This window comes from Rana temporaria, chromosome 3 (assembly GCF_905171775.1).
Source record: "Rana temporaria chromosome 3, aRanTem1.1, whole genome shotgun sequence".
NCBI classification, from domain to species: domain Eukaryota; kingdom Metazoa; phylum Chordata; class Amphibia; order Anura; family Ranidae; genus Rana; species Rana temporaria.
Window position 1 is genome coordinate 444,307,101 of NC_053491.1, and position 72,089 is coordinate 444,379,189.

The window sequence follows — 72,089 nt, forward strand, 5'->3', positions numbered from 1 at the left end:
TCTTACCCCGAAGGGTCCCGACGCGCTTGACTAGAGCCAATTTAGACAGGAGACAATTAAAGGGGAGTTCCAGCCTTTTACTGTTTATTAAAAGTCAGCAGCTACAAATAGTGTAGCTGCTGACTTTTAATAAACAGACACTTACCTGCTCCACGGTCCAGCGACGCGGCCACCCGGAGTTCCGCTCCTCCTGCCCCCCCCTTTCCGCCGGCGCCTCCATTTGGCACTTGGCCGTGACAGCTTTCGGCTTTACAGCCGGGCACTCACTGCGCATGCGCGAGTCACGCTGCGCTCTGAGTGGACAGGCGATTTCCTGGGACCTGTCGCGTGTCCCAGGAGATTGCCTAATGCAGTGGTTCTCAACCTTTCTAGCGCCATGACCCCTTGATAAAATTTGCCAAGTTGTGGGGACCCCTAACAGTAAAATTATTTTTGTAGCGTGGGTTGTCAGCACCCAAGGCAAGACAGGTAATTTGCACAGATACTTAGCGCTCCCTCAGTCCCTTCCACTCATACGGTATTAAAACCCCTTATGGTACTCACTGTGTCTCCGCAGCAGTGACACCTATGCCAAAATCAGGAAATGGGGTCTCCTCCAGCCCCTCCCACTTCACATTTCTCACCAGCCAGCTGACATCTAGTCTCTGCCCCCCAGTCACGCCGTGACCTGAATGGGTGGCTGCGAAGAGGCTGAGTGGGCCACCGCAAGCTCCAGGGACAGCCCTGCTGGGTAGCCATGAAAAGGCTGGGAGAGCGGTGCGGGATTCAGGAACAGCCCAGGATTCGGTGACCCCTGGCAAATTGTCATTCGACCCCCAAGGGGGTTTCCCGATCCCAGGTTGAGAACTACTGGCCCAGAGGGTGGGGCCGCCTTGGCGGTCCTTGGGTGGAAGTAGGAAGTGGGACAGGAAGCCCCACCCCCCCCCCCCCCAAAAAAAAAATTACATGTAAGGGGGTAAGGAGTGCTTAAAGCGGAAGTTCCACTTTTGGGTGGAACTCCGCTTTAACTTACCAGCATGTCTTTGGAGTGTGGAAGGAAACCGGAGCACCCGGAGGGAACCCACGCAGACACAGGGAGAACATGCAAACTCCAGGCAGATGGTGTCGTGGTCGGGATTCGAATCAACGACCCCTTTGCTGCAAGGTGAAAGTGCTAACCACTACACCACGGTGCTGCCTGTGTGGATGTAAGTGCTGAGGTGTGTTCCTGACACTCTTTAGAACTGAAGAAGTGGTTGGTAGAAGCTAAAAACCAGTAGGCCCCATGCACACGAGACGCTGGTAAACTCGAGTTCAGAGGCATTTGGGCATTTTTTCCAACTGCCCCTGAACACAGTTAATGTTATCCTATGTGTCCATGCACACAATCACGTTTTTTTGCGTTTTAAAGCAGTTGGGTTTAGGCTCGTTTTTTCAGACGCAAAATTTTGGGTTCAGACGCAAACGTTTTTGCGTTTCAAAGCTTTGGGAGGGTCTACAATGTCTTTGTTATGAACACTGATAGCAGCAAACGCGGCAAAACGCCGCAAAATTCGCGGCAAAAACAGGCGTTTTAAACGCCGTTTTTTGCCTTTAAAAACTTGAGTTTACATGTGTTTGCATTTGCTTCTCGTGTGCCTTACAGAACAATTTCAAGTCAAGCTAAATGTAATACCACTAGTTGTTCTTTTAGGTTATTTACCATAAAGGCGGTGCGAGGAAATTTAATTTGTCAATTTGTGAAAAATATTAGAAAGTTTTTTTTTTTTTTTTTTTACTGGTGACTATTTTAACCACTTCCATACCAGGCACTTACGCAGCTTCCTGCCCAAGCCAATTTTCAGCTTTCTGCGCTGTCGCACTTTGAATGACAATTGCGCGGTCGTGCTACACACTGTACCCAAACAATTTTTTTATAATTTTGTTCCCACAAATAGAGCTTTCTTTTGGTGGTATTTGATCACATCTGCGTTTTTTTATTTTTTGCGCAACAACTAAAAAAATACCGTAAATTTTGAAAAAAAATAAAGTTTTTATATATTCTGTTAATTTTTTTTGTAAATAAGTACGTTTTTTTCTTTTTTAATTACGGGCACCGATGAGGTGGCACTGATAGGCGGCAATGTTAAGTGGCACTGATGGGCACTCATAGGCGGCACTGATGGGCACTCATAGGCGGCACTGATGGGTACATATGGGTGGCACTGATGGGTACATATGGGCGGCACTGATGGTTACATATGGGCGGCACTGATGGGTACATATGGGTGGCACAGATAGGTGGGCACTGGGCATGGATGGACACTGAGGGGTGGTACTGATGGACACTGAGGTGTTGCACTTGTTTGTTTAAAAAAAAATTAATCAGTGCCCATGTTGCCAGTCAGTGCCCATTTGTATTTCTAAAGGCTCTCCGGCGCTCCGTCACCTCTGGCAACATGGGGTATTGCATGCCATAGAAGTCAATGCGGACCAAAATTATTTTAATTTTAATGGACTTCGAAGGGGAAACTCGCTTTGATACGCTTTGGATTACAAGCATTCCCCTGGAACGGATTATACTCGTAATCCAAAATTCCACTGTAATCCAAAGCACTTGGAGATGCTTGGAAACCATGTTTTCTAAGCGCCCCCACACCTCTGGCCACATGCGGTACTACACACCCCAGAGGTATGAATCCTGCTCACAAACCGAGTCAGGATTTTTTTTTTTTTTTTGTAACTCGTATTGCGAAGCGCTCATTGCGGACACCTGTTCATCAGATATCTGGCAAATGTGGGGAATTTCCCCCATAATATTTAGGAGATTGCTTCTCTTTTCCAGGGGTGTTTCTGGGACAGGATGTGAGGGAAAGTCTCCCCAATATGCACATAGACAGCAAATTAACCACTTAAGGACCGCCTCCTGCACATATACGTCGTCAGAATGGCACGGCTGGGCACAGGCACGTACCTGTACGTCCTCTTTAAGTGCCCAGCTGTGGGTCGCGGGCGCGCGACCCGGTCCGAAGCTCCGTGACCGCGGACCCGATCGCCGCTGGAGTCCCGCGATCGGTCCCCGGAGCTGATGAACAGGGAGAGGTGTGTGTAAACACGGCTTCCCCGTTCTTCACTGTGGTGCTGTCATTGATCGTGTGTTCTCTGATTTAGGGAAAGACGATCAATGACATCACACGTCCAGCCCCGCCCCCCTACAGTTAGAAACACAGATGAGGTCACACTTAACCCCTTCAGCGCCCCCTTGTGGTTAACTCCTAAATTGCAATTGTCATTTTCACAATAAACTATACATTTTTAATGCATTTTTTTCTGTGAAAATGACAATAGTCCCAAAAATGTGTCAAAATTGTCCGAAGTGTCCGCCATAATGTCGCAGTCACGAAAAAAATCGCTGATCGCCGCCATTAGTAAAAAAATAAATAATAAAAATGCAATAAAACTATCTATTTTGTGAACGCTATAAATTTTGCGCAAACCAATCGATAAACGCTTATTGTGATTTTTTTTTTTACCAAAAATAGGTAGAAGAATACGTATAGGCCTAAACTGAGGAAATTTCTTTTTTTTATATATTTTTGGGGGATATTTATTATAGCAAAAGGAAAAAATATTGATTTTTTTCAAAATTGTCGCTCTATTTTTGTTTATAGCGCAAAAAATAAAAACTGCAGAGGTGATCAAATACCACCAAAAGAAAGCTCTATTTGTGGGAAAAAAAGGACGCCAATTTTGTTTGGGAGCCACGTTGCACGACCGCGCAAATGTCAATTAAAGCGACGCAGTGCCGAATCGCAAAAACTGGCCGGGTCATTTTCCTGCATTTTGGTCCGGCTCTTAAGTGGTTAAGAGTCTCTTCCATCACACGGAAGGGGGGTTGCTATCTGTTACACTTTATATTAAGATCTTTGCCCATGTGATGTCCTATTTATCATCTTTGCTTTGGGAAAACGTGAAAATGGATGGAATGCATGAAGTAGGCCTCAAGAGATTTGTGCAATCTGGTGGTAAAGATTGTGATTGGATCACGGCAGGTATTATGACTGACCGGTATACATACATGGGATCCTTCACATGTGCTTTGATCTCTGAAGAGTGATCTACGTTCGGATTGCTCTTTGGAGAGCATTCGGTAAGCTGCGAGGAGATGCTGCATCATTTCTGACCCCTTGCTTGCAGGGATGCCCTATCCACTTGAATGGGTTGTGCTTGATGGGCACTATGCCTGCTAAAAGCAACAGGGGGGGTATAAGGCCAGCTGCAACCACAAAGCAAAATGCCGTGGCATGTTTACACCCCCGACTGATACAGGGAATCTGTAAAAACACAGCTCAACAGCTTAATTTTACTGTTCTTCAACTACCAGTGTGAATGAGGTCAAGTTTATAAGCTCTTCTCCTCTGCAGGGGCTGCATAGTCCTGGTCACTGTGACTTCAGGAGGGTTGGCTTTGTGGTGCTTCTGGGGCATGGAAGAAACATCTACAGCAAGCAATGTCTTCCTGGAAGAAAGGTGAGGCTCAGGTCCAGCTTATCACATCTCCTCCTCCTCCCAGGTAGAGAAATCCAGATTACCTGGAGTGTGGAGAACACACGTTATCATGTATCATGCGCCCCCCTCCTGTCTCATCTAGTGACTCCAGTGCGCCCCCCTCCAGCCTCATCTAGTGACTCCAGTGCGCCCCCCTCCTGTCTCATCTAGTGACTCCAGTGCGCCTGTCTCATCTAGTGACTGCAGTGCGCCCCCTCCTGTCTCATCTAGTGACTCCAGTGCGCCCCCCTCCTGTCTCATCTAGTGACTTCAGTGTGCCTCCCTCCTGTCTCATCTAATGACTCCAGTGCGCCCCCCTCCTGTCTCATCTAATGACTCCAGTGCGCCCCCCTCCTGTCTCATCTAGTGACTTCAGTGCGCCCCCTTTTGTCTCATTTAGTGACTCCAGTGCGCCCCCCCTCCTGTCTCATCTAGTGACTCCAGTGCGCCTGTCTCATCTAGTGACTGCAGTGCGCCCCCCTCCTGTCTCATCTAGTGACTCCAGTGCGCCCCCCCTCCTGTCTCATCTAGTGACTCCAGTGCGCCCCCCCTCCTGTCTCATCTAGTGACTCCAGTGCGCCCCCCTCCTGTCTCATCTAGTGCGCCCCCTCCTGTCTCATCTATTAAATCCAGTGCGCCCCCCCCTCCTGTCTTATCTAGTGATTCCAGTGCCCCCCGGGTCATCTAGTGATTCCAGCGCTCCCCTGGGACATCTAGCGACCTTATTGCGCCCTGTGTCATCTAGTCACTCCAGTGCGCCCCCGGGTCATCTAGCGACTCCAGTGCGCCCTGTGTCATCTAGTCACAACAGTGCGCCCCGTGTCATCTAGTCACAACAGTGCGCCCCGTGTCATCTAGTCACAACAGTGCGCCCCGTGTCATCTAGTCACAACAGTGCGCCCCGTGTCATCTAGTGATTTCAGTGCGCACCCAGGTCATCTAGCAGCTTAATTGCGCCCCGGGTCATCTAGTCACTCCAAACTCCAATGCTCCCACCTGTCATCTAGTGAGTCCAGTGCCCAGCCCCCCCCCCCCCCCCGCCAGGTCATCTAGTGATTTCAGTGCACCCCCAGGTCTAATTGCGCCCCATGTCATCTAGTGATTCCAATGCTCCCACCTGTAATCTAGTGAGTCCAGTGCCCAGCCCCCCCCCAGATCATCTAGTGATTCCAGTGTGCCCCCAGGCCTAAGTGCGCCCTGTGTCATCTATTGACTACAGTGCGTCCCCGGGTCATCTAGTCACTACAGTGCGCCCCCGGGTCATCTAGTCACTACAGTGCGCCCCGGGTCATCTAGTGACTCCAGTGCGCCCCCGGGTCACCTAGTCACTACAGTGCGTCCCTGGGTCATCTAGTGATTCCAGTGTGCCCCTGGGTCATCTAGCAGCCTAATTGCACCCTGGGCCATCTAGCGACTCCAGTGCGCCCCGGTTCATCTAGTCACTACAGTGCGTCCCCGGGTCATCTAGTCACTACAGTGCGTCCCCGGGTCATCTAGTCACTACAGTGCGTCCCCGGGTCATCTAGTCACTACAGCGCGTCCCCGGGTCATCTAGTCACTACAGTGCGCCCCCGGGTCATCTAGTCACTACAGCGCGTCCCCGGGTCATCTAGTCACTACAGCGCGTCCCCGGGTCATCTAGTCACTACAGTTGCGCCCCCGGGTCATCTAGTCACTACAGTGCGCCCCCGGGTCATCTAGTCACTACAGTGCGCCCCCGGGTCATCTAGTCACTACAGTGCGTCCCCGGGTCATCTAGTCACTACAGTGCGTCCCCGGATCATCTAGTGATTCCAATGTGCCCCCAGGACTTCACTTCAGACCTGAAATCCAAAGAATGAAAGGGATGGGCTATGGACAGTCAAGCTGGGGAGGAAAGAGCTAGATGTGTGTGTGTAGATTTGGGTTTGAGCTATAGTACTCTGTCAACACAAGGATCGCCTCAAGGATATGTGAAGAGGATCATTTTGGAAAAAAAGGATTTACATGAATAAAAGCTGACCATTGCAAGCGCCCGTGTCAGTGGCAAATGGTTTGTGTCATCCCTGTAACTGATACATTCTGCTGGAGAGTTTGTTCTTTTGAAAAACAATAGACTTGCTGCCAAGATCACCAGATGAAAATAGAAGGAAAGCCTAAAAGAGAAAACATGTGCTGCTTCCCCCACCTGAGTCCCCCTCTCGGTGCCCTGCTGTATAGAAGAATTCAGAAGGATGACACGAGGTGGTCCCCTTCAGGTTCTTGCACTGCTTGTATTTAACATATAAGTGTAATGATTACAGAGATGTATTATTGAGTTCAGCTTCAATACTATCACTATCAGGTGACAACACAGTGGAAATAAAACCAAGGGCTGTCCACTCAATGCTCTGTCCCTAAAGGTGAAATGTTAGTATTGATAAAGTTTGCTGGAGCGGTTGTGATGACGTCAGCGCGGGTGTAGCAAGATGGCGACGCCGGTGACGGCCGAGGCTCTCTCCTCGGAGGACGATGAAGACAGCGGCGGGAGGAAGGTGCGGGGCAGGCCCCGGCTGACGGACAAGGACCGGGTGCGGCGCCGCCTGGAGTCCCGGAAGAAGTACGACTGCCGCCGGGTGTACCTGGGAGAGGCGCACGGAGCCTGGGTGCGGCGGAGGGAGAAGGGGGCGGAGAGCGGGGGCGGGGCCTGGACTGACGCCAAGCTGGCCGCTTACCTGATGGAGCTGGAGGCGCGAGGAGGGTGAGATTACCTGAGAGTGTCCCGGCATGCACTGCGAGGGAGACCCCCCTCACTGTCCATATCCCAGTGTGTGTACTGGGAATAGACACCATCCTTATCACCATTATTATTATTCTGCACCAATTAGTTGGAGATCTGGGTGCCCATTGATTACAGGCTGATTATTCAATATAATCTATATAATACAGAATGGGGATTTAATAAAGTATAATAATCTATATCATAAAGAATGCTAATCGATATATTAACCTCTTAACAACTGGGCACTTAAACCCCCTTCCTGACCAGACCAATTTTCAGCTTTCGGTGATCTCACATTTTGAATGACAATTACTCAGTCATACAACATTGTACCCATAGGAAATTTTTGTCCTTTTTTTTTCCCACACAAATGGAGCTTTCTTTTGGTGGTATTTAATCAGCGTTAGATTTTTTATTTTTTGCGCTATAAAAGTAAAAAGACTGAAAATTCTGTAAAAAAAAAAAAAATGTTTTTTTTTCGTTTCTGTTATAAAATTTAGAAAATTAGTAATTTGTGTTCATAAATTTTGGCCAAAATTTATACTGCTACATATCTTTGGTAAAAATAACCCAAATTTGTGTATATTATTTGGTCTTTGTGAAAGTTATTAGAGGTCAACCGATATATCGGCTGATATTTGTCCGTTTTGGAGAAATCGGCCGATTTTTATCCAAATTAGGCCGATATTTTACATGGCCGCTAGCGGTGCCACGGATCCGGAGCTAGGCCGAAGCCGCGGCCTTTCCTGATGCTGTGACCGCAGGGGCAATCCGCGAATTGCTGCCGCGGTCACAGCATCAGGAAAGGCCGCGGCTTCGGCCTAGCTCCAGAGCCGCGGCCATCTAGGTACACCCAGCGCGGCGGCCCTCCTCTCTGTTTACACCCACAGAGGAGGAGGGGCCCGCGCTTGTTGGTGTCTGTAGCAGGGGGGGGTGGTCTGTACTGAGGGGGTGACACCATTTTTTTTGCACCAGTGTCAATTAGTGCCACTTGCCATCCAGTGCCATCTGCCAGTGGCAATAAATACCAGTGCCACCATCCAGTGCCAATTAGTGCCACCTTCCATCCAGTGCCATCTGCCAATGCCTCCAGTGCCAATTAGTGCCACCTTCCATCCAGTGCCATCTGCCAATGCCACCCCTGCCAGTGCCAATTAGTGCCACCTGCCAATGCCACCCCTGCCAGTGCCACCATCCAGTGCCAATTAGTGCCACCTTCCATCCAGTGCCATCTGCCAATGCCACCCCTGCCAGTGCCACCATCCAGTGCCAATTAGTGCCACCTTCCATCCAGTGCCATCTGCCAATGCCACCATCCAGTGCCAATTAGTGCCACCTTCCATCCAGTGCCATCTGCCAATGCCACCCCTGCCAGTGCCAATTAGTGCCACCTTCCATCCAGTGTCACTTGCCAGTGCGATCCAGTGCCAACTAAAGCCATTGGTGCCACCTGCCAATGCCAACCAGTGCTAACTATTGCCACTCAGTGCCACCTGCCAGTCAGTGCCACTTGCCAATGTCACCTGTTAGTGCCACCTGCCAGTGCCAACCAGTGCCATCTGCCAATCAGTGCCAACTGCCAGTGTCAATTAGTGCCATCTTTCAGTGTCATCCAGTGCAACCTGCCAGTGCCAATAAGTGCCTTCTGCTAGTGCCATCTTCCAGTGCCACGAGCCAGTGCCACCAAAAAATATAAAAAAATCAGCCTAAAATATCGGCCGCAAAAATCGGCATCATATATCGGCCATCGGCCACCCAGATTTCTAAATATCGGCATCGGCCAGAGAAAAACCCATATCGGTCGACCTCTAAAGGTTATAGCGTCCACAAGCTATGGTGTCAATATCTGAAAATTGATCACACCTGAAGTACTGACGGCCTATATTATTTCTTGAGACCCTAACATGCCAGTAAAGTACAAATACCCCCCAAATGACCCCTTTTTGGAAAGAAGACATTCCAAGGTATTTAGAAAGAGGCATGGTGAGTTTTTTTGAAGTTGTCATTTTTTTTTCACAAAATTGTCACATTAGCAGGTTATTTCTCACACACCGCATATGCATACCACAAATTACACCCCAAAACACATTCTGCTATTCCTCCCGAGTATTGCGATACCACATGTGTGAGACTTTTACACAGCGTGGCCACATACAGAGGCCCAACATGCAGGGAGCGCCATCAGGCGTTCTGGAACACCCAGACCAATTCTGACATTCCTCTCCTACATTTAAAAATCATCATTTATTTGCTAGAAAATTACATAGAACCCCAAAACATTATATATGCTTTTTTAGCAAAGACCCTAGAGAATACAATGGCAGTTGTTGCAACTTTTTATCTTGCACGGAATTTGCGCAGGAATTTTTCAAACGCGTTTTTAAAAAAAAAAACAGTTTTGTGCTTTAAAAAAAAAAAAAAAAACAGTTAAGTTGGCCCAATGTTTTTGTGAAAGATGAAGTTACGCCGAGTAAATAGATACCTAACATGTCACCCTTCAAAATTGCACACGCTCGTGGAATGGCGCCAAACTTCGCTATTTAAAAATCCCCATAGGCGACGTTTAAATATTTTTACTGGTTACATGTTTTTAGTTACAGAGGAGGTCTAGGGCCAAAATGATTGCTCTCGCTCTAACGTTCGCAGCGATACCTCACATGTGTAGCCTGAACACCGTTTTCATATGAATTACGTATGCGTTCGCTTCTGCATGTGAGCACACGGGGACATGGGCACTTTAAAAAAAAAATGTATTGTTCATTTTACTTTATTTATTTTAGTTTGACACTTTTTTCCACAAAAATAAATGTTTTGATCACTTTTATTCCTATAATAAGGAATGTAAACATCCCTTGTAATAGGAATATAGCATGACAGGTCCTCTTTATAGTGCGATGTGGGGTCAATAAGACCCCAAATCTTATAAATATATAATAAAGAATGGCAATAAGGAAGTAAAATAATCTATATACTAAAGATTGATAATCTATATAATAAAGAATGATATTCTTTGTAATAATATTCTATATAATAAAGAATGCTACTAAGTGCAGTTTTCATACAGATATAACAGAATTATTGAAATTAGAACTCTTTCAATGCTAGATTAACCTCTTTCCCACCAAGGACGTCCCTGGGACGTCCTCGGCTTTGTGCAGTGATATCTCAATGGTGCCTGCAGCTACAGACATCATTCATATATCCCCGTCTTCAGCCGCCGATTCTCTGCACCATAAGAACGATCAAAGCGGCAGTTCCGCCGCTTGATCGTTCTTATAGGCAGCGGGAGGGGACGCCCCCCCCTTCCGGCGCCATCCGTGCCATCAGGGGCCCGGAGAGCGAATCGGTCGGCGTCCGCTGCAGAACCATAGAGACGACTGGTGACCAGACGGTCACAGTCATCTCTATTACCATCAGAGGACCGGGCGGGACGTTATACCTGGAAGTAAACAAAGCCGCAATCGCGGCTGTCGGCAAGTGATCGGTGATTATTTTTTCACCAATTTCATGCTTGTAAGCCTGGAGGAGAGATGTGGGGTCTTATTGACCCCATATCTCTGCATAAAGAGGACCTGTCACACTGATTCCTATTACAAGGGATGTTTACATTCCTTGTAATAGGAATAAAAAGGATCCCATTTTTTTTTTTTTTTAAAGTGAAAAAATAAAAAGAATTAAGTAAAAAAAAAAAAATTCAAAACGCCCCTGTCCTCGATATCTCGCGCGCAGAAGCGAACACGCATGCAGGTCCCGCACACATATGTAAACACCGTTCAAACCCCATATGTGAGGTATTGTTGCGTGCGTTAGAGCGTGTGCAACAATTCTAGCACTAGACCTACTCGGAAACTCGAAAATAGTAACCTGTAAAAAATGTTAAAACGTCACCTATGGAGACTTTTAAGTACCGAAGTTTGGCGCCATTCCATGAATGTGCGCAATTTTAAAGCGTGACATGTTAGGTATCTATTTACTCGGCGTAACATAATCTTTTACATTATACAAAAAAATTGGGCTAACTTTTGTTGTTTTTTAATTCATTTTTTCCCCAAAAAAGGCGTTTGAAAAATTATTGCGCAAATACCGTGCGAGGAAAAAAAGTTGCAATGACCGCCATTTTATTCCCTAGGGTGTCTGCTTAAAAAAAATATATAATGTTTGGCGGTTCTGATTAATTTTCTAGCAAAAAAATTGTGATGTTTACATGAAGGAGAGAAGTGCCAGAATTAACCCGGTGGGCAAGTGGTTAAATAAGATTAAATAAGAGAAGTTGATTGTTTTATCCACTTTGGAGTATATTTATAAAGCAGTGAAAACATTCACCAAACATCTTCCAGGTCCATGTGTTGTAAATGACAGTAATAAATTCACCGCCAGGCAATGTTTGGTGAAAACCACATTTAGTGCTTTAGAAATGTTCCCATGAACTCTGACAATGAACTTCTCTTATTTGCTTGTTATGTTTTATCTGTTTGAGAACCACAAATAAAAATACCTGTTGATCCTGCCAGCAATCTTGTGAACTCTCTGCCTCTGGACTGTTCTTATCTAGCATGGTTCTCTCAATAAATGACAGAGCAGCTTTATATTCTGGGGATGAGGAGAGAGGGATGTGTTCTATAGTCCTAACATACCTCCTGTTCTAGTGTGACAGCGCTTCTATAGGTACAATACAGTGGAGTGAACGTTGTTCTCCTAGGACACAGAGTTTGTTACGGGTTGGATCAGCAGGAGAGAATGAAAGAATATGGGTTCCAATGTCATAGTTCACACCAGTGCTTTTCCTGCGCAGAACTGAATTGGAACGTGGTAAAAATGCACTGGGCACCAGTAGAGTGGAAAAAAGTCAGTGACAAACCAATTTAAAACCCAATTCCGTCACACTTCTTAATATTTTCAAATCTGGACACATTTTCGGCAGCATTCCGTCTACATAAATCCAACACGTTTTTTTAGGACATAACTACAGTAAAACCTTGGTTTGCGAGCATACATCGTTCCAGAAACACGCTTATAATCCAAAGCACTTGTATATCAAAGCATTTTTTTTTACAGGTTATAAAAGAGAAGAGAGGCGCCTCTAAGTGTAGCAATAAGTTGCTAAATGTTGTACCTTCATTAAATGTAACCATATTGCTACACTTAGAGGCGCCTCTCTTCTTTTTTATACTTAGTTGTGACATGACGCTACTCTTATATCAAGACATCGCTTGTATATCAAGGCAAAATGTATTAAAACATTTTGCTTGTCTTGCAAAACGCTCTCAAACCAAGTTACTCTCAAACCAAGGTTTTACTGTACATGGCAGTATTTGGTTTGGCTAAGGGCCCTTTCACACGGGCGGACAAACGGTCCGTTTTTTTACAAGTCCGTTTACGTTTACGGACTTGTAATGATTCCCTATGGGATTGAGCATCCGCTAACGTCCGCAAACATCCGCCTCCGCAAAGATCCGCTTTTTCAGACGGAAGAAAACCCTATTTTTCTTCCGTCTGGTGGAACGGGTCGGATGAACACTGACACACGGTCCGTATTCATCCGATTCCCCATAGGGGAGAGCGGAGGAAAGACAGGGCGGTCTCTGCACAGTGTGCGGGGACCGCCCTGTCCGCCGACAGCTCAGCGGGGATTTACGGATGATCCCCGCTGAGCCGACGGACACACACGGGGCGGATCAATACGGATCCGCTCCGTGTGAAAGAGCCCTAATTTAGAAATATCCATGTTATCGTTATTCGGTCCAAATGTAATATTTTGGTATGTGTTTGTGTGTACTGTATGTGTACATAATGGGTGGTGATTCAAACTTTTTTTACACCTTGTTTTTATTTTTATTTTTTTTGTGTTACAGGAAGCCATGTGAGGATCGCCAGTCTGGCTCGCAGCACAGGAATAGTAGGTGTTCACTAGCCTGGGAAATTATTGGTGGAAGTAGTTAATGAGGAACTCCAAGTTAGCTCAATTTTTTTTTTATATTGTGAAAGATGTTACGCCGAGTAAATTGATACCCAACATGTCACGCTTCAAAATTCTGCTCACCATATTTGCGCAGCGGTGTTACAAGTGCACCTTTTTTTTTTAATACACTTTTTTTAATTAAAAAAATAAGACAACAGTAAAGTTACTGTTGTCCTTATTTTTTTAATTAAAAAAAGTGTATTTAAAAAAAAAAAAGTGCACTTGTAACACCGCTGCGCAAATATGGTGAGCCAGAAAGTATTGCAACGACTGCATGAGGTCAGTCCAGAGGAGGCAGCGCAGGGGAGGAAGTGGTCAGGGCAGAGGGGGAGGCGGCGTGCATGAGGTCAGGGCAGAGGAGGAAGCGGCGGGCATGAGGTCAGGGCAGAGGAGGGGGTGGCGGGCATGAGGTCAGGGCAGATGAGGGGGTGGCGGGCATGAGGTCAGGGCAGAGGAGGGGGTGGCGGGCATGAGGTCAGGGCAGAGGAGGGGGGTGGCGGGCATGAGGTCAGGACAGAGGGGGCGGCGGGCATGGGGTCATGGCAGAGGAGGCGGCTGGCATGAGGTCAGGGCAGAAGAGGGGGCGGCGGGCATGGGGTCAGGGCAGAGGAGGGGGCGGCGGGCATGAGGTCAGGGCAGAGGAGGGGGCGGCGGGCATGAGGTCAGGGCAGAGGAGGGGGCGGCGGGCATGAGGTCAGTGCAGAGGAGGGGGGCGGCGGGCATGAGGTCAGGGCAGAGGAGGGGGCGGCGGGCATGAGGTCAGGGCAGAGGAGGGGGCGGCGGGCATGAGGTCAGGGCAGAGGAGGGGGCGGCGGGCATGAGGTCAGCGCAGAGGAGGGAGCGGCAGGCACAACTATGGAGTTGGAGACTTATCTGCAGTACGGTGTGTCCACTCCCTGATCCTGTTATCTATGTGGCCCTTGGCAAGACTAATAGCCCCTCCTTACCCCCCCGCGGGTGGGGGGGGGGGGTTTGAGTGGTAGTCTTGCCTAGGGCACAGAATAGGTAAGCACCGACCCTGTATGACATCACATAAAGCAGAAATCCAGGAGTGATCTTTTTTGCATGCTTATATTGGTCCAGCTTGGCTCAATGTTTGAATCCATATCTGATATCCAGAGGGCCGCTGGGGACGCGCATGCACTTTTTCAGGCCAAGTATGCTTTCTGCAAGTACAGAAAAAAAATGGTCCTGCAAGAACTGTGGACCACAGACTCCTCCCTATTGTTATGGAGAGAGATGTTCTGTAGTCCTAACACACTTCCTGTCTTATTGCGACAAACCTCCCCCTCCATAATTACAGTACAGGAAGTGAACGTTGTCACTCTAGGACAGGAAGTGCATCATTTGTGGGATCACCAGGTAAAGGGAAAAAATGGCCTGAAATAAGAAACCTAATGCAGGCACTACATATGAGGACAGGTAAACTGTTTGTTCTTGGATTTAGATGCATGTAATGTCGGTATAGCTGTATAAGCTGCTGCCAGACAGGTGATATGTAACAGAAGCTCCTATCTTTTGTCAGCAGGACAGCGAGGCTGTGTGAACAATCTGCTCAGCTTGGTGACATGGTACTGTGATCACAAGAGCCACTGCCCTCACGAGCCCGGCCTGTCGGAGCTCAACGCTAGTGATGTTCTGTATACCACGGCCGTGTGGCAGTGCCAGGCAGGACACCACTTTTACCAGGAATTGCGATGTCCATTGGGTAAGGTATACTTTACTGCAACTGTCATTTAAATGTGATATGTTAAAGTGATTGTAAACCATCACCTTGTAAAACAATCCATTCAGTTTAAAATAGAAATGAAATGCAAAACATATAAATATAAGATAACATTATAAATACCTTTTTTCACTTTGTTTTATAAGTGATCACATTCTTTCTGTTCTCAGCTGCATTAGAACTGGGGGGAGGAGAAGCAACAGCACACTGAGCTTCCCAGTGAATGACTGCAGGGGGGGGCAGTCAGGACAGGTCTGATCATTGGAGGAGAGCAGACCGAATTCCCAGCACCGCTAGAAAACTGACTACGATGTGTTCTCCTGCTTAGTGTGGTCAGTTTTTTATAGGAACTGAGGCACTGGGAGACTCGCCAGGCATTTTACACAAAGGACGCAATACAAAGAGAACAGAATACCTTTTCATACAAATACATGGTACAGCAGCCACATATAAGGAATATAAAATGTTGGGGTAACAAACACTTTAAGTGCATGACATGGCAGCCTTATGTGTGACAACCCACAGACATAACATAATGTTAAAATACACATATGCCCAAATGTTCACAGTTTTATCTACAGTATGTTAAAGGGGTTGTAAATCCTTAATGCATTAGGTTGGGAGGGATGGGATCAGTGACAGAGGGATAGTGCTGGGATTGATGGAATCAGGCAGAGGGATGGCCGTGGGAGGCATAGGATCAGGAAGAGGGATGGTGGTGGGAGGGATAGGATCTATGACATGGGGATGGTGGTGGGAGGCATAGGATCAGGCAACGGGGGATGGTGGTGGGATGGATAGGATCAGGCAGAGGGATGGGATCAGGCAGAGGGGTGGCTATGGGAGGGATAGGATCAGGCAAAGGGATGGGATCAGGCAGAGAGATGGTGGTGGGATGGATAGGATCAGGCAGAGCGATGGTGGTGCGAGGGATGGGATCAGGCGGAGGGGTGGTGGTGGGAGGAATGGGATCAGGCTGAGGGGTGGTGGTGTGAGGGATAGCATCAGGCAGAGGGATGGTGGTGGAAGGGATGGGATCAGGCAGAGGGATGGTGGTGAGAGGGGAGGGATTGGATCAGTGGCAGAGGGATGGTGGTGGGGGTGATGGGATCAGGCAGGGGGATGGTGGTGGGAGTGATGGGATCAGGCAGAGGGATGGTGGTGGGAGGGATGGGATCAGGCAGAGGGATGGTGGCGAGAGGGGAGGGATTGGATCAGTGGCAGAGGGATGGTGATGTGGTGGGAGGGATGGGATCAAGCAGAGGGATGGTGGTGGGAGGGATGGGATCAGGCAGAGGGATGGTGGTAAGAGGGGAGGGATTGGATCAGTGGCAGAGCAATGGTGGTAGTGGGGGTGCGATCAGGCAGGGGGATGGTGTTGTGTTGGGAGGGATGGGATGGTGGTGGTGGGGGGATGAGATCAGGCATGGGGATGGTGGTGGGAGGGATGGGATGGGATCAGGCAGGGGATGGTAGTGGGAGGGATGGGATCGGGCAGAGAGATGGTGGTGGGAGGGATGGGATCGGGCAGGGGGATGGTGGTGGGAGGGATGGGATCAGGCAGAGAGATGGTGGTGGGAGGGATGGGATCAGTGACACTCCCCTGCTCTCAGTGTGAGTCGATTTCCCCCTCCTCAATGCTCAGTGTCTTTGCCTCTCTTCCTTCCCGTGCCTCCAGCGATGCCTCTCCTAACATTGGGTCTCCTCAAGCTCCTCCCCCTGCACTGCACTGGCTGCCAGCTCATCGGCTGACTTTCTGCTCCATTGTCCATCTCACTGCATACTGCAGTGGGCGGGGAAGTGGAGGAGGCTTTATTCACCAGGCAGGCTCTTCCTCTGTGTGTCTCCAGGGGAGGCAGAACACCGGATGACGTCATTCGTGATCTGAGCATCAATGCAGAATCGCGATGCAGCGATTATATTCAACACCCCAAGGAGCCGTGCAGAGCTGCACCAGATTTTGCACTCTCCAGTTTTAGTAAATCCACCCCTCTATGTAGTCCGCACTGATGGGGACCTAGTGGCAGATTTTCTCCAGATGAGGTGCGGATTACAGCCCTGCCGTCACTTGCTATTTATGTCTTTGCAAGGCTGTTAACCTAGGTTGACGGCAATCCTAGATGCATGGATCGATTTCCAGAAATATGCAATTTACAGCAGATTGTTCATCAATTGTATAAATGTTTAACATACAGAATTCCCGCGGACCCGATCGCCGCCGGAGTCCCGCGATCGGTCACCAAAGCTGAAGAACGAGGAGAGCTGTGTGTAAACACACCTTCCCTGTTCTTCGTTGTGGCAGTGTAATTGATCGTCTGTTCCCTGATATAGGGAAAGCCGATCAATGACGTCACATGTCCAGCCCGCCCCCCTACAGTTAGAAACACATATGAGGTCACATTTAAACCCTTCAGCGCCCCCTAGTGGTTAACTTTCAAACTGCAATTGTCATTTTCACAGTAATCAATGCATTTTTATAGCATTTTTTGCTGTGAAAATGACAGTGGTCCCAAAAATGTGTCAAAATTGTCCGATGTGTCCGCCATAATGTCGCAGTCACGAAAAAAATCGCTGATCGCCGCCATTGGTAATAATAAAAAAAAAAAAATGCAATAAAACTATCTCCTATTTTGTAAACGCTATAAATTTTGCGCAAACCAATTGATAAACGCTTATTGCGATTTTATTTTTTTTTTTATTTTTTTTTTTTACCAAAAATAGGTAGAAGAATATGTATCGGCCTAAACTGAGGAAAAAAAGTGTTTTTTTATATATTTTTGGGGGATATTTATTAGTGGTCGACCGATATATCGGCCGATATTTGGCCGTTTTTATGAAATCGGCATCGGCCGATTATTGTGAAAAAATCGGCCGATTTGCGGCATTCGCGGCTATTACAATAAACGGCCTGCAGTACTGACCAGTGCTCCAGCAGCGTGTGTCCCTGAATCCTCTACCCGCATGGCCACTATTGAAAGCAAGGAAAGATTTTACTGGCATTGCATTGTACCGCCCCGCTCCGCCCCCTCCCTCGGCGTGCTGTATTGGATGAACAATCATTGGCCCTTTACAAGCATCTTCCACCTGACATGGTAACTCCCCCCAGCAGGAGATCGTGGCCAGCACTAGCTCTGTCTTCTTTCCTGCTGAGGCTGAGCCTGCTGGCTGCTTGTATTTTACTTGTTCAATATTTGGCTGGTCATCTCGTCAGCATGAACCTAGCCTATCAGGTGCATGCAGATAGATAACAGCATGTATGGAGGGTAAGTGCTACTGTACTGTGCCCCCCTGCAGACTTGTATGTCTTTTTAAAGTGAAACCTGGCTGAAGCTGGCATTGAGAAAATGGATTAGGATGACTCTGGGTGTATATCAGAGTTACATTGTGGAGATCCTCTTCACAATGTAACTCTCATCCTCATTCATTTTCACAATGCATTGCAAATCAATCATCTTGCTGCAGCACCACCCATCCCTCTCCACAACGCAGCACCACCCATCCCTCGCCACAACGCAGCACCACCCATCCCTCTCCACAACGCAGCACCACCCATCCCTCGCCACAACGCAGCACCACCCATCCCTCGCCACAACGCAGCACCACCCATCCCTCGCCACAACGCAGCACCACCCATCCCTCGCCACAACGCAGCACCACCCATCCCTCTCCACAACGCAGCACCACCCATCCCTCTCCACCACGCAGCACCACCCATCCCTCGCCACAACGCAGCACCACCCATCCCTCTCCACAACGCAGCACCACCCATCCCTCGCCACAACGCAGCACCACCCATCCCTCGCCACAACGCAGCACCACCCATCCCTCGCCACAACGCAGCACCACCCATCCCTCGCCACAACGCAGCACCACCCATCCCTCGCCACAACGCAGCACCACCCATCCCTCTCCACAACGCAGCACCACCCATCCCTCCCCACAACGCAGCACCACCCATCCCTCCCCACAACGCAGCACCACCCATCCCTCTCCACAACGCAGCACCACCCATCCCTCCCCACCACGCAGCACCACCCATCCCTCCCCACCGCGCAGCACCACCCATCCCTCCCCACCGCGCAGCACCACCCATCCCTCTCCAACGCAGCACCACCCATCCCTCGCCACAACGCAGCACCACCCATCCCTCGCCACAACGCAGCACCACCCATCCGTCGCCACAACGCAGCACCACCCATCCGTCGCCACAACGCAGCACCACCCATCCGTCGCCACAACGCAGCACCACCCATCCGTCGCCACAACGCAGCACCACCCATCCGTCGCCACAACGCAGCACCACCCATCCGTCGCCACAACGCAGCACCACCCATCCGTCGCCACAACGCAGCACCACCCATCCGTCGCCACAACGCAGCACCACCCATCCGTCGCCACAACGCAGCACCACCCATCCCTCTCCACAACGCAGCACCACCCATCCCTCTCCACAACGCAGCACCACCCATCCCTCTCCACAACGCAGCACCACCCATCCCTCTCCACAACGCAGCACCACCCATCCCTCTCCACAACGCAGCACCACCCATCCCTCTCCACAACGCATCACCACCCATCCCTCTCCACCACGCATCACCACCCATCCCTCTCCACCACGCATCACCACCCATCCCTCTCCACCACGCATCACCACCCATCCCTCTCCACCACGCAGCACCACCCATCCCTCTCCACCACGCAGCACCACCCATCCCTCCCCACACCACCCATCCCTCCCCACAACGCAGCACCACCCATCCCTCCCCACCACGCAGCACCACCCATCCCTCCCCACCACGCAGCACCACCCATCCCTCTCCACAACGCAGCACCACCCATCCCTCTCCACAACGCAGCACCACCCATCCCTCTCCACAACGCAGCACCACCCATCCCTCTCCACAACGCAGCACCACCCATCCCTCTCCACAACGCAGCACCACCCATCCCTCTCCACAACGCAGCACCACCCATCCCTCGCCACAACGCAGCACCACCCATCCGTCGCCACAACGCAGCACCACCCATCCGTCGCCACAACGCAGCACCACCCATCCGTCGCCACAACGCAGCACCACCCATCCGTCGCCACAACGCAGCACCACCCATCCGTCGCCACAACGCAGCACCACCCATCCGTCGCCACAACGCAGCACCACCCATCCGTCGCCACAACGCAGCACCACCCATCCGTCGCCACAACGCAGCACCACCCATCCGTCGCCACAACGCAGCACCACCCATCCCTCTCCACAACGCAGCACCACCCATCCCTCTCCACAACGCAGCACCACCCATCCCTCTCCACAACGCAGCACCACCCATCCCTCTCCACAACGCAGCACCACCCATCCCTCTCCACAACGCAGCACCACCCATCCCTCCCCACAACGCAGCACCACCCATCCCTCCCCACCACGCAGCACCACCCATCCCTCTCCACAACGCAGCACTCTCCACAACGCAGCACCACCCATCCCTCTCCACAACGCAGCACCACCCATCCCTCGCCACAACGCAGCACCACCCATCCCTCTCCACAACGCAGCACCACCCATCCCTCTCCACAACGCAGCACCACCCATCCCTCTCCACAACGCAGCACCACCCATCCCTCGCCACAACGCAGCACCACCCATCCCTCCCCAAAACGCAGCACCACCCATCCCTCCCCACAACGCAGCACCACCCATCCCTCTCCACAACGCAGCACCACCCATCCCTCCCCACCACGCAGCACCACCCATCCCTCCCCACCACGCAGCACCACCCATCCCTCGCCACAACGCAGCACCACCCATCCCTCGCCACAACGCAGCACCACCCATCCCTCGCCACAACGCAGCACCACCCATCCCTCGCCACAACGCAGCACCACCCATCCCTCGCCACAACGCAGCACCACCCATCCCTCGCCACAACGCAGCACCACCCATCCCTCGCCACAACGCAGCACCACCCATCCCTCGCCACCACGCAGCACCACCCATCCCTCTCCACCACGCAGCACCACCCATCCCTCTCCACCACGCAGCACCACCCATCCCTCCCCACAACGCAGCACCACCCATCCCTCCCCACCACGCAGCACCACCCATCCCTCCCCACCACGCAGCACCACCCATCCCTCCCCACCACGCAGCACCACCCATCCCTCTCCACAACGCAGCACCACCCATCCCTCTCCACAACGCAGCACCACCCATCCCTCTCCACAACGCAGCACCACCCATCCCTCGCCACAACGCAGCACCACCCATCCCTCGCCACAACGCAGCACCACCCATCCCTCTCCACAACGCAGCACCACCCATCCTTCGCCACAACGCAGCACCACCCATCCCTCGCCACAACGCAGCACCACCCATCCCTCGCCACAACGCAGCACCACCCATCCCTCGCCACAACGCAGCACCACCCATCCCTCTCCACCACGCAGCACCACCCATCCCTCTCCACCACGCAGCACCACCCATCCCTCCCCACACCACCCATCCCTCCCCACAACGCAGCACCACCCATCCCTCCCCACAACGCAGCACCACCCATCCCTCCCCACAACGCAGCACCACCCAGCACCACCCATCCCTCGCCACAACGCAGCACCACCCATCCCTCGCCACAACGCAGCACCACCCATCCCTCGCCACAACGCAGCACCACCCATCCCTCTCCACCACGCAGCACCACCCATCCCTCTCCACCACGCAGCACCACCCATCCCTCTCCACCACGCAGCACCACCCATCCCTCTCCACCACGCAGCACCACCCATCCCTCTCCACCACGCAGCACCACCCATCCCTCTCCACCACGCAGCACCACCCATCCCTCTCCACCACGCAGCACCACCCATCCCTCTCCACCACGCAGCACCACCCATCCCTCTCCACAACGCAGCACCACCCATCCCTCTCCACAACGCAGCACCACCCATCCCTCCCCACAACGCAGCACCACCCATCCCTCGCCACAACGCAGCACCACCCATCCCTCTCCACAACGCAGCACCACCCATCCCTCTCCACAACGCAGCACCACCCATCCCTCTCCACAACGCAGCACCACCCATCCCTCGCCACAACGCAGCACCACCCATCCCTCGCCACAACGCAGCACCACCCATCCCTCGCCACAACGCAGCACCACCCATCCGTCGCCACAACGCAGCACCACCCATCCGTCGCCACAACGCAGCACCACCCATCCCTCTCCACCACGCAGCACCACCCATCCCTCGCCACAACGCAGCACCACCCATCCCTCGCCACAACGCAGCACCACCCATCCCTCGCCACAACGCAGCACCACCCATCCCTCCCCACAACGCAGCACCACCCATCCCTCTCCACAACGCAGCACCACCCATCCCTCCCCACCGTGCAGCACCACCCATCCCTCCCCACCGCGCAGCACCACCCATCCCTCCCCACAACGCAGCACCACCCATCCCTCCCCAACGCAGCACCACCCATCCCTCGCCACAACGCAGCACCACCCATCCCTCGCCACAACGCAGCACCACCCATCCCTCTCCACAACGCAGCACCACCCATCCCTCTCCACAACGCAGCACCACCCATCCGTCGCCACAACGCAGCACCACCCATCCGTCGCCACAACGCAGCACCACCCATCCGTCGCCACAACGCAGCACCACCCATCCGTCGCCACAACGCAGCACCACCCATCCGTCGCCACAACGCAGCACCACCCATCCCTCTCCACAACGCAGCACCACCCATCCCTCTCCACAACGCAGCACCACCCATCCCTCTCCACAACGCATCACCACCCATCCCTCTCCACAACGCATCACCACCCATCCCTCTCCACCACGCAGCACCACCCATCCCTCTCCACCACGCAGCACCACCCATCCCTCCCCACACCACCCATCCCTCCCCACAACGCAGCACCACCCATCCCTCTCCACAACGCAGCACCACCCATCCCTCCCCACCACGCAGCACCACCCATCCCTCCCCACCACGCAGCACCACCCATCCCTCCCCACCACGCAGCACCACCCATCCCTCTCCACAACGCAGCACCACCCATCCCTCTCCACAACGCAGCACCACCCATCCCTCTCCACAACGCAGCACCACCCATCCCTCGCCACAACGCAGCACCACCCATCCCTCGCCACAACGCAGCACCACCCATCCCTCTCCACAACGCAGCACTCTCCACAACGCAGCACCACCCATCCCTCTCCACAACGCAGCACCACCCATCCCTCTCCACAACGCAGCACCACCCATCCCTCTCCACAACGCAGCACCACCCATCCCTCTCCACAACGCAGCACCACCCATCCCTCTCCACAACGCAGCACCACCCATCCCTCGCCACAACGCAGCACCACCCATCCCTCGCCACAACGCAGCACCACCCATCCCTCCCCACAACGCAGCACCACCCATCCCTCTCCACAACGCAGCACCACCCATCCCTCCCCACCACGCAGCACCACCCATCCCTCCCCACCACGCAGCACCACCCATCCCTCTCCACAACGCAGCACCACCCATCCCCCTCCACAACGCAGCACCACCCATCCCTCTCCACAACGCAGCACCACCCATCCCTCGCCACAACGCAGCACCACCCATCCCTCGCCACAACGCAGCACCACCCATCCCTCGCCACAACGCAGCACCACCCATCCCTCGCCACAACGCAGCACCACCCATCCCTCGCCACAACGCAGCACCACCCATCCCTCGCCACCACGCAGCACCACCCATCCCTCTCCACCACGCAGCACCACCCATCCCTCTCCACCACGCAGCACCACCCATCCCTCTCCACCACGCAGCACCACCCATCCCTCTCCACAACGCAGCACTCTCCACAACGCAGCACCACCCATCCCTCTCCACAACGCAGCACCACCCATCCCTCACCACAACGCAGCACCACCCATCCCTCTCCACAACGCAGCACCACCCATCCCTCTCCACAACGCAGCACCACCCATCCCTCCCCACCACGCAGCACCACCCATCCCTCCCCACCACGCAGCACCACCCATCCCTCTCCACAACGCAGCACCACCCATCCCTCTCCACAACGCAGCACCACCCATCCCTCGCCACAACGCAGCACCACCCATCCCTCGCCACAACGCAGCACCACCCATCCCTCGCCACAACGCAGCACCACCCATCCCTCGCCACAACGCAGCACCACCCATCCCTCGCCACAACGCAGCACCACCCATCCCTCGCCACAACGCAGCACCACCCATCCCTCGCCACAACGCAGCACCACCCATCCCTCGCCACCACGCAGCACCACCCATCCCTCCCCACACCACCCATCCCTCCCCACAACGCAGCACCACCCATCCCTCCCCACCACGCAGCACCACCCATCCCTCCCCACAACGCAGCACCACCCATCCCTCGCCACAACGCAGCACCACCCATCCCTCTCCACAACGCAGCACCACCCATCCCTCTCCACAACGCAGCACCACCCATCCCTCGCCACAACGCAGCACCACCCATCCCTCGCCACAACGCAGCACCACCCATCCCTCTCCACAACGCAGCACCACCCATCCCTCGCCACAACGCAGCACCACCCATCCCTCGCCACAACGCAGCACCACCCATCCCTCGCCACAACGCAGCACCACCCATCCCTCGCCACAACGCAGCACCACCCATCCCTCTCCACCACGCAGCACCACCCATCCCTCTCCACCACGCAGCACCACCCATCCCTCTCCACCACGCAGCACCACCCATCCCTCCCCACACCACCCATCCCTCCCCACAACGCAGCACCACCCATCCCTCCCCACAACGCAGCACCACCCATTCCTCTCCACCACGCAGCACCACCCATCCCTCTCCACAACGCAGCACCACCCATCCCTCTCCACAACGCAGCACCACCCATCCCTCGCCACAACGCAGCACCACCCATCCCTCGCCACAACGCAGCACCACCCATCCCTCTCCACAACGCAGCACCACCCATCCCTCTCCACAACGCAGCACCACCCATCCCTCGCCACAACGCAGCACCACCCATCCCTCGCCACAACGCAGCACCACCCATCCCTCGCCACAACGCAGCACCACCCATCCCTCTCCACAACGCAGCACCACCCATCCCTCTCCACAACGCAGCACCACCCATCCCTCTCCACCACGCAGCACCACCCATCCCTCTCCACCACGCAGCACCACCCATCCCTCTCCACCACGCAGCACCACCCATCCCTCGCCACAACGCAGCACCACCCATCCCTCGCCACAACGCAGCACCACCCATCCCTCTCCACAACGCAGCACCACCCATCCCTCTCCACAACGCAGCACCACCCATCCCTCCCCACAACGCAGCACCACCCGTCCCTCCCCACAACGCAGCACCACCCGTCCCTCCCCACAACGCAGCACCACCCGTCCCTCCCCACAACGCAGCACCACCCGTCCCTCCCCACAACGCAGCACCACCCGTCCCTCCCCACAACGCAGCACCACCCGTCCCTCCCCACAACGCAGCACCACCCGTCCCTCCCCACAACGCAGCACCACCCGTCCCTCCCCACAACGCAGCACCACCCGTCCCTCCCCACAACGCAGCACCACCCGTCCCTCCCCACAACGCAGCACCACCCGTCCCTCCCCACAACGCAGCACCACCCGTCCCTCCCCACAACGCAGCACCACCCGTCCCTCCCCACAACGCAGCACCACCCGTCCCTCCCCACAACGCAGCACCACCCGTCCCTCCCCACAACGCAGCACCACCCGTCCCTCCCCACAACGCAGCACCACCCGTCCCTCCCTACAACGCAGCACCACCCACGCATAGCACCACCCATCCCTCTCCACAACGCAGCACCACCCATGCCTCTCCACAACGCAGCACCACCCATCCCTCTCCACAACGCAGCACCACCCATCCCTCTCCACAACGCAGCACCACCCATCCTTCTCCACAACGCAGCACCACCCATCCTTCTCCACAACGCAGCACCACCCATCCCTCTCCACAACGCAGCACCACCCATCCCTCTCCACAACGCAGCACCACCCATCCCTCCCCACAACGCAGCACCACCCATCCCTCCCCACAACGCAGCACCACCCATCCCTCCCCACAACGCAGCACCACCCATCCCTCCCCACAACGCAGCACCACCCATCCCTCCCCACAACGCAGCACCACCCATCCCTCTCCACAACGCAGCACCACCCATCCCTCCCCACAACGCAGCACCACCCACGCATAGCACCACCCATCCCTCTCCACAACGCAGCACCACCCACGCCTAGCCTCCCTTCTTTATTATTTAACTAAACTGTTAAATTTTACGAAATGGGTAAAAAAAAAAAAAAAAATCGGCCCAAAATATTGGCCGCAAAAATCGGCATTATATATCGGCCGCCCTCATTTCTAAATATCGGCATCGGCCATAGAAAACCCCATATCGGTCGACCTCTAATATTTATTATAGCAAAAAGTAAAAAAATATTGAATTTTTTTCAAAATTGTCGCTCTATTTTTGTTTATAGCGAAAAAAATAAAAACCGCAGAGGTGATCAAATACCACCAAAAGAAAGCTCTGTTTGTGGGGGGGGGGGGGAGGACGCCAATTTTTTTTGGGAGCCATGTCGCACGACCGCGCAATTGTCAGTTAAAGCGACGCAGTGCCGAATAGCAAAAAGGGGCCTGGTCCTTTTACCTGCATTTTGGTCCGGGTCGTAAGTGGTTAAAGAAGGACTACGATATTGTGGAGGACATTCTGACACTAACTGACACTTTTTAAATTTTGGGGGAACCAGTGACATTATTACAGTGATCAGTGCTAAACAAAAAAAGGACTGTCACTGTACAAATGACACTGGCTGGGAAGGGGTTAACATTCCGGAGCGATCAAAGGGTTAAATGTTTGCCTATGATCTGAGATAGATGTGTGTGTATGGGTGTCAGTCTGACACGCCGCATCTCCAATTGTGGTGAGAAGCCTCTGACAGAGACTTTTTACCACGTGATCAGCTGTGACCCATCACAGCTGATCAAAGCATGAACCAGGAAGTGCCGGTAAACAGCATTCCTCTGTTCACGCTGACAGGGAGAGCCGATCGGCGGCTCTCCCTGTCATGGGGGGGGGGGGGGGTCTGTGCTGATACTCATCACAGCCCCCATTAGCTGCCGATCGGTGCCCAGTCTGTGCCCCATCATAACCCCTCTCAGTGCCCATCACAGTGCCCAGCATTAACACCTGTCCAGTACCTGCCCAATCAGTGCTGCCCATCAGTGCCATCTATTAGTGTCCAATGCCGCCTGTCAGTGCCAATCAGTGCTGCATATCAGTGCCGCCTCATCAGTGCCCATCAGTGCTGCCTCATCAGTGCCGACTTATCCGTGCCCGTCAGTGAAGGAGAAAGCAGCATTTTATAATGGAAACAAAGAAAAAACTTTTTTTTTTTTAAAATGCCTGTATTTTTTAGTTTGTTTAGCAAAAAATAAAAACCCAGAGGTGATCAAATACCACCAAAAGAAATCTCTATTTGTGGGTAGAAAATTATAAAAATGTTGTTTGGGTACAGTGTAGCATGACCGCGCAATTGTCATTCAAATTGCGAAAACTCAAAACTGTCCTGGGCAGGAAGGGGCAAGGTGCCTGGTATTGAAGTGGTTAAAAAGCTGTCATTATGCACATTCACTGCAGTATTTATTATGATTACATTTCTTTGCTTCAACATTCACAGGGTATGAAGATGAAGCCGAGTCAGATGACTCCTCCTCCAGGTCCGCCCCCCTGTCCACAGAACCATGCCAAACCTTGGAGCAGCCGGTTCACGCTCTGTACTCTCAGCCTCCAGAGAATGTGACAGAGGGGGAGGCTCCGTGCACGGATGACGCAGAGACAGTGGTGTGTGTCCCCATGGGGCCCACAGCCAGAGGACTCTTTGAAGAAGTGACTCAGGAAGCTCTGGGACAGGTGGTGGCTGCTGGCTGCCCCTCGCAGGTCATCATCATTTCCGGACCTGGGTATGAGGCATTGGCAGCAGAGGGGATCCAGCTGGACATGGCGGATGGGAGCAGTGAAGAGGAGGGCACTGGGACAGCACTTGAGGCCGTGTCCGCATTCACACAGACCGAGATTGAGGAAGAAGAGGAGCAGAGTGGTGCTGTGACCATGACAGGTATCCTGCAGGATCATGTTGATAGGAATAGTTTAGTGATGGCGAACCTTGGCACCCCAGATGTTTTGGGACTACATTTCCCATGATGCTTAGCTAGACTGCAGAGTGCATGAGCATCATGGGAAATGTAGTTCCAAAACATCTGGGGTGCCAAGGTCACCATCACTGGAAAAGTGTCATAGGTATAGGCGCCAGATATCACACTGTCTTAGTGTGTCCTAGTGCATTTTGCACTTTCCTGCATAGCGTATTTAGGACAGACCATTAATTTCAATGAGCTGCCAAACGCACAGGAACATGTACAAAGCCTGCGGCAATGATTTTTTTAAAATTGCGCCATACAAAACCACATGGTACTGGGGTACTAAGTGTTTTGTTCGCTGCGAATGCCCCCGCACTTGCTAGATATGTGGAAATGCCATTAGGAATTTGTGGCGCCTGTGCACATTTGCAGCAGCACAATGCAGTTCACTGCAGCGCAATTTAAAAAAAGAAAGGGGGGTAGAGAGGAGGGGAGGTGAGAGGAGAAAGATCCGAGGAGTCATGTGAGTGCTAGGAGCCACTCTGATATATGGTATAGTCAGCACTTTTTTATATGTCCCCTTGCTATATATAGCAAGGGGACACATAGCGTTGTATAACACAGGGGATGACAGGATCGTAGTATAGATCTGATTGCACCAGGAGGGGAGGATAATGGAGCGAAAGGAGCTGACAGGCAGGGTGGGGGATGGAGGTGAGGACACAGACACAGGAGAGCAGGCTGCGGGTGACAGAGGCACGTAAGCTGACCACGGTGTCAGGGCTCAGCAGCCATGATACACTGTGGTCAGTTTACAGGGGGGAGGGTATAGCCAGGCAGGATCAGACATTTCAGGTGATACAGGGGGCCAAATGACACAGCACAAGCATGGTGCTGTATAACATGCTTTAAGGCAGTGTTTCTCAATTCCAGTCCTCAGGCCCCCCCAACAGGTCAGGTTTTCAGGATTTCCATTATTTTGCACAGGTGATTTGATCAGTTTCACTGCCTTAGTAATCACCACAGCCTTTTCATCTGAGGGAAATCCTGAAAACCTGACCTGTTGGGGGGGCCTGAGGACTGGAATTGAGAAACACTGCTTTAAGGGAACAGGATCAATTTATTTTTTTAGGGTAACAAAAGCTTTAAGCACTTGCTGCCCAGATTGGCATTATTAATTCACTTGGTAGCTGGAGATGATTTTCCTTCACAACCAATAGAAGCCGAATGTGTGGTGTAGCGTGTTCTCTTACCACATAGTATCAGTGATATTGTATATTAGAAGATGGACAGATTGACCTTGTTCCCTGTGTACTTTATCCTAGATGAGGACACGCTGTACACCCTGCAAGAGGAACCAGAGGAATGCCAAGTTCCCAGACTGGTGCTCAGTTCTCAGTTGCCTGATGTGGACTCCATGGAGGAACCGTCTGGACCAGGACCTATGGTTAGTGTGGACTATCAGGCAGAGAACACAGTGCCGGTTCCAAAAGAGCCTGAGAAGTGAGTACCAGCTCTCGCCTCTCTATCCTAGTATGTGGGTCAACTTCTATCTATCATCACTAGGTATAGATACTTTTATTATTGCTGGTATTCCCTCATTTTGTGTGTTTTTTCCAAACAACCTTTTGTTTCCTAACAGAATTACTAGAACAAAATTGATTTATTATTCGCTGAAACCATAAACTGTTGTAAAGAATTTACCTTGAGGCTGGGTTCACACTGATGCGGTGCCGGAACCACAGTGTGGGTTTTAAAGGCAGGTCACACTGAGCTCTGCGAACCGCTGCAGGTGTCAATATAAAGTTAATGGCACGCCCAAATCGGTTCGTAAAACGCAGTGCGAACGGTGGAATCGGATCAGATGGGTCTGAACACCTGTGCGATCCGATTCCAGTGCGGACCAAAAAAAGGGTCCTCCACCATTTCGGTGCGAATGCAATTTCAGCCATACAAAAACTGAATTTGCAACCCACAGACATCGCATGTGATGTGCACAAGGGATGCAATGTCTGCAAACGCCTAAGCATGAACCCAGCCTTAGCTGTCTGGAGGAAAGAGGGGTACCTATTGGTTCCAAAGCCTGGGGAGCATGTGACTCACTCCCCTTCCAAAATGCTTAAAGCGTTTAACCCCAAAAAAGAAAAGACTGGATCCTGCTCCTTTAACCACTTAAGACCCGGACCAAAATGCAGCTTTTTGCGATTCGGCACTGCGTCGCTTTAACTGACAATTGCGCGATCATGCGACGCGGCTCCAAAACAAAATTGGCGTCCTTTTTTTTCCCACAAATAAAGCTTTTTTTTGGTGGTATTTGATCACCTCTGCGGTTTTTATTTTTTGCGCTATAAACAAAAATAGAGCGACAATTTTGAAAAAAAATCAATATTTTTTACTTTTTGCCATAATAAATATCCCCCAAAAATATATATAAAAAATATTTTTTTACTCAGTTTAGGCCGATACGTATTCTTCTACCTATTTTTGGTAAAAAAAAAACGCAATAAGCGTTTATCGGTTGGTTTGCGCAAAATTTATAGCGTTTACAAAATAGGGGATAGTTTTATTGCATTTTTATAATTTTTTTTTTTTTTACTACTACTAATGGAGGCGATCAGCGATTTTTTTTTTTTTTTCGTGACTGTGACATTATGGCGGACACTTCGGACAATTTTGACACATTTTTGGGACCATTGTCATTTTCACAGTAAAAAAAATGCATTTTAAAATGCATTGTTTGTTGTGAAAATTACAGTTGCAGTTTGGGAGTTGACCACAAGGGGGCGCTGATGGGGTTATGTGTTCCCTGAAGTGTGTTTACAACTGTAGGGGGGTGTGGCTGTAGGTCTGACGTCATCGATTGAGTCCCCCTATAAAAGGGATGACACGACCGATGCAGCCGCCACAGTGAAGCACGGGGAAGCTGTGTTTACATACAGCTCTCCCCGTTCTTCAGCTCCGGGGACCAATCGCGGGTCTCCAGCGGCGATCGGGTCCGCTGGTCCTTCGGACCGGGTCGCGGCTGGGTACTAGTACAGGACGTACCTGTACGTACATGTGCCCAGCCGTGCCATTCTGCTGACTTATATATGCAGGAGGCGGTCCTTAAGTGGTTAAAGCATTTTATATGACACAGTACTTGTCCCGTGTCATTTGGCCCCCTGTAACACCTAAAAAACCTGTCTGATCCTGCCAATTTCCCCTCACCCCTCTGTAAACTGACCACGGTGTATTTATGGCTGCTGAGACCGGACATTGTGGTCAGTTTACATGCACCTGTCATCAGCAGCTTCCTCTCTGCTCCTGTGTCCCCATAGCCAGTAATACACTGCCTTATCAAGCTCTGCACATGCTCAGTTGCTCTCCATTTTGCACTGCTGAGTTTGTAGAGGTCGATCTGCTGACAGCCTTAAAGCAGAATTAAGCCTTCCTATCCTTTACAGCCAAGGAAGCTGCTTCTGTTTGATCTGTATGGTACTCAACATGTGATGAGTTATGACACCAGTCATTTGATGGTTTGACAGTTTGGTTGAGGACACAAGCAAATGTGACAGTTGGCAATCCCGGCATTCCAGGAATGTAACTGTTTTTTGAAATCGCTAAATCTATGGGTTTAGTTCCACTTTATGATTTACTTCTATTCAGGGGCTCCGGGCTTCAACATAATGGTATCCTCCAGCAAGAAGAAACAGGAGCAATGCTGGGGGCAATTTACAGCACATACTTATTTTGCTAGCATCATTTTTAATGTGGAATGTATTGGGGATCTTTTTTAAATTGCCAATACGATACCAGTTCACAAAAAGGGATATCGTATCTATATTGTACTGTAGGTACATAGAAGACTTTCTATTTGTTTTTTTGTGTGTTGAACAAAATGCACTTGTGTTTTTTTTTTTTTTTTTTTTCAACCTGACTATGTAACTATGTAAGGACTCCCTCATGGTATTTGCTGATTGGACGCAGAGGCAAGTATTTGGCTGGGTGGGGTTTTTAATACCTGTTCCCTGCCGCATGCTATGGTTCCCTCCCTCCCTCCTGGTTGCCTAATTGGCTTGCATGTCTTGTGATGACATAGGAGGAGCCAGTGGAAGAAACCACAGCATGTAGGCGGGAATTCCAAATACCTGAAAGCAAAGCTGTAATGTTTTGACAAGCACTTCATTTTACAACTCGCACATACCTAAAACTTGTATTGTGTGCTTTTCCTTCTGTTTGTATCAGGAAGAAGAATCGTCACTCCCGGGCTGCAGATGCCGATGGAGTGTTGGAGATGTTCCACTGTCCCTATGAGGGTTGTGTCCAGGTCTACACGGCTCTTGCCAGCTTTCAGGTATGACTATAGTAGGCTGCCTTTCCTCTTGCCTATGTTTATACGCTACTCTTCTTGACTGTGTATCTGTGTGCCCGTACATCCCATACGGGTAAGCAGATACAATATGACAGGAAGAGAGAATGAACTACCATGGCACTCCACAGCACCATGGTAGTTCATTGGATACTACAAGCCGACAGCCTCAATGGCTGCCGGACTCTGTAGTTTTCCATTCACTGGACACTATGAATGAGTGATGTGGCCCGCTAGCTCTCAGATAGGGGGGGGGGGGGGGCAATGGCAGGTTCATTTGTAATATGTTGCATCCTGAATATGGGTGTAACATGTTACGAAAGGTGAACTTATCCCTTAAAGCGGTAGTAAAGTTATTTATTTTACTTTTACTTACAGGTAAGCCTATAATAAGGTTTACCTGTAGGTAAAAAAATACCTCCTAAACCTTTATGGTTTAGGAGATATTCCCCTCGCAATGAGCAGGTGAATGCATCGGCGCATGCGCACAGGGGATTCTCGACTTAAAGGGGTGTTCCGGCCTTTTTTTTAAGTTTATTAAAAGTTCGCAGCTACAAAAAGTGTAGCTGCTGGCTTTTAATAAACAGACACTTACCTGCTCCACGGTTCCAGCGATGCGCCGGCCGGGGCTCCGCTCCTCGCCCCCCCTCGCCGGCCGGCGTCTTCATTCCTAGTGTGGGCACCCGGCAGTGACAGCTTTCGGCTTCACGACCTGGCACCCACTGCGCATGCGCGAGCGGCGCCGTCCGATTGGACAGGCGCTCGCCTACAGGGAGGGGCTTCGATAAGGCGATTAAGCTATTCGCCTTACCAGCCCCTCGGCGGAAGGAGGAAGTGTGACAGGAAGTCCCACTCCTCCTGACCCCCCCCCCCCCCCCCCCCCCCCCCCAAAAAAATTTACATGCCAAATGTGGCATGTAAGGGGGGAAGGAGTGGATTAAGCGGAAGTTCCATTTTTAGGTGGAACTCCGCTTTAAGGCCATGCACGCGGAAGTGACGACAAAGTGGCTCCGGCCACTCACAGCGCTGGAGCTGCGATACCCAGAAGACAAGCCGAGGCAAAATGTCAGCTGCCTCGGCATGGACCGGGAGGGACACCGACGCCTCGTTCTAAGGTAAGTATTTCATGATGAGCTAGTATGCGGTGCATACTAGCTCACAATGCCTTTTCCCTTACAGATGTAAAGGGGGAAAAAAAAAAAACAGCGGGTTTACTACTGCTTTAAGCCTGGTACATACTATCAGTTTTTTGTTTAAACCCAGCGTTTGGTAAAAAAATTCCCTAAATAGCTTCCTTTACCTTAGTGCAGTCCTCCTTCACTTACCTCATCCTTCCATTTTGCTTTTAAATGTCCTTATTTCTTCTGAGAAATCCTCACTTCCTGTTCTTCTGTCTGTAACTCCACACAGTAATGCGAGGCTTTCTCCCTGGTGTGAAGAAAACCTCTTGAGGGGGGAGGGGGCGAGAAGGCAAGTCAGGACACTCTCTACTTTGCAGATAGAGAAAGGAGCTGTGGGTGTCTTGACACTCCTGCTCGCCCCCCCAAGAGGCTTTCTCCACACCAGGAAGAAAGCCTTGCATTACGGTGGTGAGTTACAGACAGAAGAACAGGAAGTAAGGATTTCTCAGAAGAAATAAGGACATTTAAAAGCAAAATGGAAGGATGAGGTAAGTGAAGGAGGACTGCACTAAGGTAAAGGAAGCTATTTAGGGAAAAAAAAATTACCTTTACAACCCCTTTAACTCTTGGAACACTTGGCTTTGTATCCATTGTATTTATGTTCAGTTCTCACATTAATCCATAATTCACTTTACAGAATCACATTAATTTGGTGCACAGAAAAGGCAGGACCAAGGTGTGCCCGGAGGTCGGCTGCGGAAAGAAGTTCTACTTGTCCAACCACCTGCGGCGCCATATGATCATACACACAGGTATACACGAATGTGATCTGTCTAGAGACGGCTGAGAACGCTCTGCACTCTGTGGCCCGGATTCTCAAAGGAGTTACGCCGGCGTATCTCCAGATACGCCGTCGTAACTCTAAGTGCGGCCCGTCGCAACTCGGCGCCTGATTCATAGAATCAGATGCGCCTCACAGTTGCCTAGATACGAGCGGCGTAAGTCTCCTACGCCGTCGTATCTTAGGGTGCATATTTACGCTGGCCGCTAGGTGGCGCTTCTGTATATTTTCGCGTTGAATATGCTAATTAGCCAGACACACCGATCCACGAACATACGTGCGCCCGGGGTTCCAAGATATGTCGTTTACGCAAGACATACGCCGGCGTAAAGTTACCCCCTCATAAAGCAGGGGTAAGTCGTGTTAGGTATGGACGTCGGAAACGTACGAACATCGTCGTATTTTACGTTGTTTGCGTAAGTCGTCCGTGAATGGGGCTGGACGTAAGTTACGTTCACGTCGACTAGGTATTGAGCGGGCGTAATTTAATTTGAAAATTCGACGTGATATTGAGCATGCGCTCACATGCGCCGTTCGAAAAAAGCGTCATTTACGTGGGGTCATGAATAGTTTACATAAAACACGCCCCCCTGTTCCTCATTTGATTTAGGCGCGCTTACGCCGGCACATTTATGCTACGCCAACGTTACTTTGGATGCAAGTGCTATGTGAATACTAAGTTGCGGCGGCGTAGCGTAACTACGATACGCCCGCTTACATTTACGCCGCCCTACGAGAATCTGGCCCTGTATGTTTAACGTCTGCCTGTCTCTTCTTAGGGATCCGTGAGTTCATCTGCGAGACATGCGGCAAATCCTTCAAAAGGAAAAGTCACCTGGAAGTGCACAGAAGAACCCACACAGGGGAGACCCCTCTACAGTAAGTGACTGTCAGTGCTGGAGGCATCCACATGCATATGGAAGTGATGTTAATGACACTGGTAAGGGGAGAGTTCAAGCTGAACTACAGGAATTCAGGCTTTTTCTGTGCTGGTTTACTCTGGGTTAAGTCAGCTCGTCTCTTATTTACAACTGACTGTTCACTGAGCCCCGGAGTACAGCTATTCTTGTGTCAGAGCACCATACAGTGCCTTGAAAAAGTATTCATACCCCTTGACGTTTTCCACATTTTAGTCATGTTGCAACCAAAAATGTAAATCTTTTTTATTGGGATTTTATGTGATCGACCAACACAAAGTGGCACATAATTGTGGAAGGAAAATGATAAATGGTTTTAATTTTTTTTTACAAATATATGAAAAGTGTGGAGTGCATTTGTATTCAGTCCCCTTTACTCTGATACCCCTAACTAAAATTTAGTGGAACCAATTGCCTTCAGAAGTCACCTTTATTAATAAATAGAGTCCACCTGTGTGTAATTTATTCTCAGTATAAATACAGCTGTTCTGTGAAGCCCTCAGAGGTTTGTTAGAGAACCGTAGTAAACAAACACCATCATGAAGGCCCAGGAACACACCAGACAGGTCAGGGATAACGTTGTGGAGAAGTATAAAGCAGGGTTAGGTTATAAAAAAAATACCCCATGCTTTGAACATCTCACAGAGCACTGTTCAATCCATCATCCGAAAATGGAAAGAGTATAGTACAACTGAAAACCTACCAAGACATGGCCGTCCACCTAAACTGACAGGCTGGGCAAGGAGAGCATTAATCAGAGAAGCAGCCAAGAGGCCCATGGTAACTCTGGAGGAGCTACAGAGATCCACAGCTCAGGTGGGAGAATCTGTCCACAGGACAACTATTAGTCGTGCTCTCCACAAATCTGACCTTTATGGAAGAGTGGCAAGAAGAAAGCCATTGGTGAAGGAAAGCCATAAGAAGTCCCATTTGCAGAAGCCATGTGGGGGACACAGCAAACATGTGGAAGAAGGTGCTCTGGTCAGATGAGACCAAAATTGAACTTTTTGGCCTAAAAGCAAAACACTATGTGGTGGAAAACTAACACTGCACATCACCCTGAACACACCATCCCCACCGTGAAACATGGTGGTTGTAGCATCATATTGTGGGGACGCTTTTCTTCAGCAGGGACAGGGAAGCTGGTCAGGGTTGATGGGAAGATGGATGGAGCCAAATACAGGGAAATCTTAGAAGAAAACTTGTTAGAGTCTGCAAAAGACTTGAGACTGGGGCAGAGGTTCACCTTCCAGCAGGACAACGACCCTAAACATACAGCCAGAGCTACAATGGAATGGTTTAGATCAAAGCATATTCATGTGTTCGAATGGCCCAGTCAAAGTTCAGACCTAAATCCAGTTGAGAATCTGTGGCAAGACTTGAAAATTGCTGTAAACAGACGCTCTCCATCCAATCTGACAGAGCTTGAGATATTTTGCAAAGAAGAATGGGCAAAAATGTTCCCCAAAAAGACTTGTAGCTGTAATTGCAGTGAAAGGGGGTTCTACAAAGTATTGGGGGGCTGAATACAAATGCAAACCACACTTTTCAAAAGAAAAAAAAAAAAAAAATTGAAAACCATTTATCATTTTCCTTCCACCTCACAATTATGTGCCACTTTGTGTTGGTCCATCACATAAAATCCCAATGAAATATTTAAGTTTTTGGTTGTACCATGACAATGTGGAAAATTTCAAGGGGTATGAATACTTTTTCAAGGCAATGTAAGTATAGTGATGGCTATGCTCCTGGCACTCAGTATAAATGTAAATGTTAAATTAAAGCGGTTATAAACCAAAAATGTAATATATTACAGCTTACTAATCATTAGATGTGGTGGTTGCATTGGTTTTCTTTTCTTAGTCTTTTTTTCCTACTGTATTCACCTGGTGATCTGGCCAGTAACACACCTCCAGTATTCGTGAATCACGACTCTGGAGGAATAGTCATAGGAGGCACGGCAGACAGCAGCATGGTCAGTCTGAGGGGGAGGGGAGTGTTGAACATCTTAGCAGATTTAAATACACTAACAAATTGAAGACAAACTCCAGCTCACACTTGATAATTGGTTACGGCAAACAGTTCTTACCTTTTTTGGGATAAAGGTTTTACATGAATAAATAAAAGCTGATCATTTTAACTACCCCTTGCCAGTGTTAAATGGCAAAACTGATACATTCTGCTGAAGAGTTTGAGCTTTTGAAAAACAGACTTGCTGGCTGGATCTCCAGAAGAAAGAAAGCCTTAAAAAAGGAAATGCAGTCATCACATCTAAGAATTGGTAAGCTGCAATAAAAATGGGTGTCTTTGGGTTTAATGCTGCCTTAAAGAGAGATGTTTTACAACGTGGCTGAGGTATTGCTGTGTATATATATATATTTTTTTTTTTAATAGAGATTCTTATTACGCTATTATTACAGCTCTTCAGACCTGTCAGTTGCTGGGTGTATACTCCCTATAACAACGGCCCACCATCAGTGTGTGTGCTGGAGGGGGATCACGTGAAATCCCGATCACTTTATTCATGTCCATTGTAGTGCATTAGTGCCAGCAGTAATTACTTTCACACTGAGGAGTTTTTTTCAGGCGTTTTAGCGCTAAAAATAGCGCCTAAATACCCCCTGAAAAACTCCTGCCCTGCAGTCTCAATGTGAAAGCCTTAGAAGCTTTCACACTGGAGCAGTGCGCTAGCAGGACCGCTCCAAAAGTTCTGCTAGCAGCATCTTTAGAGCAGTGTGTTTACCGCTCCTTCCCATTGAAAGCAATGGGAAACCGTGGTAATACCGCCCGTGCATTGAGGGTGGTATTAACCCTTTTTCAGCCGCTAGCAGGGGTTAAAACCGCAACGCTAGCAGCTGAATTCCGCGGCAATTCCGAGGAATCTCCTCCTGTACAGGCAGCAGTTATTATACCGGAATTAAGACCTTCCACCAGTGCAGGCCCTTCAGTAGCTCCTATAGAGGAGGCAGAAGAGGAACCTGACAGCGCAGTTCCCAAGAGTCAGAGGAGGAGGCTCAGGAAGGTGATTCCAGGAAGCCATCCCGTTACAAACTCTCATTAGAGGATGTCGATCACCTCTTGGGAGCCATATATACCACTCTGGGTATACAGACAGAGAAACCCTATCCCTGCATGACCAGATGTATGAGGGTTTGAGAGAACAGGAAAAGAGGAATTTTCCAGTTCACAAAGTACTAATAGAAGCAATCAAGAAAGAATGTCAGGAACCGGAAAGAAAGCCATTTTTTTCTCAGATGACCCATCCTCAATATGGAACAAAACTCCAAAGCTAGATGCCGCCTTCTCACAGGTATCAAGGCACACAGATTAGCATTTGAGGATATGGGCATCTTATCCAAAGCAATGGATAAAAGGATGGACTCATTGTTAAAAAAAAATCATGGGAAAATCATGGGACTCCACACCAGCGATGGCAGTCACGGTGGTGGCCAGAAATATGGAGTTCTGGTTAAACCAGATCCAGGCACACATTGAGGAAGGAACTGCGAAAGAGCAAATCCTATCCTCCTTTCCCACACTGCTGCGAGGCATAGCCTATATCGCAGATGCCTCAGCTGAACTCGTACGGATGGCAGCTAGATCACTAGCCAACTCCACATGACATGGCAGGGGGACTTGCGCGTCTAAAACCAAATTATGTGGCATCCCATTTACGGGGGATTTGGGCCAGGGTTGGAGAGGGTGCTAGATCGTACAGCGGATAAAAAGAAAGCATTTCCGCTGAAATGCAAAGCACCTTGGAGTCGGCCACAACAGAACAAAAAGAGGCAAAAAAGTACAACTTGGGTCCCAAAAGGTCCCCGTTTTTCAACACCCAAGGCAGATAACCAGAAAAGACCGTGGGCCCAGAAGGGGAAAGGCAAAGGAGGAGCGATTTTCCGTCCTTCTGAGCAAACCTACGACAAAAAATTACAAGTTGGTCACAGTAGGAGGAAGACTGGGGGCTTTCCTCCCGCAGTGGGAAAAGATAACCTCCAATCACTTTATTTTTAAAGGACAGTTATCACCTGGAGTTCTCAAAACCACCCACAAACAAATTCTATTTAACCAAACTTCCAAAAAACGGAGGGAAATAAGAGCCTTAGAGGATCTCAAGAAACGGGAAGTAATCACAGAGGTGCCCAAGGAAGAAAGAGAACAAGGGTTTTACTCCCACATATTCGGAGTACAAAAACCTACGGGGAAGGTCAGACCAATCCTAAACCTCAAACCCCTGAATGTGTCCATAACCTACAAGAGATTCAGGATGGACTCAATATATTCAGTCAAGGCCTTACTACCCCCAAACTGATTTTTCTATATTTATTAGCCAACCCAGACTTTTTAGAAACGCCTTCGTGATCTTGAGGTTTTTTTGTAACCTTTCTGGAGATTCTGCAAACAGAAGCAGATCATCTAAATAGGCGATGATGGATATGCCTTGGACTTGTAAGGGTCACTGTTCCTCTTACCGACCCCAACCATGTGGGTCACTGTTCCTCTTACCGACCCCAACGATGTGGGTCACTGTTCCTCTTACCGACCCCAACGATGTGGGTCACTGTTCCTCTTACCGACCCCAACCATGTGGGTCACTGTTCCTCTTACCGACCCCAACCATGTGGGTCACTGTTCCTCTTACCGACCCCAACCATGTGGGTCACTGTTCCTCTTACCGACCCCAACCATGTGGGTCACTGTTCCTCTTACCGACCCCAACCATGTGGGTCACTGTTCCTCTTACCGACCCCAACCATGTGGGTCACTGTTCCTCTTACCGACCCCAACCATGTGGGTCACTGTTCCTCCCACATGGCCTTGTGTGGGATGGTATGTGCAAAACTCAATACAATTCTTGAACTAGAAAACCAATGATGGGGCATTTTCCACTCCCACTGGCCACAGTCTGCCCCCCCCCCCCCCCCCAAAGGCTGAAAGATAGTAAACTGGCTCTTTAGCCCTCGTTCATACCAGTGTGATTCATCATGCGATTTGACAGTTCCAAATCGCATGACAAGTCGCACCCCATTGCCAGGAATGGAACCATTAAAATTGCCGTATTGACTTTGAAAAAGGTACTTGTACTACTTTTTTCCTATTATTATTATTTATATATATTTTTTTTTGTGTGACTTGCAGACTTCTGTTAAATGAAGTCATGAGCCGCATTGAAATAGGAGGTGCAAAACTCACTGTGATCTGTGGCTTTGAAATCCTGCTGAAGTGGCCCCATTTCAAAACCGCACTGGTGTGAGCCAGGGCTTACTTAGAAAGTTTGGAGACCCCTGCCTCAGACCAAAACAAACAATTAGTCCATGCAGTGCAGGCCCAGCCCCATTGCAAGGGATAATTGATTTTAGTTACCCAGAGTTGGGCTTTAATCAAGATCCTCTAGGCAGGTTTAACCCTTTCCAGGTTGTCTCCCAAGCCCTAAGAATTGCAGTCAATAATGGGGTCACTGCAGAGTTAAAAGTTTCTATAAGAGCAAGATACTGGGACCTTTATTCTTCTTTCAAAAGGTTTTATATTTCTGTGGTTCACCATTCAATGGTAAGGGGCCCTTAGGTAATATTTTTCATGGTTATTATGGAGGTGGGGTTGGTGCAAGGTATGAATATGGTCCTTCCAACCATACATTAATGGCATGTCTTCTTACAGGTGTGAAGTGTGTGGGTACCAGTGCCGGCAGCGTGCCTCTCTGAACTGGCATATGAAGAAGCACGGCTCGGAGATCCAGTACAGCTTCTCCTGCGAGCATTGCGGCAAGCTTTTCGAGAAACGTGAGAGCATCAAATTCCACAAACTAAAGAGCCACCCAGAAGGAGAGGTCACGTGACATGGTACAAGGGGAGAGGAGGGTCAGCTGACTGATAACTATTCATGTAACACTAAGGAGAGAGTAGAGGGTACGTTGTCAAAGGAATGTGCTCCATTCTGGTAGGGGGTCCATTGGTGATTGCCAGGAGACACAGCAACCAGCAAAGACTCTTCTACCATAAAGGAACTAATCACTCTCTAAAAATGACTTGTGTATTAAGGACCTGTTCACGTTTCTGAATTTCCTACGTTAATGCGCATTTCAGCCACTTTTTACATGCTTTACCATGGAACTTGGTGGAAGTGCATTTTGCTGGAAACTGCATCAAAGATACATCTAGTGGGACCTTCCCCCCAACTCCCTGCACATCCAACAACCCTAAAACAGCACAAATGTGGACAGGTTCTTATTGGTAACACTACATAGAAATTGCAACTGCTGTGGTTCAAGTTTTATTTTGTAAAAGCTTTTTATAAAGGAACTTGTCTGGACTATTCCAATCTATGCAGGCGCATTCTAAGGTTTAGGTCCTAGTACACTCTATGGCCAAAAGTATGTTGATGCCTCTCATTATGGTTGAGTTCAGGTGTTTTCAGTGAAGGGCAATGTTAATGCATGGGAAGACATTCTTGATCAGGGCAAAGCAACCTCGGCACTCCCAGCTGTGGTGAAACTACTCATCTCATCATACCTCTGCCTCTAGGAGTCATGCCTGTGATTGTCAGGGTCTTGCAATGTCTTATGGGACTTGCAGTTTTATCCCAGCTGGAGAGCCGAGGTTGCCTACCCCTGTTCTCGACAATTGTGGTACCTTGTAGTAACAGTTTGAGGAAGCCCCTTTTTTGTTCCGGCATGACTGTGTCTAGCTCCATAAGGCCCCTTTTACACTGGTGTAAGAGGTGGGTCGGCGTTAAAGCGTCGCTATTTTTAGCAGCGCTTTACCGCCAATTTCACTGCGCTATTCGGCCACTAGTGGGTGGTTTTACCCCCCCCCCCCCCTGCTAGCGACCGAGAAAGGGTTCAAAACTGCTGCAAAGCTCCTCTGCAGAGGCGCATTGCCGCTGTGTCCCATTGATTTCAATGGGTGGGAGTGGTATACACACCGCTCCTTTACCACTCCAAAGATGCGGCTAGCAGGACTTTTTTTTACCGTCCTGCTAGCGCACTGCTCCAGTGTGAAAGCCCTCGGGGCTTCACACTGGAGAGACAGCAGCGGCTGTTTCAGGTCGGTTTGCAGGCGCTATTATTAGCGCAATAGCGCCTGCAAACCGCTCCAGTGTGAAAGGAGTCTAAAGACATGTGCTGAGAAAGCAATGGTTCTGCTGCTGGGTTCCCTCTCACCTCCAGTCACCTGGCATCAGGAGCTGGCTCCTCGTGGTCATTAACCGCTCCATAGCCAGCACATCAGTCCTCAGAACAAAAGGGGAAAATGGCCACTTTGTAAAAGCCAGTTAGATTTATTGAAACAAGCCAATGCACAGACATGTTCACCAAGTGCAACCAACCCTAAGGCATTTCACTCCTAAATGGAGCATAATCGCAGACTGTACGGTTAAGCTCCGTTAGTGAAATGCGTTAGTTGATGTCTGTGCATCAGCTTGTTCCAATAAACCTAACTTTGGCTTTTAAGGTGAACGGCTATTTTACCCCTTTCTCCTGAGAACTGATGAGCTCCATAAAGACATGGTTTGGTGTTGAGGAACTTGAGTATCCTACACAGTCAGTCCCCTTACCTCAACCTTATGTAACCGCTTCCCACCCAAGGTAGTAAAATGCCGGTCTGGGTGGGCGTCATATGATACAGAGGATGACAGATCAGTGTGCCGGTACCATGTGATCACTGTCACCAATCACAGCAGATGACATGACAATTGTACACAATTCATGCCATTCTTTGTGTACTCTTGTGTTTATCTCTGTGACTGGTCACAGTGATCACATGGTACAGATAGGGATAGCCAATCGCAGCCCATCTGTAGCATGTGCAGGACGGGGGTGAAAGTGACCGGTATTGAAGGGGTTTAACAGCTGTGGGATGAATGGAAACACTAAATGCAAGCCTTCCAAGTAAGGGGGGGCTGCAAAAGGGGTGCCTGCTCCATATTAATACACATGATATGATGAGAAGCTCATATAGGTGTGATGGTAAGGTGTCCACAATCATTTGGCCAAATAGTGTATTAGTGATGCTGTGTATAATGAACCATTAGCTCCGCCCTTGGAGCAGCACCTATCTGTGGGGACCAGCCATTGGTGCACCAACCTCATACAGGATTAGTCCCAAAAACTAGAGAAAAGGATTGGCCACATGATCTCTAAATACCATAAAATGTTGTTCATCAGTATAACCTCACTCAACGGTTTCCTCGTCCTATGCGTTTCGCCCTGGTATTAGACCTAAGCTCCACCTTAATGATTAATAGGTAGATTCAGTAAGAGTTAGGCCGGCTTATCGGTAGATAAGCCGACCTAACTCAGAATCTACGCCGACTTATGTTTAAGCGTATGCTCAAACAGACATACGCTTAAACATATCTAAGATAAGACAGCTTGCGCCGTCCTATCTTAGGTTGCAATTTTTCGGATGGCCGCTAGGTGTGCCGCTTCCATTGCGGTCGGCGTAGAATATGTAAATGAGTTGATACGCCGATTCACAAACGTACGCCCGGCCGCCGTAGTCTATTTACGCCGTTTCCGTAAGGCATTAGCAGGCCTAAAGTTATTCCATCTATTAGGTGGAATAACAATGTTAAAGTATGGCCGCCGTTCCCGCCACGAGATTCGATTTTTTTACGTCGTTTGCGTAAGTCGTCCGCGAATTGGGATTTACGTAGTTTACGTCCACGTTGAAATCAATAGGCCCGTGCGGTATACTTAGCCGCAATGCACACTGGGAAATTAAGACGCCCGGCGCATGTGCAGTAAAAAAAAACGTCAAAAACGTGAGGTCAAGCCTCATTACCGTAAAACACGCCCCCCTCCAACACATTTGAATTAGGCGCCCTTACGCCCGCCGCATTTACGCTAAGCCGCCCTAAGTAAGGAGGCAAGTACTTTGAGAATACAGTACTTGCCTCTCTTACTTAAAGCGGCGTAGTGTAAACACGCTAGGCTACGCCGCCTTAGATTTACGCGCCCCCTACCTGAATCTACCTATACAACTATATTAGTGAGAAATGCATCAGAAGGAGACTGCTGGAGGGAGTTGATAATGATGGGACGAAAAAAAACTTTTATTAAATGGTCATGTGACCAATCCTTTCCTCTGACTTCAGTGATGATGTACACGCGGTGAGTGCAGCGCCCTTTAAGAATATGTACATGACTAGATGGATGGAGGTCAGTTTGCACACCACCATGTATGGTGACATACGCTTATGGAGCTGATAGTCCGTGTCAGCCGCCCGTTCACATCAGTGCGACTTGTCATGCGAATTGACAAGTCGCACCCTATTTGTGCTCATGGAACTGTTCAAATCACTGGGGTAGATTCAGGTAGGGCTGCGCACTTTTACGGAGGCGCAGCGTTCCGTTTTTACGCTACGCCTCCGTAAATTACTTGCGCTACGATTCATTCACGAAGCAGTAGCTCCTTAATTTGCGGGGGCGTTCCGTAAAAGTGGCCGGCTTAAGCGCGCGTAATTTAAACGATCCCGTAGGGGGCGTGGATCATTTAAATTAGGCGCGTTCCCACGCCGAACGTACTGCGCATGCTCCGTCGGGAAACTTTCCCCACGTGCATTGCGGTAAATGACGTCGCAAGGACGTCATTTGCTTCAACGTGAACGTAAATGGCGTCCAGCGCCATTCACCATTCACTTACGCAAACGACGTAATTTTCAAAAATCGCGACGCGGGAATGACGGGTATACTTAGCATTGGCTGCGCCTGCTAATAGCATGAGCAGCCTTACGCAGAAACCGACGAACGCAAACAACGTAAAATTAGAACGCAGGGCGCGCGTACGCTTGTGAATCGGCGTGAGTATGCAATTTGCATACTCTACGCTGACCACTACGGGAACGCCACCTAGCGGCCAGCGTAAGAATGCAGCCTACGATACGACGGCATAAGAGCCTTATGCCAGTCATATCTTAGGCTGCAGTCGGCGTATCAAGCTTTCTGAATACAGAAAGTCGATACGCAGGCGCTATTTAGCAATTACGCTGCATATCTATGGATCCGCAGGCGTAATTGCTACCTGAATCTATCCCAGTGCTTCTCCAAATTGCACCGATTTAAAAAAACGGTTCATGCACTTTTTTTTTTTTTTATGATTTTTATGTGCAACTTGCATTAACATCTGGGCATGAAGTTTCACACACGTTGGCATTCTGTACATGAAATCGCACTGAACGGCGGATTTGAAATCGCGCTGAAGTAGATCGCTTTCAAAGCCGTGTTCGCTGTGATCCAGGGCTTCTGAAGCTCCAGTATCAGACTCTCCTAAATGTTACATTGACGTGTTCCTTTCACCAGCAAGAGGCAACCTTCTTTGTGACCTGAGCCATTATCCATCCTTCCCAACCTGTAGGACGTAGTGAACCCCGAGTGCCTAGGGAATGGATAGACTGCTGCAGACTCAACAACACGTTGCTTGTATAAGCTATGGGTGCTTTTTAAGCATTCGTCACTTTTTTTTCCCTGTCTTTTTTCTTTTTTCTTTTATTCAGAACTGTCTCCTTTCTGTCTTGCCCTCCATGGGGGAAAGTATTTGCCTCACTTGTGAGCGCTAATCCACTACCATATATTAAAATATATTTATTTCTACAATGTTGTTTCTTTTTTTTTTTTTTTTTTAACAAAAGAGTTTTTTATTGAAATAAAATAAACAGAGCAAACATACAGTTGCCAGAGAATCGCCATACATAATTCAACATGTTTATACAGCATGGAAGAATGAAGATACATTAGATTACCACGCAAGATGACTGGTCATGCGTTTGTGAGAGAATTTCCCCCACATAGTGGGGTCAACAGATAAGCACGTACCAAATGTAATTTTAGAAGCTGCAGTCTGCATAGCCCTCGTCTCCCACCAGCCCCCCTTCGCAGAAGTAATCCTCCCCCTCGGGGGTCACATCTATTATGGAAGCAAGATCCCCCCTGAAGGCACAGGGGCAAGCCCCTGCCATCCTACCGCACAGAGTGTTAGGAGACGAATGGAAAAGGGGGGGGAGGCGGGGGGGATGGGCCACACTATACCAAAGCCCCTCATTCATTCGTGATCCGTGCCAGTAGTCCATCAGGCTCCCATTCGGCCCCAAGTACTGTTCACCACCACTCCCACAGATAGTAACCTGGTTTGTAGTATATACTGCCTCCCTAGTCAAGGTCTAAATGTTCCGCTTTCACCCAAGCCGCCCACACCTTGTCAAACTTCCCAGGGCAGTTGCGACCCATGTATGTTAGTTTGTACAGAGGAAGAGCAGCATTAATCAGCATCCTCCACTGTCGTATCGTGGGAGGAGAAGCCTCCCTCCACTTCAGTAGAATTGCTTTCCTGGCGTAAAAGGCTGCAAAGAAAATAAAAAGTTTTTTAGCCGAAGTCGCAGGCAGAGTATCCACTATTCCCAGAAGCAACGGCAAAGGGTCACATGGTACGCTGATCTTACATACCGTTTTGATTACAGTAACCACCCCCTGCCAGTAAGTTTGCAAGACGGGACAGGACCAGACCACATGGAAGAATGAGCCTTCCTCCACGCCGCATCTGGTGCAGATAGGGCTCCTCTCCGGGTAAATTTTGGCTAAGCGCTGGGGGGAGAAGTAGGCCCTATGCAAAAATTTGAGTTGAATAAACCTGTCTCTAGCCGACACCACCAGGGTGAGGTATTGTTGTATGCCTTCCTCCCAGTCGTCGTCAGCCAGCCCCGGAATATCCGTCTGCCACACCGAGAACAACTGGGAAACCTTAGACGTGTCCAGACCCACCATCAGCGAGTACAGAGCAGACAAGGGCTTAGTCTCATCCGCCGCACTCAGCATTCGCTCTACCTTTGTAGTTTCAAGTGTAATAAGCCCAGGGAATTGTGCCCTGAACGCATGACGCAGTTGGAGAAACCTAAAAAACATCCGATTCGTCAGGCCTTTCCTTTGTTTCAACTCATCGAAGGTGAGTAGTCTGCCCGCCGTGACTATGTCCGCAAGCGTCTTAACCTCGAAGCGGGCCCATAGGGCCGGGTCAGGTATGGAGTGGAAGTGGGAAAGACGCGGGTTTCCCCATAGTGGAGTACGCGGGGACCAGCAGCCGGGGCTCTGAACTTTGGATCGAACGACCTCCCACACCCTCAGGGTAGTTTTCATCGAGGACGTAACAGCCGGGCTAGATCTTGGCCCCCGATGGATAAGATTGCGTAGTTCGGAGTAGGATCCCAGGAGTGCGGCCTCCAGAGTAGCCGCCGGGTTGGCCGGCTCCTCCGAAAGCCACCACCGGAGTGTGACAAGAACCGCAGCCCAATAATACTTCTGGAAGCAGGGAAGAGCCAGCCCGCCGAGAGTAACCGGCAGCTGCAGGGTAGATCTAGCGATTCTAGGGGTGCCCCCACACCAGATGAAAGAAGTGATCAGGCCCTCTAGTTTCCTAAAAAACGTATTAGGGATCGGGACTGGAGTTTGTCTAAAAATATATAAAAATTTCGGCAAAACAGTCATTTTGACCAGGTTGACCCTCCCAACCGGAGTGAGGGGGAGTGTCCTCCAAGCAGCACATCTCTGGGTTAGGAGGGACAAAACCGGAGTTAGGTTCAGGGGGATAAACTGGCTCAGGTCCCTATGGACCTCCACTCCCAGGTATCTGAACTGTGACACCCATCGCAGCGGAGTGTCCGTCGGGACCGAGGCCTCCGAAGGTTTTAGCGCGAAAACGACCGATTTCCCCCAATTGATGCGGATACCGGAGAATCTGCCAAACGTATCAATAAGTGCCAGGGCCGCCCCCAGAGAACCAGACGAATTCCGCAGATACAACAAGGTATCATCCGCGTACAGGGATAATTTTTCTTCGACCGGGCCTATGGGGATACCCCTCACCTCCGACGAGGAGCGGAGAAGGATTGCCATGGGTTCAATAGCTAGAGCGAAAAGGGCCGGGGAAAGAGGACAGCCCTGTCTTGTGCCCCTGTAGAGGCGGAAGGGCTGGGAGAGCGCAGACCCCGTACGCACCCTGGCAGTGGGCGCACTATATAGGGCCTGTACCCAAGACACAAACCTGGGGCCAAAACCGAACCGACGCAGGACCTCCCACAGATACGTCCACTCGACCGAGTCGAATGCTTTTTCAGCGTCCAGGGAGGCCACCACGTCGGACTCGGTCAACGCCCCCTGAGCCCCCAGCACCGTGTATAACCTACGAAGGTTAATGTCTGTGCCCTTCCCGGGCATGAAACCAGTTTGGTCTTCATGCACCACCGTATGGATAATAGTGTTGAGGCGCCTAGCCAGGACTTTGGTGAGGATTTTAGCATCTGCATTTAAAAGGGAAATGGGCCTATAAGAGGCACATAGCTCAGGGTCCTTGCCCGGCTTGTGTATCACCACTATGACGGCTTCCGCCATGGAGGGAGGGAGACTGCCTTCCTTAAGAGAAGCCACTATCATGCCGTGTAGTCTAGGGCCAAGAAGTTCCCCGTATTCTCTGTAGAATTCCGGGGGAAGGCCATCCACACCCGGAGTTTTCCCCGACTGTAATTCCCCCAGGGCCTGCTGTACCTCCTCCAGGGATATCCCACCATCAAGGTATGTACGCGCCTCCTCCGTCAGGCTCGGGAAGGTCAACTGTCCCAGAAAGGAGTCCAGCTCCTCCCCGGACCAGTCAGCCCTGGATGAGTATAGTGTCTCATAGTAGGAGGCAAAACAAGCATTTATAGTCATTGGGTCAACTTCCACCACCCCACCATCGTTTTTAATCCTGGCAATAGTGGCCGTAGGCTGCTGCTCCCTGGCCAACCAGGCCAGGAGGCGTCCTGTTTTCTCCCCCTGCTCAAAGATGCGCTGCGTCTGAGCTAGTTGTCTCTTCCCCGCCTTAGCCACCCTGATAAGCATGACATCCCGGTAAGCCGATTGCATATCCGAATACGTGACCGGGTTCTGCGTGGCCACGTACCGGGACTCCAGATCCCGGGCCTTGGCCTCCGCTTCCTCAAGACAGATCACGGCCGCACCTCGCTCACGGGATATGGCAGACTGATAGCACCCCCTAGTGAATGCCTTGAAGGCATCCCACCTGATACTCAGGGACATGGAGTCCTCATTGGATCCCCAGTACTCTGACACGCGCCTAGAGATCTCCGCTGTGACCCTCTCCTCTGAGATCCAATAGCGAGAAAGCCGCCACAGTCTCTCCGAAGGGGGGGTTCGTGTCTGTAGTCGGAGGAGCACAGGCGCATGATCCGAGATACCCCTGGGAAGGATCTGTACCTCACAAACCTTCGGGAGCAGTCCCCCACTGACATATATTAAATCAATTCGTGACATGGCCCTGAAGGAGGTGGAGTGGCATGTATACACTCTGTCCTCTGGGTATTTCCAGCGCCAGACGTCCGTAAGACCGTACAGGGAAGCCCATCGCTGCAGGGGAGAATCAACGTTATTATCCGAGGCCAGCCTATCCAAAGATGGATTGGGGACCATATTGAAATCCCCTGCAATGATAATGTTGTCCGTGGGGTAGGCAGCCATGATAGGAACCAGGGACTTTAGGAAGGACACCGTGGCAGGGGGCGGTATATAGATGCCCACAATCACCAGCTCCACCGTGTCTACCACTGCGTGGAGAAGTACAAATTTACCTTCAGGGTCTTTTCTAACGTCTAGGAGGGTGTAGGCAAGGGACTTGTGGATGAGTATGCTAACCCCCCTGGCATAGTTGGAGTACGCCGCATGGTACGAGTGTCCCACCCACTGTTTCCTCAGGCCCAATACTTTCCTCCCTGTTAGATGGGTCTCCTGAAGGAGGCATATGTGAGGAGAGTATTTCTTAAGGTAGGCCATAACCAGTGATCTCTTTATCTTATCATTCAGCCCGCGGACATTCCACAAAATTAACCTAATGGGAGCCATGGGGGTCGCACTAATACAGGGCGGTCAGATCGGGTATGGTAGCGCCACTGTGGGGAAGGGTACCCCATCGACCACACCAAAACAGCCACCTCAAAAGCATTGGGCACCCGGCCTATGCAATCAGCACCGGCCGAAGGAGGCGTCCAAGGCAACATACTGTATGCTATAGTCTGGCAATCACATTGGCAACTCACATGAACATAACAAAGGGAAAAGAACAAATAAACAAAACAACCCAGCCCATCCCCCCCACCCCGCACGTCCGGAAAAAAGACCGGAGTGCATTGACCCCAAACCAACCCCATCAACCAGTAGGAAAGTCTCCTATGGGGACAACTGACAAGGCGACCCGTCCGAAGGCACCGGGAGAGCAAGCTCTCAGCTCACCAGTACCAACAAGGGGGGGGGGCACCACCCTCAGACCTGTGTTAATGGACCGGATAATGTGGATCCACCCAGGGTGTTGTAAAACACATAGAGCCCAGCTTAAAGATAAACCTAGTGCAAGATTATAACTGAAGAATTTGTTGAAAACAGTTCACCTAGGCGATGCTAGGGGCACAAACTTAAACGTTACAACCAGGAGCCGTTAAACAGGCCCCGTGAACCTGGAGGCCTAGGAAAGGCCTCGGCCATCTCCCCCAGCCACCTCTTCATAGCCTAGAGCACCCGATCCCAGACCAACACCCCCCCCCCTACCGCAAACTCAGCCCCATCAGTCCCCCAGGATCAGCAGGTTCGTGGCCATTAGTTCCAGAAGGGAAATCCTTGTAGATATCAAGCCGGGTCATGGGGGGGGAAAGGGGCAGGCGGGGGGGCAGGGGGCCAAACGAACCAGGGGCATAGAGGCACAGTCCTGCCCCGCCACATAGGCGGTAAATGTAAAATTGAGCAACGTTCAGGTGCAGTAAAAATATCAAAGGGAGGTGGCAATAGGGGGATAAGGCAAAGAAGTCATACCATCACAGTTACCGCTGCCTGGGTAGGGTGTCCAGCCAATGCGAGGCATCCTCCGGCGATGTGAAATAACGGGTGGATTCTCCATCGATGACCCGCAGCCGGGCCGGGAACAGCATGCTATATTTCAGGCCTTTGGCGCGAAGTTGGGCCTTGACATGATCGAATGTTCTGCGGAGCCGTTGAGTGTCAAGGGAGTAATCAGGAAACATCATCAGGCGTGTGTTTTCAAACCGGAGCTCCTCCACCCGTCTAGCCTCCCTCAGCGCCAGATCCCTGTCGCGAAAATTGAGCAGCCGGAAAATGAAGGTGCGCGGGGGGGCCCCCGGCACGGCACGGCCCGGCGGCATCCTGTGGGCCCTCTCGACGACGAAATGTGGAGAAAATTGGGCCTGCGGCATCAGGTTGCGGAGCATGGTTTCGGTAAACGCCGTCGGGTCCCGGCCCTCAGCCCCCTCCGGGAGGCCCACCACCCGGAGGTTGTTTCTCCTGCTGCGGTTTTCGCTGTCTTCCGCTCTCGATTCCAGGGCCTTAACTCTCACCTGGAGGGTGTGCATGGAGGCTCGCTGATCGCGGATGGAGTCCTCCGAGTCCCCCACTCGCCGCTCCGCCTCCCCCAGACGCTCCCGTATACCGTCTAGGTCTCTCCGCAGGAGCCCGAGGTCCAGCTGTAGGGTGTCGATCTTACCCGTGAGGGTGGTTTGGCATCCCTGTATCGCCAGCATGAGAGCCTGAAAGCGATCCTCCTCCGATGCGCTCGCTGGGGAGGGCGCCGTTTGCGATGCCATGTGCGCGCGGCCTACCGGCGTGTGTGTCTGCTGCGGCCGGGGACTCGCCTTAGCTGTGGAGCTGCCTCTCCGTCCGGAACCGGATTTGCCTCTACGCATACCCGGGGGCACCGGCTGCCAGTCAGGGTAAAGATATTTGGTGGATCCTGTAAAGTAACGGGGGATCAGGTCTCAGAGAGCGGAGCTCCTCTCAACACGTCCGTCTAGGTCGCCATCTTGGCCACGCCCCCCTACAATGTTGTTTCTGATTATTTGTTGGGCAATAAAGACACATGGGGGGGGTAGATTTATTAAGGCTGGAGCACATAGAATCTGGTGCAGCTGAGCACGGTGGCCAATCGGCTTCTAACTTTTAGCTTGTTCAATTAGCTGATTGGTTTCTATGTAGAATTGCACCAGATTTTGCACTCTCCATTTTAATAAATCCCCTGGAGGCTGAGGGTTTCGCAGGGGTATTATGAGAGAGGGCACTGCTGGTGATAAAGGGCACAGTTAGAGGTTGGGGGGCACTGTTGGATATTGGGGGCACTATGAGGGGCTGGGGGGCTTTGCAACAAGCTGGGGAGCACCGTGGGAGGCACTGTGGGGGCCAAGGGCTCTCTGGGGCACTGTGTGCCAGTATGGGAGGTTGGGGGGCACTATGGATGCTGGGAAGCACTGTGGGAGGTAGAGTAACTTTCACTGCTATTATTTACAGTATACCCCCCTCAAAGTGTAAAACAAAAGAAAAAAGTTCTAAATACCCTTTTTACTTGCCCAAATATGCAGTCACATGACTTTTAGGTTCTGATCCTTCCTTCCGCGTATGTTTTCTTGTGGCAGGATCCTTCTCTAGGTGTCCAAATACCTGACTGTGTATCCACCCACCCCACGCTATGTTCTCTGGTATCCCCCCACCCCACGCTATGTTCTCTGGTATCCCCCCACCCCACGCTATGTTCTCTGGTATCCCCCACCCTACGCTATGTTCTCTGGTATCCCTCCACCCCACACTGTTCTCTGGTATCCCCGCACCAAATTTTAGGGTCCCTTACACAGCTTTGGGCCTGACCACCAACATTCCCCTGGGTCCGCCCACTGGCCGTCCCACCGAGTCCTTCAGTGTATGTTCTCTGGTATCCTCCCACCCCACGCTATGTTCTTTGGTATCCACCCCACCCCACGCTATGTTTTCTGGTATCCCTCCCACCCCACGCTATGTTCTCTGGTATCCCCCCCACCCCACGCTATGTTCTCTGGTATCCACCCCACGCTATGTTCTCTGGTATCCCCCCCACCCCACGCTATGTTCTCTGGTATCCTCCCACCCCACGCTATGTTCTCTGGTATCCTCCCACCCCACGCTATGTTCTCTGGTATCCCCCCACCCCATGCTATGTTCTCTGGTATCCCCCCACCCCACGCTATGTTCTCTGGTATCCCCCCACCCCACGCTATGTTCTCTGGTATCCCCCCACCCCACGCTATGTTCTCTGGTATCCCTCCCACCCCACGCTATGTTCTCTGGTATCCCTCCCACCCCACGCTATGTTCTCTGGTATCCCTCCCACCCCACGCTATGTTCTCTGGTATCCCTCCCACCCCACGCTATGTTCTCTGGTATCCCTCCCACCCCACGCTATGTTCTCTGGTATCCCCCCCCACCCCACGCTATGTTCTCTGGTATCCCCCCCCACCCCACGCTATGTTCTCTGGTATCCCCCCACCCTACGCTATGTTCTCTGGTATCCCCCCACCCCATGCTATGTTCTCTGGTATTCCCCCCACCCCACGCTATGTTCTCTGGTATCCCCCCACCCCACGCTATGTTCTCTGGTATCCCCCCACCCTACGCTATGTTCTCTGGTATCCCTCCACCCCACACTGTTCTCTGGCATCCCTGCACCAAATTTTAGGGTCCCTTACACAGCTTTGGGCCTGACCACCAACATTCCCCTGGGTCCGCCCACTGGCTGTCCCACCGAGTCCTTCAGTGTATTCACTTTTATCTTAACACTTACACTTTTAATTTTTATGTATTAAGTTTTATTCTAAGTCCTCGGTGCTTTCAAGATTTAACAGTAAGGAATTATATTTTGGCCTACAAAAATAAACCACGACAAACTCTCTTGAGCAGGACCCTACACTCACAAACTGCTCTTCCTTTTCAAAGACACAGCAGAGACATCTCCATATAACAAAGAGACATCACCATCCAGCGAAGAGACAGTCACAGCACACCTTCAAGCCCCGCTCAGCCCTCACAGCTGTTCCCACTTCAGTACCCGCATCTCCTCTCCCCCTTGCATCGCTCCGAAGCTCCCCCTCACCAGAGTCCCAGTTTCGTTCTCAGCAGCAGGACGAAAGGTGGAAGCCAGGACCTGGAGCACTAGCATGCGGTGGAGCAGGGAGGAGTAAGTTGCATCCTCTTCCTCTGCCGGGGCCTGTCAATGCATGTGATTGACTGCTAGGATGCCAGGCACTCCTAGCAGCCAATAATTTTGACAGCAGCAGGCTGGGAGTCATGAGCCAGTGCAGCGGGTGGCACCAGCAGGAGTCGGGACTAGTTTCCAGTGTAGGGGAGGAAAGGAACAAAGGTGAGGTGCCAACTTGGATCCTGAGGGACCGGTGCCTCGGGATGCCCGGACCCCCTACAGCTGTAGGGCTGTACCCCCCTGATGGTTGTCCTGATCCCTGGTACGCTATACCACGCTATGTTCTCTGGTATCCCCCCCACCCCACGCTATGTTCTCTGGTATCCCCCCCCACCCCACGCTATGTTCTCTGGTATCCCCCCCACCCCACGCTATGTTCTCTGGTATCCCCCCCACCCCACGCTATGTTCTCTGGTATCCCCCCACCCCACGCTATGTTCTCTGGTATCCACCCCACCCCACGCTATGTTCTCTGGTATCCCTCCCACCCCATGCTATGTTCTCTGGTATCCCTCCCAGCCCACGCTATGCTCTCTGGTTTCCCTCCCACCCCACGCTATGTTCTCTGGTATGCCCCCACCCCACGCTATGCTCTCTGGTATCCCTCCCACCACACGCTATGTTCTCTCGTATGCCCCCACCCCACGCTATGTTCTCTCGTATGCCCCCACCCCACGCTATGTTCTCTGGTATTCCTCCCACCCCATGCTATGTTCTCTGGTATTCCTCCCACCCCACGCTATGTTCTCTGGTATTCCTCCCACCCCACGCTATGTTCTCTGGTATTCCTCCCAACCCACGCTATGTTCTCTGGTATTCCTCCCACCCCACGCTATGTTCTCTGGTATCCCCCCACCCCACGCTATGTTCTCTGGTATCCCCCCACCCCACGCTATGTTCTCTGGTATCCCTCCCACCCTATGCTATGTTCTCTGGTATCCCTCCCACCCCATACTATGTTCTCTGGTATCCCTCCCACCCCATACTATGTTCTCTGGTATCCCTCCCACCCCACGCTATGTTCTCTGGTATCCCTCCCACCCCACGCTATGTTCTCTCGTATCCCCCCACCCCATGGTCTCTGGCAGCCTCCCTATCCATACTGCAATCTTTGGCAGCTGAAAATTCCCAAGCCATCCTTTTGTTTGACATCAACCCCTCTCCTAAAATTAGGAATAATCCGCTTCATATTTGAAATTGTGATGGACGTTCGATGTACATACCCTCAGGTTCATCAAGGCTCTCTATCCTGAAACAATGGGAGAAAGGGGGAGCACATGGGGGACCCGGCAACAGAAGGAAGAGGAACAGAGAAAGGAGGGGTAGCATATATTGGTACAGATCCCCTATATTTTCCCCCTGTGGCAGCTGAATGTTGACAAAAGGGAGAGGAGGAGAAGCCTACTTTCAGCTGCTGCAGGAAGAAAATACAGATCGGTTCCACTAAATTCTACCCCGGCTTCCTCTCCTGTCCAGGTTCTAAGGACCGGCAAGGAAAGATTGTGGTTTACCTTTCCACCATTGCCAACCCCAGGATTAGGGTGTGCCCAGGCACACCCCTTGCGCACGCCTATGTCTGTGATATAAACCAGCGTTTCTAGATGCAGAATTGGCCTGCAGAACGGTGGAATAATTTGCATAACTGTGCCTACTGTCCTAAAATGAAAAATAAAGTCCTCATTTATGGGATTTGGGATGGAAGTAAGATATGCAGATGCCTATTGTTTTATTAAGGGGCTTTTGTGCTTCACAATGCTTCAAAGGAGGGATTCCTAGTCCCTCTTGGCCTCGCTTTACCATACATAACCTGTGTGCTTTATAGTGTATGATGTACATCTATGCTATGTGCCCAGCAGAGGGCGCCGCAGGCTTAGCCAGAACAAGCACACTTCATTATAATTGCAATCCACGTGCTGCTACAGCACAATAAAAGGAGGTTTTGATAGAAAGCAAATGGATGAAAGGAGGGGATTATGGGATGTAGAAATCTGTGTTGTGTTTTTTTTTTTCTTTCTCCTGGTCATTGTGACTGCATTATTATTTTTGGGTTGGCAATATTTAGTATTGCTTTACATTTGCTGTGCCACAATACAATTATTATCTGTCTGTTGTGCAGATTTCTGTGCTGATCAAGTCTTTCGTTTAGCTGAACTCCATTATTCTACCATGTTTACATGCGTTATGATTTAACTGCCTCCATAGTGTCCCATCCCCGCCCCCCCAAAAAAAACATACAAAAATGGATCTGATCGTTTTGTAGGTTTGTACAGTTTTCGGTGGTCTTCCACCCTCCAACCAAAACCAATGTAGGTGTCGTGTCTCCACCCCTTTTGCGCATTCATATAAGCAGCCTCTAATGAAGGTGCAGCCATGCGTTTTGTGAATGGGCAAAGCGTACTTGGCGGTGAAAACGCATTATCTGCGTTGATGGCAGCCTGGGGGTGGGGCAGTATTTGTAAAATGACGATCAATTTTCTTTTTATTGATTTTATATTAAAAAAGTACACTGCAAAGCTAACTAGATCATAACACTCCTGAACAGGCCCAGACTGGGACAAAAAATAGGCCCGGGCATTTTAGACTGAACAGCCGGAGGGGGGGGAGGGGGCGCGGCGCCGCTTCTCAGCGACGGTTAATGATGGGATGTGGGGTTTCAGCACCCTGCACCTCTGGACCCGTTTACATTACACAGCACCCTGCACCTCTGGACCCCTTTACATTACACAGCACCCTGGACCCCTTTACATTACATAGCTCTGCACCTCTGGACCCTTCTACATTACACAGCACCCTGCACCTCTGGACTCTTTTACATTACACAGCACCCTGCACCTCTGGGCCCCTTTACATTACACAGAACCCTTCCCCCCCCTGTACCCCTTTGATTACATGGCACCACACCTCTGGACCCTTTTACATTACACAGCACCCTGCACCCCTTTACATTACACAGCACCCTGCACCTCTGGACCCGTTTACATTATACAGCACCCTGCACCTCTGGACCCCTTTACATTACACAGCACCCTGGACCCCTTTACATTACACAGCACCCTGCACCTCTGGACCCCTTTACATTACACAGCACCCTGGACCCCTTTACATTACATAGCACTGCACCTCTGGACCCTTTTACATTACACAGCACCCTGGACCCTTTTACATTACACAGCACCCTGCACCTCTGGACCCTTTTACATTACACAGCACCCTGCACCTCTGGACTCTTTTACATTACACAGCACCCTGGACCCTTTTACATTACACAGCACCCTGCACCTCTGGGCCCCTTTACATTACACAGAACCCTTCCCCCCATGTACCCCTTTGATTACATGGCACCACACCTCTGGACCCTTTTACATTACCCAGCACCCTGTACATTACATAGCACTGCACCTCTGGACCCCTTTACATTACACAGCCCCCCACAGTTTGTTACACAGACACCCCCCTAACAGTTCTGGACCCCCTGCATGTTACACATATGCCGGTATGCCCTATGGCCAGTCCGGCCTGCTCCTGAACATATTAAAATAATGGTACTTGGATCGTTTGTTAAAGCACAGTTATTACAATAAAAAACAGGTGGGTATCCACGCTACTATACGGTTATAATAGGGGATTTCATCTTTCCCTCCATCTGAAAGACTGTGTGCTAATTTTCAGTTTAGCGCCGCATGTGTACTTTTTAAAGCACAGTTATTGCCTTTTTTTCTCATTAAAACCCTTGTTTTTTTCCATTCTTTATCTCAGTGCTGCTGATCTCCTGACCCCACTTTGCAGCCACTTCCAATCTACGTGTACTCCAGTAATGGCTGCAAGCCATTTCTCAGTTGCCTAATGTGACAATAGTGACCCAACCTGCAAAATGTTCATTACAATAACCCATGGGTTCTTCAGCTGAAGGCTTGGGTTCTTCAGCCGAAGGCTTGGGTTCTTCAGCCGAAGGCTTGGGTTCTTCAGCCAAAGGCATGGGTTCTTCAGCCAAAGGCATGGGTTCTTCAGCCAAAGGCATGGGTTCTTCAGCCAAAGGCATGGGTTCTTCAGCCAAAGGCATGGGTTCTTCAGCCAAAGGCATGGGTTCTTCAGCCAAAGGCTTGGGTTCTTCAGCCAAAGGCTTGGGTTCTTCAGCCGAAGGCTTGGGTTCTTCAGCCGAAGGCTTGGGTTCTTCAGCCGAAGGCTTGGGTTCTTCAGCCGAAGGCTTGGGTTCTTCAGCCGAAGGTTTGGGTTCTTCAGCCAAAGGCTTGGGTTCTTTGTGAGATCCCTATCTGTATCATAATTGCAGCTCGGTGACTCAGAAGGTACTAGAGCCAGAGATAGATAGCCAGTCAACTGGCATTTTTAGTGGAAGGTCAAATAGCAACCAATAGTGGTGTCTGTATTCCTCCCAAGTTCTGGTTTCCTGGAAAGCAGCTTTTAGCTTCAGTCTCAGAGATTTGAATAAGTTTATAAAAAAAGTGCACTTAGGTCAGAATTAAAAACTTAGCCCTGGTTCACATTGGTGCATTTTGACATATCAAATCACATGTCAAATCAGGGGCCATTGCCCTGCAATGGCACCGTCCTAATTGGTGCGATGCTGCGTTTTCAAAAAGTTGTTTCTGTACTACTTTTTGCGATTTCGGGGTGCGATTTCCATTGACATCTGTGCAGAAACCCGCACGGATGTCTGTGAAATCACCGCTGAAATTGGGACTGACATGCAGCTGAACTCGCACGGCTTCATTCCCGCAGCTCAGTGTGAACCTGCGTTAAGGGCGCGTTTACATGCGCGGCACCCCTTGCTGCTCCTCTGAAAGCAATATGTGGTGGATTGCTTTGCAGAGGGCAGGTGGCTGGGAAGCGATATGTCAACGCCTGTTTTAACCCTGAAAATGTAGTACCGCCGCGCCACAAGCGTGTGCACTGCACGCAGTTGCAGGGTGGTTGCGGAGCAGCCCCACGGATTTGAGTACTGCCAATTGAACGTGACTGGGTACAGCCCCCCTAAAGCCTCTGTGTTATTTTTTTAAAGTGTTACTAAACCCACAACAGTAAAATCAGTCTGTATTTGCAGTAAAGCATGCTTGTTATACTCACTGTGGAACCTAATGGGGTAATACTGTGCATTGTATAAAAATACTTTTTGATCCTGTCTTCTCTGATCCTCTCCTTTTTCTACTGTCCCTAATCCATTTCCTGATAGAACAGAGCTTTGGGGGCACTCTGCACATGCTCAATATGGTGTGAATTGCTAGAGAGTTTTTTTTCTTGGCAGGGTGCATGTGATCAGCACTGGGCCAATCGGCACTCTCCAGACAGAGGGTCAGGGGTCATTCAGTTTCATAGGACAGTCAGAGTAGACTGGAAACTCCTTCTACAAGCTTTAACCAGGCACTGATAGAAGTCACAAGAGTGCTATATACTGCTGATAAGAAAATGTATTTAGCAGTTTATATTTACTAAAATAATTGCATTTCCATGTTCTGTGTACTGTGGGAGACATGATATAGTGAATGCCGGGTCCTGGGTTTAGTAATACTAAGGGAAACAGGTGGGTGGGCGGTAAAACTGCTTCTCACTTGTCTTTTGCTGGTGATCTGGGAACCCCTTTTGCTCATTTACTTGTAATGCATAAAGCATTATGAAGAATATAGTTTCTTCTGACATAAAAACCTACCTCATTGAAATAAAAAAAAACAAAAAACCTAAAGTGGTTCAAAAGCCTAAACAATTTTTACTCTTATTCATTCCCTGCATGAAGTTAAAGAATGTTTAGGTAGCAATATGCCCAATCAACCCCCCCCCCCTCCCTCCTTATACTGTGCCTGTCTATATTGGCTCTCCCCACTCTCATAGGCTATGCTGAAGGCAGCGGAGCCATTGGTTTCTGCTCCTGTCAGACAAATCCTGTGACGAGGGAGTGGAGGGCAGGGCCGAATCCAGCTCTCTGTGTCTATGGCCCCAGGCAGTGCAGCGAGGGATCGAGCATTCAGGTGTGCCCCAATAGGAAGTGTCTCACTGTGAAAAAGGAGAGCCAGGAGCATCAGCGGGGAACCCCATGTAACTATCTCATGTTTGTAAAGTAAAACTTTTTTTTTTTTTTTTTTAATAACAATCACTTTAGGTTCCATTTTAAAGGAGGAGGATGACAAAGAGCAAATAACAAAAAAAAAGAGGGAAACTAAATAAGGCTTGGTTTACATTTACATGTGTTGGGAACATGGGCAAAATCATGAAGGTGTGCACGCATAAGCAAATGTGCACACCAATCCGCATGGCGTCACTGCACCATCTGCGATGCTCGGAATGTGCAAAAAACACAGGTGATGGATCACACAGTACTGGTGTAGACCAATCCTAAGGGCCAATTCACACTAAAACGCAATGTGGAAAACCCACGTTCCATGCCTGAAAGCCATAAGAAGTCGCGTTTGCAGTTTGTGAGAAGCCATGTGGGAGACACAGCAAACATGTGGAAGAAGGTGCTCTGGTTAGATGAGACCAAAATTGAACTTTTTGGCCTAAAGGCAAAACACTATGGGCTAGATTCAGCAATCTATAGATACGCCGCGTAAATTCAAAGCTGCGCCGGCGTATCTTCTTTCTGTATTCAGAAAGCAAGATACGCCGAAATTAGCCTAAGATCCGACTGGCGTAAGTCTCTTACACCGTCGTATCTTAGGGTGCATATTTACACTGGCTGCTAGGTGGCGTTTTCGGCGTAGAATATGCAAATGACCTAGATACGCCGATTCACAAACGTACGTGCGCCCGGCGAAATTTTTTACGTCGTTTGCGTAAGGCTTTTTCCGGCGTAATGTTGCTCCTTGCTATATGAGGAGCAACCAATGTTAAGTATGGACGTCGTTCCATTCGAATTTTGAAATTTTTACGTCGTTGGCGAATAGGGCTGGACGTAATTTACGTTCACGTTGAAAGCAATGACGATTTGCGGCAGAATTTCGAGCATGCGCACTGAGATTCTTTCACCAACGGCGCATGCACCGTTCGTAAAAAACGTAAAATACGCGGGGTCAACAATAATTTAAATAAAACACCATCATCCCCATTTGAATTAGGCAAGCTTACGCCGGCCCACATACGTTACGCCGCCGTAACTTAGGGCGCAAGTTCTTTATGAATACGGAACTTGCGCCCTAATTTACGGCGGCGTAACGTATCGGAGATACGTTACGCCCGCACTAAATTACGCAGGGCTACCTGAATCTAGCCCTATGTGTGGTGGAACACTATCATTGCACATCACCCTGAACACACCAGCCCCACTGTAAAACATGGTGGTGGCAGCATCATGTTGTGGGGATGCTTTTTCTTCAGCAGGGACAGGGAAGCTGGTCAGAGTTGATGGGGAGATCAAACCTGTTGGAGTCTGCAAAAGACTTGAGGCTGGCGGAGGTTCACCTTCCAGCAGGACAACAACCCTACACATACAGCCAGAGCTACAATGGAATGGTTTAGATCAGGGGTAGGCAACCTGGGGCCCTCCAAATGTTGCAGAACTACAGGTCCCATCATGCCTCTGGGAGTAATAGTAACTGCCAACCTTGCAATGCCTCATGGGAAATGTAGTTCCACAAGCGCTGGAAAATTGCTGTTCACAGACGCTCTCCATCCAATCTGACAGAACTTGAGATATTTTGCAAAGAAGAATGGGCAAAAATATCCCTCTCTAGATGTGCAAAGCTGGTGGAGACATCCCCAAAAAGACTTGCAGCTGTAATTGTAGCAAAAGGAGGTTCTACAAAGTATTGACTCATGTACACTACACTTTTCACATATTTATTTGTAAAAAAAAATGAAAACAATTTTTATAATTTTCCTTCCACTTCACAATTATGTGCCACTTTGTGTTGGTCTATCACATAAAATCCCAATACAATACATTTACGTTTTTGGGTGTAACATGAGAAAATGGGGAACATTTCAAGGGGCATGAAAACTTTTTCAAGGCACTGTATTATCCGAAAAATCTACTAGAATATTATATTTAGAGAACTAAACTTCTCTTCCAAAACAAATGAGAGAAGGGAGCTCGGAGTTTTCTGACCCGTATACTCAGAAGAGCCGCCACTTGTCCGCTGGTGCAGCAGGTGCGGGTCCCCATTGGTCTCCTTCTCTTAAGTGGCTCATTGAAATCTTTACAAAGACCCAGAAAAAGCTCTATAGAGCAGTAAAATAGGCAAAGATCTCTCAAAAATACCATTCAGCCAATCTGCCCAACCTTGTATTTTTATGGAACTGCATTATTTACCATGTGGGCTCCACACGATAGCGGGACAGTCTAAATATATCTCTATTTAGACTGCATAATGGGCTTCTCATAAATAAATACAGAGTATGAAGGGAATATCTAGATCACATATAAAAAAAAAAGTAGTATAAAATAATGTTATTTTTTTATAAATATTTTGTAAAAAGAAAAAAGAAAAAAAAAAAATATATATATATATATATATATATATATATATATATATATATATATATATATAAATATATATAAGCCAATACAATACTAAAGCCACTCCAATCTGATTGTGTAAAGCCGGCCATAGATGGATTGAAATTCGGCCAGTTCAGCAGTAACCCACCGTATTGTGATCCATCCATGGGCAGGCTGGTTGTAGTGAAGTTGATTATCGTTTTTTTTCCCAGTTTAGCAGTGATTATTGTTTTCTGATGGCTGGGTAATCTCCAGCTGTCACAACACAATAGCGCAGCGGAAGGGATTCCCCCCATCAACCCGGACTGTGTTGACGGAGGAATCGAGCAATTTTCTATGAATTGGGTATTCTTGCATCTGACACTCCAATGTCATCCAACATATCTTTGCCTTTCGTTGGGACCAGGGAGAATAAATTGTGGGTTATTTTTTATATTTGTCATATAACTTTTTTGATTTCTTTAAAAAATTTTTTACAGAGGAGCGGTTTTAGGTCAGGTAAATTACTTTTTTTTCAAGGACTCGGCGATACCGATTACCGATACTTTTTCTTAATCTCATGTGGCAGTGGCCCATGTGTCAGTCGTTTTTTTTTTTTTTTTTACAATTTTACTTTTTACATTTTTTTTATTTTTTATTATTTGTGTTCTTTCTTTTTTTTAAGGGGGGAGGACAGTGTCAGTGTGTGTGTTATTTTATTTTTTACAATTTATTTTTTTATTATACATTGCAATTCTTTTTTTTATCAGCCCTGTTGGGGGGGGGGGCTTTGGTGAGATATTCAGGGGTAACAGACCTCTGACATCTCCACTTTGAGACATGGAAAGGAACTAAGGACACAGATTCCCCAGTTCCTTTTCTCAGCTGCCCTGAAAATGAATGGAGAGAAGACAGCGGCTCCTCTCCATTCATAAACTGAAACATTGAAAACACAGTTTACGATGTTTCAGTTTTGTGAATGGACAAAGTCAGTGATGATCACTGACTCTGTACATTCGGAAAACGAAGGAGACGGACTTACTGGCTCCTACCTCCGCTCTTCATCCTGACAGATCGAAGGGGACAGCAGCACGGAGGGAGAGAAGAGAGGAGGACAGCAGCATGGAGGGGGTAAAGAGAGGGGGTCAGCAGCACGGAGGGGGAGAAGAGAGGGGGACTGCAGAACGGAGGGGGAGAAGAGAGGGGGACAGCAGCATGGAGGGGGAGAAGAAAGGGGGACAGCAGCATGGAGGGGGAGAAGAAAGGGGGACAGCAGCACAGAGGGTGGGAGAAGAAAGGGGGACAGCCACACAGAGGGGGAGAAGAAAGGGGGACAGCCGCACAGAGGGGGAGAAGAAAGGGGGACAGCCGCACGGAGGGGGAGAAGAAAGGGGGACAGCAGCACGGAAGGGGAGAAGAAAGGGGGACTGCAGCACGGAGGGGGAGAATAAAGGGACAGCAGCACGGAGGGGGAGAAGAGAGGGGGACAGCAGCACAGAGGGGGAGAAGAGAGGGGGGACAGCAGAATGGAGGGGGACATGGAGGAGAAGAGAGGGGGACACGGAGCAGCACAGAGGGGGACAGCAGCAGAACGGAGGGGGGGCTTGAGGAAGATACTGGGACAGTCTACAGTGATCGTGTGTGGGAGAGATACAAGCACCGATCACCGTTGATTTTACTAAAGCAGATGAAAGCTGCAGGGGGGAGCGGAGAAATGGACCGGCTGTCAGACTTTGATACCTATGCAGGGTGATCAGTGCTTGTAACTCTCCCACCGCACCGATCACTGCTGACTGTCCAGGTATCGAGTGAAGCATCGGAGCATTTGCCCGAGTACAAGTACGGGTATCTCTGTGACTGGCCGGAGCAGCGATAACGTCACTCCCGCGAATACACGTGTGCCGCCACTAATGGCACAATCGGCGCATGCGCCGTAGACATCAGTGTCGGTATTTTCTGCAAATATCTCCTAAACCTTTTAGGTTTGGGAGATATTTGTTGCACCTACAGGTAAGCCTTAATCTAGGCTTAGCTGTAGGTTAAAGTGGTTGTAATGGGTTTGCAACCACTTTAACAAACAAACGCGCACTTTGCAATGCATTTGTTAATGGCATCCTAATGGCAGACACGCATTTTGCTGTGCATTTTGTCGCGTAACAAATGTGCTAAAAACACGCAGAAAAAAAAGTTTTGGAACGTTTATCATGCAAAGGTCAGCCCATTCACAGTGGCTAAGTGGTTAGCACTTCCCCCTAGCAGCACTTTTCAATCTTTTCAATACACTTCCACCTAGCAGCACTAGGGTCGTTGGTTCAAATTCCAACCATGACACTACCTGCCTGGAGCTTGCATGTTCTCCCTGTGCCTGCATGGGTTTCCTCTAGGTATTGATACAATACTCATTATCAATATAATCTGCACATTTATTTTATTTTTTGCACAAGCAGTTTTCTTAGACTGTATTGCCATTCTTTATATGATTAAAGTGATTGTAAAGGTTCCTTTTTTTTTTTTTTCTTAAAATAACAAACATGTCATACTTACCTCCTCTGTACAAGGGTTTTGCACAGAGCGGCCGCTGTCCTCCTTTTCTGGGGTCCCCCCTGGCGGCGCTCCTGGCTCCTCCTCCACATCGCGTGCCCCCACAGAGACCCGTTTTCCATGGGGGCACTCATGCGGGCGTGCTACCAGGTCCCGCTGCTGCGTCCATTGACACAGACAGCAGGACTCTGTCCCTGCCACCTGTCTCCCTTCTCGCTGGGTTTGATTGACAGCAGCAGGAGCCAGTGGCTCCTGCTGCTATCAGTCTATCCAATAAGGACCCGAGACAGCAGCTGGAGGACTGTTGTGTGTATGCATACCAAGATCACGGCCAATGCCCATTCAGAGCACAACCCACGGAAAAGTCAGTTGGATCTCCGGTCGTTGGTATGAGGCTTAAGACAGCGCCGGGTTCATTTATAATTTAGCTTTCTGCCTCTAATAAGCACAGAAGAATTGAAGCTTGCACTGCGTTGAAGAAATGTTTGGACAGGGAAGGCCAGGATTTTCTGGATCGCATCATTACATGTGATGAAACCTGGGCACATCCTTTCACTCCGCAATCAAAGTGAACATCGAAACAGTGGAAGCATGTGGACTCACCACACAAAAAAAAAAAATCAAAAAATTGCATCTGCAGGTAAAGTGATGGCAAGTGTTTTCTGGGACAAATGTGGCGTTAATCAAGCGGATTTTCTACCCCGTGGTCACCATCATCAGTGAATATTACTGCCGTATTTTAAAAGATGTGCATACGTGTCTGCAGAAAAAAACGTTGTGGTTTGATCACCAAGGGCATCCTGTTTCTGTAGCAAAACGCACAAGCTCATACTGCTCGCCGCACTACATGTACATTACAGCAACTCAGCTGGGAGGTATTGCCACATCCTCCTTACAGCCCGGACCTCGCTCTGGGTGATTTCCACCTGTTTGGACCCCTAAAAGCGTCCCTCGGAGGTCAGCATTTCAGCACTGATGACGAAGTGAAGCGCGCTGTCCTAGGATGGTTCAGGCGTACCGACAAATCTTTATATGCCAAAGCTTTCCAGGCATTGGTTAAATGCTGGGATAAGCATATAAATGTAGCAGGGGAGCATGTCGAAGAAAAAATTCAGTTTCCACTCCTTGAAATTTGTTATTTTATTATATAAATTCAAAAGTCCCGGGTTGACTTGAACGCCCCTCGTATAATGGAACATCTCTGGATACGGGTCTTTATCCACTTCCCACCTGGCCACTGCATATATACGGCTTTCTCCTTCTGAGTGGACTTTCAGGAACGTGCCTCAGATTAGGGTGACCACGTGTCCCGGATTGCCCGGGACTGTCCCTTAATTAATGCTTGTGTCCCGTGTCCCGGACACACTCATTACGGGACAATACAGAGTCCCGGAATTGGCCTGGGCAGATCTAATGCCCCCTAAAATAGTCTTTGCATACATCCTCTCTGTCTCAGCCTGTGGTGGACCCCTAGCTGACAGAGAGTGAGACCCCTATTCACCACTGGCTCAGTGCCCAAACTGGTTGCTACCTGGCTGCCTCCCGCTTGGCGTGTAGCAACCAGTGACGTCAGAGCAGGAGAGATGCAGAGACCTATCACAGCGGAGGAGAGTTTAACTTCCTCCTCCGCGCCTTCTGTTCAGCTCCACCCACCTCCTCGTGTATGTTCTGGAGTCCAGCCAGGCAGAGGCATGCAGAAGAAACCTCGGACTGTGAGACAGACTGCAGTGTAGAAACTAAGGCAAGTAACATTGCAAAGCACTGACCAGCAGATCCATCGGTGTAATAATCCTGTCAGCTCTCCCCCAGCAGTCAGAGTTCAGTAAGAAAGTGGAGTGGGTGTCTGCACAGGACACGCAGAGGCTTGCTCCAGGCTGAGTAAGATAAGGCAGATAAGGGTCGGCAGGAGAGGACACTGACACATGACACCCTGGATGGAAGGAGGAAACATCCTTAGATATCAGGGCAGGGTTCATGCTGGGACTTGTAATCCTTCACTTTTGGGGATGTGACTCCCCCCCAAAAGTGAAGAACTACAGGTCCCAGCATGAACTCCTCAGAGCTGAAGATGTTTCCTGCATCCCTGCACACATGATATCTCCTCACACCCAGTCCTGTCCAGCTGCTCCCTGTCTCTTCTCTCCCACTACTTGTTTGCCTCTCACTGCCCCCCCCCTCCCTCCTCCTTCACTCTCAGCCTTTCATGTTCTGCCACCTTTTCACCTACTAGTCTTGTTACCCCCTCTGTATACCAAGCAATCCTCTCAGGAGTGGCTCATCAGCGACTATCACAACCTCAGAATCCTGCCAGCATTCCATTCATTGCTCCTTCAAACTGCCAGAAATGTTTTAGTTACTCCGCTGCAGCGGTGTAACTACAGGGGGCGCCATTGCAACCCAGCCTCATACTCCAGGATGGTCCATGCAGCTTCCCTCTAAACCTGGATAAGAGGGGCGGCATATAGAGGAACCGATGCCCCCCATGTTCTTCTTGCAGCCACTGAATGCCTGCAGGAGGTAAAGGAGGAAAAGCGGGCATTCAGTGGCTGCAAGAAGAACATGGGGGGCATCAGTTTCTCTATATGCCACCCCTCTTATCCAGTTTCCTTCTGCTGCCCACAGGTCCCTCAACACTCTCCTGGCTGATCTTCCCCAGTAACTTCTCTGCTCTCTCCCACCTCACCCCCCATTCACCAACCCCCTGCTGTCCTCTGGTCCCACCTGTGCTGTTCTTCAGTCCCCCCCTCCTGTGCTGTTCTCCAGTCCCCCATCATGTGCTGTTCTTCAGTCCCCCCTCCTGTGCTGTCCTCTGGTCCCACCTGTGCTGTTCTTCAGTCCCCCCTCCTGTGCTGTCCTCTGGTCCCACCTGTGCTGTTCTTCAGTCCCCCCTCCTGTGCTGTCCTCTGGTCCCACCTGTGCTGTTCTTCAGTCCCCCACCTGTGCTGTTCTCCAGTCCCCCCCCCGTGCTGTTCTCCAGTCCCCCACCCGTGCTGTTCTCCAGTCCCCCACCCGTGCTGTTCTCCAGTCCCCCACCCGTGCTGTTCTCCAGTCCCCACCCGTGCTGTTCTCCAGTCCCCCACCCGTGCTGTTCTCCAGTCCCCCACCCGTGCTGTTCTCCAGTCCCCCACCCGTGCTGTTCTCCAGTCCCCCACCCGTGCTGTTCTCCAGTCCCCCACCTGTGCTGTTCTCCAGTCCCCCACCTGTGCTGTTCTCCAGTCCCCCACCTGTGCTGTTCTCCAGTCCCCCACCCGTGCTGTTCTCCAGTCCCCCACCCGTGCTGTTCTCCAGTCCCCCACCCGTGCTGTTCTCCAGTCCCCCACCCGTGCTGTTCTCCAGTCCCCCACCCGTGCTGTTCTCCAGTCCCCCACCCGTGCTGTTCTCCAGTCCCCCACCTGTGCTGTTCTCCAGTCCCCCACCTGTGCTGTTCTCCAGTCCCCCACCTGTGCTGTTCTCCAGTCCCCCACCTGTGCTGTTCTCCAGTCCCCCACCTGTGCTGTTCTCCAGTCCCCCACCTGTGCTGTTCTTCAGTCCCCCACCTGTGATGTTCTTCAGTCTCCCCCCTCCTGTGCTGTCCTCTGGTCCCACCCTGTGCTGTTCTTCATCCCCCCCCCCTCCTGTGCTGTTCCTGATTTGGAGGAACTGTCCCTCATTTAGAGCATTGTCCCTCTGCCCCTCTGTTCCTCTTTCCTCCTTGTGTGTCCCTCAAGGAGCCAATATAAGAGAATAGTAGTGGTAAAAAAGCACCTGTGGGTTTAACCAGTTTTTCTTTGTTTATAATTCTCCTACATATATTTGCTAATAGGTGTCCTTAATTCCCATCTCAGAAAGTTGGGAGGTGTGCCTCTATCCATCCCACTGCCCCTCTGACTACTCTGTGCCCCGACCACTCAGTTGTTTTTCTTGATGCCTAGGGCCCACTTTTGATCTCGCACATGGGCCCGCTGATTTCATACGCCCCTGCCCCAAAAATCTGCAAAAAATGGGGGGGGGGGGGTGTCCCTGAACGTGCCTCAGATTAGGGTGACCACGTGTCCCGGATTGCCCGGGACTGTCCCTTAATTAATGCTTGTGTCCCGTGTCCCGGACACACTCATTACGGGACAATACAGAGTCCCGGAATTGGCCTGGGCAGATCTAATGCCCCCTAAAATAGTCTTTGCATACATCCTCTCTGTCTCAGCCTGTGGTGGACCCCTAGCTGACAGAGAGTGAGACCCCTATTCACCACTGGCTCAGTGCCCAAACTGGTTGCTACCTGGCTGCCTCCCGCTTGGCGTGTAGCAACCAGTGACGTCAGAGCAGGAGAGATGCAGAGACCTATCACAGCGGAGGAGAGTTTAACTTCCTCCTCCGCGCCTTCTGTTCAGCTCCACCCACCTCCTCGTGTATGTTCTGGAGTCCAGCCAGGCAGAGGCATGCAGAAGAAACCTCGGACTGTGAGACAGACTGCAGTGTAGAAACTAAGGCAAGTAACATTGCAAAGCACTGACCAGCAGATCCATCGGTGTAATAATCCTGTCAGCTCTCCCCCAGCAGTCAGAGTTCAGTAAGAAAGTGGAGTGGGTGTCTGCACAGGACACGCAGAGGCTTGCTCCAGGCTGAGTAAGATAAGGCAGATAAGGGTCGGCAGGAGAGGACACTGACACATGACACCCTGGATGGAAGGAGGAAACATCCTTAGATATCAGGGCAGGGTTCATGCTGGGACTTGTAATCCTTCACTTTTGGGGATGTGACTCCCCCCCAAAAGTGAAGAACTACAGGTCCCAGCATGAACTCCTCAGAGCTGAAGATGTTTCCTGCATCCCTGCACACATGATATCTCCTCACACCCAGTCCTGTCCAGCTGCTCCCTGTCTCTTCTCTCCCACTACTTGTTTGCCTCTCACTGCCCCCCCCCTCCCTCCTCCTTCACTCTCAGCCTTTCATGTTCTGCCACCTTTTCACCTACTAGTCTTGTTACCCCCTCTGTATACCAAGCAATCCTCTCAGGAGTGGCTCATCAGCGACTATCACAACCTCAGAATCCTGCCAGCATTCCATTCATTGCTCCTTCAAACTGCCAGAAATGTTTTAGTTACTCCGCTGCAGCGGTGTAACTACAGGGGGCGCCATTGCAACCCAGCCTCATACTCCAGGATGGTCCATGCAGCTTCCCTCTAAACCTGGATAAGAGGGGCGGCATATAGAGGAACCGATGCCCCCCATGTTCTTCTTGCAGCCACTGAATGCCTGCAGGAGGTAAAGGAGGAAAAGCGGGCATTCAGTGGCTGCAAGAAGAACATGGGGGGCATCAGTTTCTCTATATGCCACCCCTCTTATCCAGTTTCCTTCTGCTGCCCACAGGTCCCTCAACACTCTCCTGGCTGATCTTCCCCAGTAACTTCTCTGCTCTCTCCCACCTCACCCCCCATTCACCAACCCCCTGCTGTCCTCTGGTCCCACCTGTGCTGTTCTTCAGTCCCCCCCTCCTGTGCTGTTCTCCAGTCCCCCATCATGTGCTGTTCTTCAGTCCCCCCTCCTGTGCTGTCCTCTGGTCCCACCTGTGCTGTTCTTCAGTCCCCCCTCCTGTGCTGTCCTCTGGTCCCACCTGTGCTGTTCTTCAGTCCCCCCTCCTGTGCTGTCCTCTGGTCCCACCTGTGCTGTTCTTCAGTCCCCCCCCTCCTGTGCTGTTCTTCAGTCCCCCCCCCGTGCTGTTCTCCAGTCCCCCACCCGTGCTGTTCTCCAGTCCCCCACCCGTGCTGTTCTCCAGTCCCCCACCCGTGCTGTTCTCCAGTCCCCACCCGTGCTGTTCTCCAGTCCCCCACCCGTGCTGTTCTCCAGTCCCCCACCCGTGCTGTTCTCCAGTCCCCCACCCGTGCTGTTCTCCAGTCCCCCACCCGTGCTGTTCTCCAGTCCCCCACCTGTGCTGTTCTCCAGTCCCCCACCTGTGCTGTTCTCCAGTCCCCCCCCTGTGCTGTTCTCCAGTCCCCCACCCGTGCTGTTCTCCAGTCCCCCACCCGTGCTGTTCTCCAGTCCCCCACCCGTGCTGTTCTCCAGTCCCCCACCCGTGCTGTTCTCCAGTCCCCCACCCGTGCTGTTCTCCAGTCCCCCACCCGTGCTGTTCTCCAGTCCCCCACCTGTGCTGTTCTCCAGTCCCCCACCTGTGCTGTTCTCCAGTCCCCCACCTGTGCTGTTCTCCAGTCCCCCACCTGTGCTGTTCTCCAGTCCCCCACCTGTGCTGTTCTCCAGTCCCCCACCTGTGCTGTTCTTCAGTCCCCCACCTGTGATGTTCTTCAGTCTCCCCCCTCCTGTGCTGTCCTCTGGTCCCACCCTGTGCTGTTCTTCATCCCCCCCCCCTCCTGTGCTGTTCCTGATTTGGAGGAACTGTCCCTCATTTAGAGCATTGTCCCTCTGCCCCTCTGTTCCTCTTTCCTCCTTGTGTGTCCCTCAAGGAGCCAATATAAGAGAATAGTAGTGGTAAAAAAGCACCTGTGGGTTTAACCAGTTTTTCTTTGTTTATAATTCTCCTACATATATTTGCTAATAGGTGTCCTTAATTCCCATCTCAGAAAGTTGGGAGGTGTGCCTCTATCCATCCCACTGCCCCTCTGACTACTCTGTGCCCCGACCACTCAGTTGTTTTTCTTGATGCCTAGGGCCCACTTTTGATCTCGCACATGGGCCCGCTGATTTCATACGCCCCTGCCCCAAAAATCTGCAAAAAATGGGGGGGGGGGGGGTGTC

The 72,089-nt window shown here is 50.5% G+C and overlaps 1 protein-coding gene across 2 annotated transcripts; it reads left to right on the forward strand.

Annotated features, from left to right (window-relative positions):
- The first annotated feature begins 6,924 nt into the window (after positions 1 to 6,924).
- On the forward strand, positions 6,925 to 41,733 carry ZNF653 (zinc finger protein 653). 2 transcript variants are annotated; one of them, XM_040346512.1, is made up of 9 exons: positions 6,925 to 7,224; positions 13,098 to 13,141; positions 14,730 to 14,912; positions 27,674 to 28,111; positions 29,459 to 29,636; positions 32,358 to 32,466; positions 34,300 to 34,414; positions 35,223 to 35,322; positions 41,019 to 41,733. In XM_040346512.1, exons 1-9 carry the CDS (start codon positions 6,953 to 6,955, stop codon positions 41,194 to 41,196), a joined length of 1,617 nt encoding a protein of 538 aa, XP_040202446.1. In that variant the 5' UTR covers positions 6,925 to 6,952; the 3' UTR covers positions 41,197 to 41,733. The 2 variants fall into 2 exon arrangements, with proteins under 2 accessions (XP_040202446.1, XP_040202447.1); XM_040346513.1 differs by having other exon boundaries at positions 14,733 to 14,912.
- The last annotated feature ends 30,356 nt before the right edge of the window (positions 41,734 to 72,089 follow it).

What these genes read in the sequence shown, in the direction of transcription:
- ZNF653 (XM_040346512.1), top strand. Translation starts at nt 6,953, where the DNA reads ATGGCGACGCCGGTGACGGCCGAGGCTCTCTCCTCGGAGGACGATGAA. An exon ending in CGGCTCTTGCCAGCTTTCAG is followed by an intron (nt 32,467 to 34,299) that starts GTATGACTATAG and finishes TTCACTTTACAG; the next exon opens with AATCACATTAATTTGGTGCA. An exon ending in CCATATGATCATACACACAG is followed by an intron (nt 34,415 to 35,222) that starts GTATACACGAAT and finishes GTCTCTTCTTAG; the next exon opens with GGATCCGTGAGTTCATCTGC.